This window comes from Pelmatolapia mariae, linkage group LG16_19, assembly GCF_036321145.2.
Source record: "Pelmatolapia mariae isolate MD_Pm_ZW linkage group LG16_19, Pm_UMD_F_2, whole genome shotgun sequence".
NCBI classification, from domain to species: Eukaryota; Metazoa; Chordata; class Actinopteri; order Cichliformes; family Cichlidae; genus Pelmatolapia; species Pelmatolapia mariae.
This window is the reverse complement of record NC_086241.1, coordinates 65,253,084-65,313,433: the sequence shown is the minus strand read 5'-3', so window position 1 is coordinate 65,313,433 and position 60,350 is coordinate 65,253,084. Positions and strand designations below refer to the sequence as shown.

The following is a 60,350-nucleotide window of genomic DNA, read 5'->3' as shown; positions in this document are numbered from 1 at the left end:
ACAGGTGGATGATGCTGAGACTCCTACATAAGCTTATCAGGGTTTTAAGAAGTCAATACCTGGCTCATGTGTCACCCTGAACAAATCTTTTTTTAAAAAGAAGATTTGATTTCACGTCTCAAAGAGCAACAGCGTGCCCGTTGGATGATCCGCACACCTGGAATGGACAGTAATCATTTTATCCTCATATGATTTAATTTTGAAAGTTTTTACAGGAAGTCCCATTTTATATTGTGCTTTCTTGCCGCTGGGTATGGTGGGACTTCAGTCTTCCAAGTTAATCATTTTGCTTTTACCAGAGAACAGCAGCTCACAGCATGGGACGAGAAAAAGAGGAGCGCCTGTGGGATCTGTGTTTCTACCTCCGCTTCCCCCTTTTCCACTCATTTCTTCTTTCTTCGCTTTGCCCTGTGAGACTTTTAATCTGTATTCACCTTCTATCCATTCATGCCTTTACCTTTGTTATTCATACGCGCCACATTTCCCCTTATCGTTCCCTCATTTTAATCTTTGTGACACACTGTAGCTTAGTCACGGGGGACCCCGCCGACTCAGATGGTATAATGAAGATATGAAATAACTGTGAGTGTTTTCTTACACTACTATTCTTGCGAGGACAAAATGTTCCCACAAAAACAGTTTAAAAATTATATGTCACTATTTTAGGCCCAGGTATACATTAAAAGTAAAGATTATATTTAGGACCAGATAAAGTAATTTATTTTCACTTAATGCTGAGCATCACTTAATTTTACATTTATAGTTAATTGAACTTTAGCAAAATATGAATCTAAAAATAATAGTTATATAATTATGTTGGTTATATTTTATGTATTAGCATAGCAATTAAAATAGGCCATGCGAGACTCAAGTTCAACGATAAAACAAGAATAAGAACAAAGCCACAAAGTGACTCAACGGTTAAGAAAACAAGAGTTTAACATCAAATTTAAACGGTAAAAGAATAAAATGATAGAAAGTTAAGAATGTCAAACATATAAAATAAAATTTATATGAAAGCGCTACCATATAAATGAGTCTTTAACAATGATATAAGAGAGAAGACTGATAAAGCGAGTTGGAGCTCCTCATGCAGGTCATTCCACCCCAAACTGCAAACACTTTGTCTTTTGTCTTTAAGTGTGAGGTAGGACTAGTGAGCAGACTTGTGCCAGAGGATCTCAGGCTATGCACTGGTTGGTCTAGGACAGTAGTTTTAATATATATTCTGGAGTCCAGTCATGAAAAGTAAGAGGTAACTGTCATGGTTGGTGCTGTGTGGCATGCAGGATGTAGGACCCAAATGCAGGACACTCAGATGTAGGAATAAACTCAAAGCGCAGCTTTAATGCTGGACAAACTTTTCATAAGAAATAAACTTCACAAAAAGCAAACCAAAACCTGAACATGGACACTAGAAACCAAGAAACATGAATTAGGAAAAGTAACCAGGGCCAAGCAGAGAGCAATAGCACAGTTAGGGTACAATGCAACACAGAGCAAGGAAAACACAGGGCTTAAATACACGCTGGAGTAATCAGGGAATGGGAGACAGGAGGGGGAACGAGGAGGAACATGAGAAAAGCAAAATAAGAGAAACCAAAATCATAGAACAAAATCTATAACAAGCAGAACCAAAACCCATGAATAACAACAATCAAAGAATATACCTAAAACACACAAAAACACTGGGCCGCAGACTCAGTGTTACAGACAGTAACACCCTCAAATCAGCTCTAAATTAAATGGTCAGCCAGTGTAGAGTCTGAGGAGCTGATGCCAAATGTTAACCTTTTGCTGATCAAAGTTGAACAGTTTCAAGTCTACTCTTTGGTTTGGTTGAAATTTGTTGAAACACCATTACAATAATCAAACTGAGAGGAAATAAAAGCATGAATTATAATTTAGGTGCCACTTAAAGTTATGATATTTCTCAGGTTTCGGGTGCTGGACTGGGTAACCTTTATTTCCCCCCGAAAAAACCCAAAATAAAACTGACATACATTAATTAAACATTCTGCTTTTTCACAAAAAATAAAAACAATCAGTGGAGAAAAGAGGGAAGGTAGAAACATTTTTTCTACGTTTTCATTCTTTACATGAAATGACCCCGATGGGAGGGCCTGTAAAGGTGTGTTCAGATGAAGTGAAAGTCACAATATTTAACTGTCAAAGTGCGGCTGAAGCCTCAGCCTATTATAGCAGTGCTTCTTACAGACATCTTTATCCTGACATACAAAGATTCAGTGCACAGACAAAAGAAACAAAAAGAAAATACGTTTAAGATATTTCATGTGGAAAGGTGATCAGACCTCCATTTAAAATGATTATCATGTTACATATACATTCATTAAAAAAGCTTTTCTGGTCATCGCTCACACCCTCATTTCTTTTCAATATCTCGCTGTGGCTATTTTACTTACTTTCAACCGCAAAGGAATTGCACAGGTTGCCCTGAGACTGCAATCAGCTTCAGACAGACTGCAAACACTCTGCAATCAATCTGAGTCAGTCAACAGAGATGAGTGCAGCTCATCAGTGATGTATTTCTTTGCAGTAGGGGACTCAACTCAACTTGACAGCTGGTTGTATTCAGGTTATATTCCTATATAAAAGCAGGGGTGCCGAGCGCCCATGTCATTTTGCAGTTACATTGCTGTCCTGCAGCAACTCTGTCACTATTTGTGAAGGAATTTTGGTTTCAGATCTAAAGATGCAAATAGTCGATGTGAATTTCTGCTTAATGTGTATTTCTGTGTATGCAGATGATGACACATTTTTAGTTTTTGCTGGTGTATCACACTAAATTGCCACATCATTTCAGATTGCATAGAATTGCTAACTTGAAGTCAGTCTGAGATAAAATGTCTTAATGCAATTTTATCACCTGGTCTGTGAGTGGTCACCGACCAGCTTCCCATCTTTGAAACAATGTAAAAGGCAGCGATCTCCAACCGCTGTTGTCAATACTGTGACTGTAGCATTAGGCAGCTGGGCTTCTCTCTAGCAACAAGTGCTAAATATCTACCCAGAAGAGAGTTAGCTTAGCAAAAACAAACAGCCTGACCCGCTCATAAAAAGGGAACAAATTAATAATTCAATTTTCAAACAAAGAAGTGAAAAAAAGTTTTGCTCAACATCCAGTGAATTGTTGAGTTTTGGAGGTGCTCCGAAAGCAGTAACCTTGAACAGTCACAATCTACCTGAGGTTCTATTTCACCTTTCAGGTCTGAAAATGGGGACTAACAGGAGTCAATGGAAGGTTCCCACAAGTACAGAAATACAAATTTATGCATGTGTGTCGCTGTGGGGAGGATGGCAGGAATATTGATTTCACTGTCTTCATTAGCATGTACCTGTGGGGCTAACGTCTCTATGGGGTTCCGGCGAGACAAGCCAGCACTCCACTTCTCTCCCTGTGGTGAAAGACTGGCTTGCTACTTCCCTCCTGCGCCGCCTGACACTTTGGACTGAGAGCGAGACCAAAATAGAAACAGTAAAGACAGAACCGGAGACCAAAGAGGAGCAGACACAGTTCTGGCATCTATGGCAACCATGCTTCAAAAGAAATAAAGCACAATCTAAAACGTCTAGAGCCATTTACACTTTTTATTGCTCCATAATTTATTACACTTCCATTACTCGTGGTGTCAACATGAAATATTTCTGAGTTTTTTCTGTTGTAAAGTAGCTTTAATTACATTAACTTCCAACTTCTAATTTAGCGAGCTCTGTCACTGAACCTCAATTAAAAAGGGAAAAAACAAAACAATCATGTTAAGTACAGGGCGGTAATCCCTCCATTAGCGTTTCTCAAGACAGCCCTTTGATTTAAGAGCTTATAGCAGGGTCCAGGAATTTAAATCAGCTTCAACTATGACAGTTTGTTCCCCACAGAAACAATTTATACATATTAAACTTGTGTATTTATTTATGCTGCCTTTATCTCTGTGTAGCCATGTGTCTAAAGCCTGCAGCATTATCACTTTGTTAGTGTGGTCTAAAGCATACAGTATGTTATGGTAGCATACATTATATAAATGAGCTGATGGTCTTTCTCGCTTTCATGGAACATTTATTTCTTCTGCAGTTTTGACCTCCGTTTTGTCTGCACAGCCTCAACAAAAAGCTGCCGTGTTTTCGTTTTTGATATTTTTATGCCATCACCGTGACTCCGGGGATGGCAGGGGGCGGATGGTTAGCAGAGTAAGTCACTCAGATCAACACTTCAGTCCAAACTGAAATGTTTTAACAACTATTTGAGCGCTTGCTTTGACATTTTTGTCCAGACGTGCATTGTTCCCAGAGGATGGAGCAGACTCACTTTGGTGATCCATCCAGAGTCACCATTAGGTTGACATTTCAGGTTTGGTGGGAAATATCCTTCCAACTATCAGACTGGATTGCCCTGCTGGAGTCATTCATGTTCCATTTGAAGTTCAAACATCCCTCCAGAAATAAAATGTTCATTTTTTATGACAAATCCATTTAAATTCTCATCTCTCTCAGAGCTGTACTTACAGTGTTTATTGGTAATTAACAAATGACCTACTAATTATCAACCTGTTGATCACTGCGGGCATGTAAGCACACTGACAACACAATTTATTTCAAGCGTAGCAGCTTCCCCAGGCCTGTGCGCTTTATTGTAAGTGGTTTTTATTCCTTTTGCAACCATTTAAATAATAGATTTTTATGTCTGTGTCATGCTAACATTTGCCAGATCCCATTTGGGAAAACACAGCTATATTGTACATTAAACATTAAACAGGTAAACAGTGTGTATAGAATGCTTTTAATGCTTTGTTTTAAGACAAAAATTTCCAATAAATTGTGCATGAGGTAGCAGAGTAAAGACTATAAATGTTGCATATAAAACTTGTTTGTGTATCATGCAGAGACTGAACAGAAAGTTTTAACTTGCTTGATCAATACATAATAAATAAAGACTAACATTGTCATGGTAAATATTCATAAATGTGTACTCATGTCATTGCAGAATCCTTCAAAAATGTTGTGAATATGTTTTTAACTGACAGCAAATAGACTTGCTCTTTATTAAGGTACACCTGTTCAATTGTTCATTAATGCAAATATCTAATCAGCCAATCAAATGACCTGCTGAAGTTCAAGCATGGGGAAGAAAGGTGATTTAAGTGACTCTGAACCTGGCATGGTTGCTGAGCCCAGATAGCCTGATCTGAGTTTTTCAGAAAGTGCTGATTTTTCTGCACAACCATGTTTAGGGTTTACAGAGAACGATCTGAAAGGAGAAAATATCCAGTGAGAGAAGAAGAAGAGCGTATCTGCATGCACGACGTGTTAAACCTTAAAGCAGATGGGCTTCAGCAGCAGAAGACCATACTGGGTGTGACTTCCTTCAGTGAAAAAGAAGCTTAGAAAAAATGTTGCCTGGTCTAAAAAGTCTTGATTTCTGATTCAAAATTTGGATAGCAGAAATTTAAACAACATATAAGCGTGGATCCATTCTCACTCCTGTCATCCATTTAGGATACTGATGGTGTAATGGTGTGGCCAATATTTTATTGGCGCTGTTTGAGCCATTTAGTGCCGGACGAGCATTATTGTTGCTGACCATGTTGATCTCTTTGTGACCACAGTATACCCATCCTCTGATGGACACCTCCAGCAGGATGACACACCATGTCACAGAGCTCAAATCATCTCAGAGTCTTTTCTTGAACAAATGAGTTCACCATACTCCATTGCTTCCACAGTCATGAATTAGAGAGTCATATGACGGATCCATATGTGCAGCTGACAAATCTGCAATTACTGTGTGATGCTATCATGTCGACATAGACCGAAATCTCTAAGTAAACTTTTCAGTACCTTGTTTAATCCATCTCATGAAGAGTTAAGGCAGCTGAAATCAAAGGAGAGCTTAACACAGTACTAGCAAGGTGTACCTAACAAAATAGCCAGCAAATGCAGGTAAGTCTGTAAATATTAATAAAAATTTGCATTTTGACATTTTTGATTAATAAATAGGAAATATTTTTCCACTGTAATATCCCCAGTGATGAAAACATAGGGAATGTGACATTTTAATTTTCTTTCTTTCTAATCTAACTCAAAAGGTCAGATGAGGAGATTGTAAACTTAATTTGAGGGTGACAACCTATTTCATATACGCCAAGCAGACACAGCCGGATCCGAATGACACTAATTACGTCTTATGAAGTAAAAGTCACTTTCACAATCGTCTAATTTGTTCTGAATTAATACTAATTTGTTTGGCTTTCCAGTTCTGCCCAGAACTCATTATAGAGTAGTTAAAAAGACACAAAAACTCATGTAATGTAGGACTAAGTAAAATACATTGCATATTAGTGAATATATTAAGGCGGCTTTTTGGTTAAAACTAAATGGTTAAAAACTGGGAGGATGGGGACTGTATTATTTAAAGGGAGAAATTAAGAAAAAAAGCTTGGTACCTCTTGTGTAATTTAAAAGCATAAAAGTAATAAACCTTATTAAAAGATGTAAGGGGCTAAGTGACCGCCAAGTGCAGGATGTTTCCTTTTTCTCAACACAGCCTTCTTCCCCTGTCCCAGAGCCTGGTAGCAGTGGAGCCTCAGGGTCACAAGCATCTGGTTTACATCATAAATGTCGCCCGCACTCATGCAGAGGTTGTGCAGAAAGGCAGAAACAACAGGGACAGAAGGCACACCATTTGGTCTCACCTCTGAGGCCTGAAAGAAAACAACCACGCCGTCTTGACTTCGCCATGCCAAAGGTATGCTGCGTCTGTGCCAGCCCTGGGACCAGGCTGCTTGTACAAGGTTGGTGTCATTATGGGGTACTGAGTACATGGATGTCATGTGGTATAAACAGGGTCATGCTTGAGCACACCAGTGCTGTGAACATGTCTTGGGCGGCTTTAAACATAGAAACTTTTCGGGGAGAAATTCATTCCTTCTCTGGTGCACATTTTGCAACTGTCAACACAAATCTCAAACTGCATGTAGCGAGGCATGAAGTGGGACAGTTATATAAACTTTACACCTTCCACAGGTCCATCTGCCCTCCACTAAGGTAGCTCATGCCTGACCAGTCTCTAGGTGATCGTATGAACTACAGTGGGGTTGCATAAGGCCTTAGATATTAGGTTGTGTGACAGGTCGCCCTTAAACAAACAGCAGCACCTCCAGCTGATGTGCTGCGCCACCGTTGTTGCAGTTCTCCAGAGACTGACTCAGCTTGTGCATTGCCACTGCTTAAAGGTCACGGTCTGAAGTAAAAACCCAACACACAGATATTTTGGATCTTAATAGGACTTTCCTGGGTAAAAAAAAAAAAAGAAGAAGAAGAAAAAAAGCAATGTTATTTGACATTCAGTAACATCAAAATACTGTAGACTCATAGAAATTGTTTTAATGGGTGCAGAAGTGACCTTGTGGTTACGGTCTTTAACTTTGACATTTTGGGAAGAACTTTTATTTATTTATTTTTGGTCTCTTTTAAAGGTTATACAAGCGAGAGTTTGAACATTATAGCAGCAAACAAATCTGCCATATAAAGATACAGTAAAGTGAATTTGTCTTTAGTAGGCGATGAACACAGACACGCTCTCTCTTTCTGTGTTGTAATCCAAGTTTATCTGGTTTTGGTTTTGCAAATAAATTTTTAAAGGGATGAGTGTGAAAGTAAAAACGGGCTAGCAGAGAGCACTTTGGCATGATCAGCCAGTCCCTCCCAAATAATTTAAACATATGTGAACTTCTTTTATTTCATCTCTGTGTGAGAGTTGACTGCTGTGTCACACAACTACATACACGAGGTGAAACAGAGAGCAGAGGCGAGCAGCCTAAAAGCAGGAAACACTCTCACCTGAAGCATATAATAGGCTTCATTGTATTTTAAAATTGTAGTGCGCTTACTGTTTGAAAAAAAAGTGAAGATGGGAATGGACACGGCCGATGTACATCGTCTGTTTTAGGTTGAGGTGTTAATGGCATTAGGACATTGCCTTAAAGTGTAAAGATGAGAAGATGGATCACACTATTATGTCTCTACAGTGAAAGGGAAGCCAGAGCCAACAGATTACAAAGACAAGAGTGTAATGAGGCTCCAGACAGTAACTGCACCAAACCAAGATATAATGCCAGCAATTTACTCCCCAGTAAACTGGATTCAAATACACAAGATGTAAAAGGGTGATCTTAAACTGTGCTGGTAGGATTATTTGACCTTTGGATGCCACAATTTACAACCTCAGCATCCATCATGAATTGCTCCCCAAAGGCGACACTGTATCTGTGGTTTGACTGCAATGCCTTCAGGTGTCTGAGACTCAACATTAAGAGGAAATGATCTGAACTGTGGTGCATGCCAACTTGCCATCTCGTCTTAGCTCAGAACACACTGAAAGTGGAGAAGCTTTTTGAACAAGTGCAATCGCATCACCTAGACCACAGCTTTCCAGATGCGGTTGCAGTCAACTTTGTCCACTTACCGAGAATAAAAATCAAGTTGAAGGATGGCGGTTTTTGAGGTCCGATGCAAGAGACACCTTTAAAATTGTTCAGAAGTGGATGAAATGATGACCCTGAGTGTGAGACTAATCAAATTTCAAATGAGAATTTTATGAACTTGTTTTCATATCACAACTTAACAACAAAGACTTTTCTGTGATAAGGATCATCTAGAACAGATCTGAGACTTAATGAAACTCCTCATACCTACGTCACAGTCTGCGATGATCTCCTGCTTTATTCCCTGCGAGGGGTATATTTGAAGGAAGCTGTGATGAGCATTAATGTAAAAGTGCCCTTGTTCTGAATACGAATAAGAAACATTAGGGGAAAGAGCTTAAGGGTGACATATACAGATAAATGATGTAATAAGGAAAAAACCGAATCACTGACTCCTACAGTGAGAAGATTCGACAGCTCTGTTGTGCTGTGGGACCGTTTTACCTGCACGGTTTGGGTCCAGTTCTCCACTCACAGAACGAAGCATCACCTCAGATCTCAATCCCTATGAAAAGAACACCTTTGTAAAAATGTAAAGATGTTTTAGACCATCATCAAGGTTTTAAGACCATCCTTTAAAAACATAGAAGAATAAATAACTTCATAAAAAGCATTTATGATACTGTATCTTTTACTAATACAGAATCTGCAGAAAGGGAAGGTTGTCTGAATTTAGAGGCTCATGTGTGGTTTGCACAGTAGGCATGAATATTAACCACTTTATCACCACCGAAGCCCCCTGCGACTTAAGAGCAGCGTGTGAAAGGAACACTGCAGTCTTCCTTCCATCTTTACTGACTTGTGGGAGGTAAATTGGGCAGGAGGGAGTAGCAAATACTCGGCAACCTCCTGCAATAGCAAGCAGCAGGGTGTTCAGCGTGTGTAATGAAATCACTTTACCACCAATGCCTGGTATACGAGAATATGGAAGCAGTGATGAGAGGACGAGGATTCAGACCACAGAGCTAGAAACGGGCCATTAGTGCCCCGAGGTTTTAGCCTTTTGGAGTTTACTTCCTCGTGACCTCTTGTTTTTTTCTTATCCTGGTGTGGTGCGTGTACCACAGTGATTACTGTTACTGTAACTGTTCAAGCTCCTGATTTGTATAGTTTCAGCTGTAGTTTTGTAACTCAAGCTTAATTCTGTGCTGCATACAACCGAGAGGAGCAATTAACAAAAACACAAAGCCGATTTATGATGCACAGTCAATTCACAACGCCCCGATCTGTTATACAGTCTTGCACAAATGCACTTGTTTGGGAATTACTGAGAGATAACAGCAGCGAAGAAGTGACAAGTGGCTCCGAGGTGGGCGTTGAATAGTCGGAGGCTGCATCACTTTGTGCTACACAAAGGCAGCAAGTGACTGCAAAGTCCTCGAAGCATAAAATAATAGCAGAAAAGCTGCAATTAGAATCAATTTTTTTTAAAATGTAAATGTTCTTATTAAACAAACACTGCATCAAGAGGCTCGGTATAAGATAACTGCACAGCGCATTGTGTTATGAATAAAATGTGTGTTTAATGTGTATTAATGTGTACTAATCCACTAAAGGCAAACACAGCTCCAGGATGACACGGTGTAATTATGTGAAGGTTGTGGCTTTGTTTTAGGGGTATTCATAATAAATATGCAGGCTGGCAGAAGCACTTACTGTCATATTACTAAATACTACATACCACTGCACATATCTATAAAAAGAAGGCTCTGTGTATTTTGAAGGATATCTCTGTTCTCTACAAGAGCAGCAATAATGTTGTTAGTCTTTGGAAGGGAAGTATTGGCTTATACATTATATAATCCCCAAGACTACTGCAGGCAACATAATATACTTTCTACCTTTTTATTGCATGCATGCAGTACAGCGTCAGTGCTTTGAAGTATCACTACAACTCTTTGTTTGCTGTCTGTAAATGTCTTGTTTGTGCACGACTTGTGCATTCTTTGAAATGCATATAAGATGGTGTCCTCTTTTATTTAAAGTCTACTGAGACGTAAGTCCTAAATGTGGCGATTGCATTTTCAAGGTTTGCCCGGTCACCGTGTAATTATATATGTATGGCAAACAGAGGTAAAAGGAGAGTGGCAGATTAAACACTGAATTAGGGCTAACGTTGCTCTCTATCTGCGTGATGAGTGAGCAGAAAAACTCAGTGTGCTGACTTCTGGTTTGGAAGGTGGTAATATGACAGTTTTGTGTTTTGAAATTGATTTACTGAGGGATATTATCCGGTGCTACTTTTGTAATATTTCTGTGAGAGGAAAAAGCAATGTTAACCTTTGCTTTTAGCATCTGACGAACAATGCCATTTGTGGTAAATGCTGACCAGTCCTGTGCATCGGTTTGGGGAAAAACTCATTCCTTGGTTCAGAACAGCTTCAGCTCGTGGATGTTGGTGGATTTCCTCACATGAAAATGTTGCTTAAGGTACTTCTTGGTTTATAATCTTATAGTTTTAATCCATATCATTCATTCTTCATTGAGTAGAAGCCTTCTGTGTTGAGCGTTGTCATTTTGCTGCATGACCCAGTTTATCTTATAATTCAGCTCACAGACAAATGTCCCGCAACTGACCTTTAGAGTTTGCTGGTATAATCAGAATTCATTTCTCCATCAGTGATGATGACCAGTCCAGAAATAGATGCATCAAAACAGATATAAACTGTCCCACCACTAATATAGTTCTCATGCTACGATTCAGTGGATTTCTTTTTCTAAACGGGAAGTTTATTTTGCGTTCAACAGCCTTTTGCTTGTCCACATGATCTTTGTAGACGAGCAGTGACTTTCTCCTTGCAGCCCTGCCCTGCGCACTATTCATGGTTAGTGCTCTTACACATTAGGAAAGATTAGCCAATGGAAGAGAGGCCTTCAGCTCTTCTAAATTTAGTTTTGAAATTTGTGCACAGTTTCTCTGATTGTGGATTAGTGGAGTCCAAACTCTTCCCAACCCACCACCACCCAGCACCAGGCATCATCAGCAACTTGTTCTGAAGGCCTCAGACACACTGCATGGACAATATATTAGGCCACATCTCTTAATTTCTGAATTCAGATCTTTTCTGTCCTGCTACCAGGTGTATAAAATCAAGCACCTAACCATGCTCTCTGTAAAAGTAGTACTGTAATAGGATGCCACTCCCACAACAAGTCAGTTAGTGACATTTCTTCACTCCTACATATTGTACAGTAAACTGTAAGTGTTATTATTGTAAAGGCGTTGAGGAACCAAAGCAGCTCAGCCACAGAGTATCAAACCACATAAAGTTACAGAGCATGGTTGCTGAGTCCTAACGGCGCCCAGTGAGTAAAAGTCACCAATGCTCTGCTGATTCACTAACCACTGAGGTCCAAACCTCCTCTGGCATTAACATCAGCACCAGAACTGTATGCCGGGAACTTCATGGCAGCTCCTGTAGGTGTGTAGGTGTGATCAGGGGCCCACTGCTTTTGTCTTTATAATGCATCTCCTTTTGCAGAGGCCTGATGCCCATTGCAAACCCTGTGACCGAAAAACATCACATTCTGAATTCAACTTTCAACAGATATGCAACATCTGACTATTTGATATATGGAATAAATGACAGGGTATAATATTTTCATTTAATTCGCCTGTTTGGGTTCTCTTTATCTACTTTTGAGACCTTTATGTAAATCAAACTTTGTCTTAGGTCGCAGTATATATAGAGAAGACTCTAAACTCTTCCTGCACCTGCACGCAGCGTGAGTCGCATTAACGAATCTGACTTTTGCCTGCTTTTCTTCCCATGTGGCTGAAAGCGACACTTACTCAGCTGACAGCAGGAAGCTCAGCCATGCCACAGTTATGCCAGGAGACTGTGGGTGGGTATAATAAAGCATTATGAAATTAAATGCTAAAACAGAAAATATTCACCTCACTGGATCGAGAAAACAAATGAAATACGACCACGGAATCTCTTGAGCTCATTTGTCACAGATGAATGATGCAGACAGTGCACGAGGGGTTATTATTACCAGCCAATTTAATGCATAACTGCTGGTGCAAACACCACAACACTTCACAAAAGGCAGCGTTAATTATCTCCTGTTTGTGTGAAACCCTTGCCTTCCTTTGAAAGTTAGATGAACGAATGGCTGAAATTAATGAGAAATTCTATTGATTGGCTATTTTGAAGTTGTTTGGAAAGTGTTCGAGCTCATTGACTGACCCACTTGTTTTAGAAGAAATAACCTTTTAAGTTTTTTTCCTCACTTCTTTCAAAGCAGTACTTTTCCATCCTGCAGTTTCACACCCCTGCTGGTTTTTATTCCAGGCATCTAATGAGCGATTATTTGACACCTGCGATGGCAGGTGAATGCAATTAACTGCAATTAACCAACTGGTAAGATAGATGAACAGGAGCTCCGTGGGTCCTGAGGACAGGACCGACAAACCACTGTATTAAAGAAACAAATCAGTGTTAATTAACACAATGCAAACTGATTATCAGAGATGTCAAAGTAAAGAAGAAAAGGGCAAAGGTTCTTGCAGAAAAACAGCCATGTGAAAAATGATTAAACTAACCAACAAAGAGGCTGATGACGCACATAGAAATGTGTCACATAATAGCGTGTATGGTTAGCCCAGTGGATTTGTTTTCTTTGTGAACAGGCTGTAATCATCTCCTGTGCTGCTGCTGCTGCTCTGACGTTCACCGCTCTTTGTAGATTTGGCCGTCATTCCAAGTCTAAGCCATTATGGCTGCTTTCCCACTCCTAGCCGGTATAAAGGTGGAATTTGGCAAGTGAGAGTTCAAATTGATGATTTCTACCAAATCCCTTCTAGAGGTCCTGGCATTCATCGGCTATCTTGGAATTTATTTTGAATTAAGTGCAAATACAAAATATCCAGTCAAATTAAAGAAAAATTTGCTGATTTTATCACAAGATAAGTTTTTAAAGAGCGTCTCTCTCTTATCACTGCTCTCACCCAGGACCTAACCTAGTTGTGACCACAGATATCCCATTTTATTTTGTATCACTGCGGCAGTGACTGGAAACTGTACCCCAGTACTGACATTTTTCTTTAAATAAAATATTTTCTTGATATAACCAGAATTCTCAGCAACACCTCACATCAACACATCTTCTTCTCCTGTTCTCTTTGATCTGACAGAGTGAAGTTTTGTTTGACTTTTGTTTGTTTCTGATAAATACTGCAACTTCAGCTAGCAAGGCTCGATGTGTGCCAGACTCCACACAAACAGCCTCCTGTGTATGTCTGGCAACTGCACAAAATCATCTCGAGCTGGTTTCTTGAACACGACAATGAATTCACTGTACTCAAACGGCCTCCGCAGAAGAGCAGCTTTGGGAAGTGGTGGAAAAAGGGATTTGCATCGTGGATCCCACAGCATCATGTGGCATCATGCATCACACAGCTGCATCTGCAGCAACTGTGCCAATATGGATTAAAATCTTAGAGTTGAATCCATGACATGAAAAATTAAAGCGGTTCTGAACGCAAAAGGGGTCCAACCCCCTTGAAGTGGCTGGTGAGTGTATATTGAGCTGTTTGAAACACTGCTTTTGAAATTAGCGCTACTTAAAAGAAGCCACTCTGTCGAATTCGTCTGCTGAAGCGCAGCGCAAGCAAATATATTGACATCTGCACGCGTGAGAAGGATAAGAAGAGAAAAGCGAGTGTGCAGGCGGGACCATGTGGTGATTTGACTGTCCGTATGACATCAGCTGTAAGGGCCTGCATTGTATCTAACCACCTGTCAGATTGAATTACTAACCAACTGAAGTTGACAGAACGCCATTCGAAATCATTCCAGCCCACCTTAAGACCTGCTGGCAGGCCAAGTTTGGAAAATCTTGGACATTTTCCCACTGTTTCCTCAGAGCACCAGAAAGCATCCTCAGGCCTCGGGATCTCATATTTGAAAGTTAAGGAAAATCGCTCTTCAGACCTGTGTCGTAAAGGTGATCAATGAAATGTTCAAATCAATCCTACAGTGCATTCAGCACCAGCAAAGTGAAGCTAACATGAAAATAATATGCTGTTTCTTCTGAGTGGGCTGTCAGGACTCGGTCTCAAATAGGTGCACAGGGAGTTATTTGGATCAATACTAAATACCTCACGATGCAATGCAATAACTGCTTTACACTGCACGGCTGTGTCCTGTGTGCTTCTGTGATAGTGTGCCGATACATATATTTTAAATATATGCGCCTGGGATTTCAATTTAATCTAAGTGTTTTCGATCACACAAAGTGGGCTAACTGCCTGTCTGATTACCCCCTTCATTCATTTTATCTGGGTTAACAAATCCCGCCATTGATCCTTACAATACATGAAGATAAATGAGGGACTCGAATGGACCCTTGGGAAAACTGATCAGCCATCTAGAGAATGGAAAGCTGATAAATAGTTAAGCTTCACAAATGGCATTTCCTTGAATCCTCTAGCTGTGGGGTATTACACAGTATTATGTCCTAATTATAGCTTCTGGCAACATACAATTCTTTGATGTTAAATGTTCAGTCTTATGGACGGCATTTGTTTCTGTGCACTGCTTTTCAGCCACTATGAGAGTCTACTTGTGAGAGCTTTTACTCTCACGGTCTCGCAAGCAGATGAAAAAGTTGTGTTTTCATATTTTCTGCTTTTGCTGATTCTTTGAAACTTCCTCTTCACCTCTGCACAAACACAATGCCTCTTTCAGCTCCTGTTGCGGCATAACTTAATTTCTTTTTTCCTATGAATTGAGCTGCAGCCATCAAAGCCTGAGATAGGAAACACCCAGACTGACAGCAGTGCAATCCACACGACAGTAAGCTCCTAAACCACTGCCTTTAAAGATGAAAACTAGAACAATGTAGACTTAGGGCTGTAAACAAATCCTTGCCTGCACTGCCTACTGGCCTTACAAACACCAATTTAAAGTTAAATGGGGCTGCAGCTCCCTCCAGTGTAAAGTGATGGACAGCAGTGAAATGATTACCTATTAAAACCTGCCAGCAGTCGCAGCATAAGTGGAATACTCAGAGCCGCAGTAAAACAAATCAGCTAGGTAAAAATTCCACGGTAATAAAATTAAATGTTTTGGCTCTTTGCTCTTTTCGGCTCCAAAATCGCTTTGTCCTTTTTGAAATCTGCTCATTTCAGCCTTCATTTCACATTTCCCCGCCTGGACTACATCTTCTGTCTGACTGACGTGACCCTTGTCTCACATTGGAGGCTTTGGGATTTTGATAAGTGCCGCTGATTGGGAAACAGGAAGGCCCGGCGGCCCCTACAGCAGACTGGAGACTGAGAAAATTATGCTCGATTCAATTTGCTACATTGGTTGCGTTCATTGGTGCCAGTGTTAGTCCGTAACCCCATTTAATAAAGTGACCATGTCAGTAGCCTTGTGTTTACAGGCTTGGTTTTATTACAATTTGCTACAGAAAGAATAAAAGTGTTATATTTGTCTATGTTCATGATGTCAAAAAAACCAAACTATCGTTGGGATGAGTGTAGAACATGACTGAAGCTGTGTCAAACTAAACTGATTGGACAGAGATGGGAACACACCTGTGAATGTCCCACAACTCACACTGTATGCCAGGACAAATTAAAGCCATGAAATCCAAGTCTCTGTAGGCAAAATCGTGGTGAGCTCACAGGGAGGGTTTTAAATCCTTTTAAAGGTTTTCCCAGGAGCACTGTTACCACAAAACCTGTGAAATGGAAGAAATTTGGAGCCACCAGACCTCCTGCAGCTGGCTAAATTAAGCAATTTACAGGAGCGGCTTTGGTCAGAAAGGTGAACAAGTCACTCACCGAGCTTCAGAAGTCCTCAGCAGGGATGTGAAAACGGGCTGGAAAGAAAACCATTTCATTCATCACTTTATGTCAGAGCAGCTAGACAGAAGCCACTCTTAGCAAAACGCAAATGACAGCCAAGTTGGACTTTGGGATTTGGGAGACAGTATTTAAAGAATTCAGAGCACAATGAAAGAATTATTTGGCCCGATTCATGCTTATTATCTGGTTATTACAGTTCTTAGAGCAAAGGATGGAGATGGTGGGAACACCATGTTACGGGGTGCAGAACCAACAACAGGTAAACTAAACTAAGGGAAGGAAAAACGGAGCCAAAAATGATCCACTCCAACTCACAGTTACGTTTAAGGTAAAAGGTTATTCAGCGTAGCTTGAGAGGAAAACATACAACTCTCTCTACTTAAAATGAAATGTACAACACAATAGACCTCTTCAGCATGTGAAGACGTCTGAATGCTTTCTATAGCTGCTATACTGCAGCTGATAAGCAACTAATGGCAGCTGTGTTTAAGTGCTTCAGTGCAGACCCCACGCAGCACACTGAAGACAGACTGAAATCCATTATCTCGTGTTTAATCCCCTCTGTGTAGCTCCTCCATTAAGGCACCTCTGAGACACCGCAAATCTGAATTTGACAAAAGGAAATTAGGAAGATGTTTCTTACATTTTTTTAACACTAATGGCCTCGATGCAGTATTAAAAGGTTGATCAATTCTTAGTGATTTCAGCTTTTGCAGAACACATTAAGACTCGGTCTGTTGGAATGGATTTCCAAAGGCTTATTAGACCTTACAGTCCTGTTGATCGATGACACTTAAAGCCCTTCAATTATGTTAGAACAAGTTTTAACCTTTGTCTTTATTTTTTCCTCCCAAATTTGCCAGTTGAAGCACATTTCAGACATTTTTTTTATTTTAACTACCTGTTAATTCTGTTATTCATTTATTCTTTGAAAGATTTAATCACTTGAATCTGCCCCAGGGTTGTTTACTGTGTTTGTGTATAATCTTTACAATAGAAATGTTTTTTTATTGCTGTATCTGATTTTTTAAGTTATTTAACATTTTATTAGCATAGAAATCTTACATATTAGTTAAAAGTACAAAAATCTGCCAGGTTTCTGTGGCATTTTGCTGCACTGGTGCAGGCTAATTACTGATTCGAGGTATTTTGAAGCATCTGCTCTAAACAGAATACATTATTACATGTTTTACTTACTGTGTTTATCATGTAAGTGTATGCTTGTAAAGGATCTTACATGAATAATCAACTGGGCTTTAAAGGTTACCACCAGAACTTCAGCAGGGACCTCATTAAAGAGCCACTTAAAGCTTCATCAGATCAAGAAGGATCTACGTGTAGAAGCGTCGCCTGCTGGTTTATTAGAAGAACACCGAGAACGTGATGACATTTGTCACGATGAAATGACATTTTGAAAGCTGCTCTGGTGGCAATGGACTGACGCTGCGTTTCCCAAACTAATCTTTTCTTTCACAAGTGTTTTTTTACTGACATTTTAAGGGATCTTAAAACGAGGCAGAGCCAGATTTCACACCAAGTCCTCTTTTCTTAAGAATAATCATATCTACATTAGTCTTTTTACTTTACGGCTGATCTGCCCGTCACTGCTGACAAGTCAACTTCAAAAAGTCAGCGTCCATCAATAGAGCACCACCACAAGTCAATTAGTAAAGCGTTTATAACAAGGAATGTACCACTTACAGAAAGCAACAAAAAAATCCACAATTTAACAGTTAATAATTGCAAAACCAATGTTTTAATTATATTAACACTCAAATGAATATATGTCATGAAACACTTTAAAAAGGTGGATTACGTGCAATGGCTCAAGGCAAAAAAAAAAAAAAAAGCATAAACCGAAGGTCTAACATTCTAATAATATGCAAGCAAATTAATATAATAAATTAAAAGGGTTTAATGTCAATAAGGATTACAGCCAAACCAACAATGCTGTAAAACGGGTGAGAAATATACATTTTCTGATTCCCTGCCATTCGCAAAATAAAAATATAAAATCAGAACGATTTTGTTTAGTACAAAATGAAGCACTCTAAATGACATCCACTATTAATACCTCTCATTATTAGTGTTTGTGGAAGTTTTTGCATTCATCTGTTTTCCATAGCATTTCTTTTTTCCTGTGGTACAAGTTCCTGGGCAGGTTATGGCAACATTTGGCATGAACTCTTTATTTCCTTCCAGATTGCATTCCGCAGAGTCTTTTGCAGCAAAGTAAACATGTGCACCAACAACAAAATAAGACAAGAAAATGAAAAGAGGCACATAAGGGGTTTCTCAAACAACAAATTTGTTCTTGGTGGTTGAACCGCTTTTGGTAGCGGTGTCTGCATGAGACTGGTAACCAATAGTCATCTTCATGGGAAGCCCCAAGCGTTCCTTGTAAACTCTCCTGTTGAAATACGAAATGACAACGTAAGAGGCTGAGGAGGCCTTCAGTGCTTAGAATACTTAAACAGACCGCGATCTGATCTGCCTCACCCTATGTGCGTTACAGCTTCGCGGTTCTCGTAGTCTGACGTCCAGACGGCTATTTTATCCCCTTTTGTGCGGACATTGACCACGGCTCCGCAGACATCATCGCTGTAGTCGTCAAAGGCCTCTCCGACTAAGCACAGCAGCTGGTGAGAGGATGCAGAGGAAGCAAAGCTGTTGTCTTGACATAATGAATCAAATCTTTATTATGACAGCAACTTGAAATCCTCCTCATTCTTTGCGAAAAGAGAAAAGGCACGGAGGTCGTTGAGGTTTGTCATATTCATTACTGGGGAGCTGACATTTTTAAGGATTTCTGCTTTTTTAAAATCAGTGACACGACATAGTATTTAGTGGCCTTTTACGCTGACATTATTATTTCTAAAGTTACTACTTAATCCCAGTGTGATATTTCAGCAGTATCTGATCACATTTTGTTCTGACAGCTTCGATATCTTCAGACTGCCTTGGCCCTGTTTGAATGTGAAAAACTTCTGCAGCCGACCCAAAGCTTTAGACACAAACCTGATCATCACACGAGCAGAACATTAAAGGGTTCTTGGTGTTTTTTCATTAACCGATCTTCTGATGATTCACTTTAGATAAGTTCAGGATCAATGGCAGGTCAGAACAGGAAGAAATTTAGTAAGAATTTACTTTTACCTGAGTTGAGTTCTTAGAAATTGTTTTTATCCTATTCAATACAATCATAATGTGAATAACCCACTGATTCACCCTATATACTGTAAGTAAATCCTATCCTATATATCAGTGGTTCTCAAACTGTGGTATGTGTACCACTGGTGGCACGTGAGCTCCCTCTAGTGATACGTGGGAAGTCTTCAAAGATTGTTTTTAAGATTAAATAATATACCATGTTCTGATTGAGGGATTTCTGAAAAATTAAAACGTACAGCTCTGCTATTGCTTCCGACATAAATGAAGCCAGAAAACTAAACAGCAGTGATATTTGTAGGGCTAGCTGGTATATAATGATGTGCTACGTGGTGGTTAGCTAGACACAGCTAAGGTTAGCATAACATAAACCAAGTGAAGCTGGAGGGTGAACGCTAACTTTTTTTTCCACTCAATAAAAGTTAACTTGACTGTTCCCAATGGTCAGGCACAAATGCAATCGCATGTCGGGATGATGTAAATGGACCAAACTTCAGTCAGGAGAACAACTGAGATAATCCATCCACAATACGAGGTTAGTCATTAATATACTGCTGCATGACTGGGGTTTAGTGACATCGTAAGGTTTTAAAAACTGAGCTTTAAAATGAATGGTGAAGATAAAAACCGAGACAGGCCGACAGTGATCACTGACTTATTTTCAGGGGCTTGTTGAGATTAAACAGAACAAGATAAAAAGCTTTAAAACATGTTAAAAACATAACAGCCTTAATAAACTCAGAGTAGTTTGGACCCAGAAGCAGGTTTCATCATGTCATCACTTAAAGATTGGATATCCCACCTGCTGTGGATGTTTTAATGCAGTACAGTTGTTATTTTTATCACTTGTCACATCCTGTTTATGACAGTTAAAATAAATAACATTCATATAAGAAAGAAAATTGTCTCGTGTAAACTGTATACGGTGTTAAACAGGCCTATACTACTGTACTTTAAAGTACCACCCTTATGACCGACAATAAGAGCCATATATTTTATGAGGTGGTACCTATTGTGAAAATTATGAGAACCCCTGGTATATATAAAATATATGCTACAAGATTTAAACTGCAAAAAAATGTAAAAGATACAAAGAATGTTAATTTCAAAACTCGTATTTAAATGTTTTTTATCTTACAAAGAATATATATATATATATATATATATATATATATATATATATATATATATATATATATATATATATATATATATATATATATATATTAGTCACCAGGTCAATTGGCGCAAGTACCATACCAACAACAACCAAAAAAAAAAAAACATGGTCTTTGTCTAGGAGTATCAATATAATTGAATTTGGATCTCCGCTGGCCCTGATCCAGGCCTGTATAATATATAACAGGATCCTGTCAAATTTAATGACTAATGGAGAATATTCTTGTAAAATATTTGCTGCTAACCACGAGCGATTGTGTGGGAGCCAGGTCTGAGATGGCTCTGCTATGCTTTTCCCACAGACGCAGAGCCAGTGGTCTATCTACAACTTACAGGGGTGCTATGGCCAAAAAGCAGGCACGGACTTGGTAACCAAAAGAAGGCAGACCGAATGAAACAGTTTAAATATGCGGCTGTGTGCGGGGCTACTGCAAGAAATCTGCAGAAAAAATACAGATGCTGTGCGCTGCAACTGGCTTCCCACTGAAATTACCCCACATTTTATATTTTGTGGAGCTATGTAAGATTAGATCTTAAAACCTGGTGAAATGGCACCAAGGAAGAATCGGCTCTGCACTGCCAACAGCGCCATATAGGCAGTAGCCATTCATCAGGTGAGATTTAAAATGCTGCCTGGTTCTCGTTGAGATTTAAACTCGTCCACTTTTACACCTAGGCAATGCCCTTCTTAAGTTATTGAAGTCACAAGATTATCTGAAAACGATCTCTGATGTTGACCTTGAGATTTGAATCTTAGTCACCTCAACCTCCAGGTCAACGTCACTGAGATTCAAATTCACCAACATTTTTAGTAGTTGCATCTATTGTATGAATTTTAAGACTATATGTCACCTTGTTCTCGAGTTATCGCATTTAAAAACCTTCCTAGAAATAATATTTGGTAACTTGCTGATTGGTTGGCTGATTGTAGCGATCACTGCTGCCCCAGGTGGCCATATGTATTAATTCAACACAGTGTAAGTGTTTTTATATCTTATGAAAATGTTTGTCTTTTCTTTCCTGCATCTGTGCTGAGCATCGCTCGCTGTTAGCACCAAGCAAGCAAACCAATTTTCAATTGCTCTCATTTGACCAGGTCGTGATCTCAAACCTGCAGCTCAACACGCACTCACAGCAATCGCACATTTGCTGCCAAGAACATGAAATCAATCTGAGCCGCGGCTCGGTTCAGCTCTGAAAGGTACGCTTGGTTGTAATCACCCCTTTCTGCAGGCAACAAGTGTAATGATAACATGGTGTAACTAATTATGGCTGCCAGCATGTAATAAATGTACTGCTTTGGGGAGAGGTTAGAGAAATGATTATTATTGTCACTGGTTTAAGCAATGGGATGAAGAGCACAAGCACAGTCAAACCTACAGTTTCCAGCCAGTAGCGGTCCAGGTCTAATCTCCTCTGCTGCTTGGTGAGTGTAACCAGCCAGCGCCCGCCACGCTTGTTCCTCTCATCCTCCCACATGGGTTCAATGCCATCCTGCAGCAATAGTTCAAATTGTCAGCACACATCCCGAGCAGCCTCTAAGAACGAGGTTTCAACGTTGCCTGCAAGCAATGTATCTTTCCCACAGTTACGCATTAGATGTTTGTGACGGAAAAACGAAAAGATATCAAAAGTCAGCGTGTATGCAGCGAGTGCTGAAACACCTTTTTCCTAAAGATTCACCTTCAACTTATTTCCAGATAGTTTTTTTTTCCCAGAAGATTTCCTTAATGTAAATTTGTACAGATGATGACTGAAAATCACTGGTGTGATCCTACATAAAGGCTTGAGTCCAGTACTCTTTTTTCCACTTTAACTCATCCTCTCTCTCCTGGCTGTGAGCTGGCTTTTTCTACACCTTGTTTCCCTTCCCTCCAGCAATGCTGCTGTTTTTACTGGAACTCTTGTCTTGGCAGTTCAGTCAGGTATTGTTCTGTTTGCAGAAGCTTTATTTGTTTCTGTTCAGTGTTTGGACTACCACTGCCTTGAGGGGTATGATGTGGGCTGTGGGACAGACCCTCAAAGTAGTCAAACTTCAGTACAGGAGTAACTGATATTGTTTTACAATGTCTAAAATAATAATAGGATATCGGTTTAAAACATTTAACTGACTTCTACTCCTGTACTTCAAATGTGGAAGAGGCCACGGACCTTTTATTTGCTTATTTAGTATGTCAAAATAACTAAAACTAGCACAAATGCCATATCTCATATCTATGTAAAGACATTTTCCAGCTTAAAAAGATGCTATGTAGTTTTTTTAACATGTAACTTTGAGAATATTGCAATACTTTTACTTAAAATATAGACTGTTAAAGAAGACAAGCAAAGGTCACTAAAAAACCCAATTTAATTAAATGTATGTGCATTTAAAGTCAACACTCACTGCTATTGTCCAGAAAAGGTAAACGAATCAAACATACCTTGAAAAGTGAGTAATCACAGCCTGACATGAGGTTGCTTGACAACTGGATATGGTTGTAGAGACTGAAATAAAGACAAAAAAGCATTAATAAAATCATATTTCACAACATATTATATAGTCAGGGTATCTCACAGCTTGTTTCTCAGTGAAAGCACAAAAGAATCCCAGACATTTATCGTTCCTTACGCCCAGAAATCTTCAACTGTGTCAAATTTAGAGATGAGTCGCAGGTTGGCCTGCCATGTTTTGCTCTTGTCATTCTTGAAGAACCACAGAGACCATCTGTTGTTTTAAGCAGAAAACAAAAATTAGCATAAATATAATAGGCCCATTATTACACACACAATATAAACAAAGGCAAACAGAACCACTGAGCTTCTGGGCAAATGAGCAACGTATGGATGCACAAGATGCAGATGATGCTTGTCCCAAATGCTCAACACTAAACTCTCTAATAATTCAGCAACAGGCTGGCATAAAAATGAAACTCTAATAAAGAATTAAAGCAGATAGCCTCCCACAGTCCAAATATGAGCCAAATAAGGTCTGAATAATAAGCCAAATATCTTCAGCTGTACTAAATCCACAGAGCAGAGTGTTTGATGAGCATTTAGAACGTTGTGTGAATTTTTCTAGTAAACCTGTTTATCAGACATTTGAATGTTTAGTTATAGGCCATGATCTAAGGCCACATACATTACACAATCCCTCTCATGGACTTCAACAGGCTCAATCACCCTTTGACCCTGAAAACAATGTGGGAGTTAAGAAAACTGAGAAATGCATATCACTATCAATACAAATAACATTAATCTGTTTCAGATGCTTTATGCCACTGTCAATATTTTGGGATATTTAGCCGTTAGCATTTACCTTGAGCAAATGAGCTGTGAGACACCACTAAAGTGTTTAGGAGCCAACTTTTCTTTTAGCTGACTGGATCTCAGTCGAGTTTGGCTTTTATATTTGACCCTTTTGGACATAAAGACCCTTGTGGAATTTAAATATGCATAAAATATTCATTCACGGCTTATTTGTATTCAGCACAGAAGGTACTTGGAAAGTATCCAAGTATGGATTGAGAGGAAAAACACTGAACCCCCCTGGACAGGTCACCACGCCATCACAGACAATCACAGTCTTACTGTGGGGAAATAAAAAAAAGGCTTGAATCCGACGCTCTGCATGCATAAATACATGGATACAGGTACAATTTAATAAAACACTCTATATATGTGTTTTTCCATTTTATCAACGAATCATCCAGACTTTAATTAAGAAAATGCAATCAATCAATTATATTTACTGTCACATACTGTGTATTTACCAGATGTCTACAGATTAGGGGGTAATTTAAGACCAAACTTGTGATGAAACGCACAACAAAAGTCCAAATGTGTTTATTAATATAATAAGAAGATGAATAATCTTGTTCTGAGACTGAAACAACTGGCTGTGGGACCCCACAACCCCATCAGGATCAGCTGGTTTTCTTGGTACGGTAACTTTAATAACTATCCAGTGAAGTCATACAAAGTAAGTCCATGGTGGTGGAGTGAAATCTGGCATTTTAAGTCACCTAACTTTTCCCAGTCTTTTGATCCCTTAGAATTCCTACATGTCCATGAGCAACGCACATTAAATTTTCAGAGATGGAAAAACACAAGCTTAAGCTCTGTTAAAAATCTGTAAATAATTTACGCCCACGCAAAGTGTCACAATCTAAAGCCAAAATCTCACATTTTTATTACTTTTTTTCTTTAAATAAGGAACTTTGAACATCAATATCATGGGATATATCACTTTAATCAGCAAAGCAGCATCAATTTAATGTCCGGTGCTTGTACGCTGGATGCACGCTGGATGTTTTAACTGTTTCATACTAGACTGATCCCCAGCTCTTCCAGTCTGCATGTCAAAGTGTTTCTTGGGAAAGATACTGAAGCACAAATTACCCTGATCCATCAATCAGTGTGTGTATGAGTGTGATCGTTAGAACATGCTGACAGGCATAGTATAAAGCACTGCTTTGAGTTCTCACTTGGAGTAAAAATGTGATACATAAGCCAGTCCATTTACCATTTAATAATTAAATGGAGAAAACCCGAAAAGGTGCTTTACAGTTTGATCTTGCCTTTTCCAAAGATGTGTATTTGTGAGGTTTCTGTGAGATTTTCCACGGGTGTACTGCAGCCCTTCCAGCCTGCTGGGCCTAAACTGATCCCCAGCCTAAGCACTGGGTATTCTTGTATTTAACAGAAGCTACAACTGTTACATCAGCTCATGTATCTGACTGTCCTGCTGTTATCATTTTTGTACATATAAACTCAGCATGAAAGTAAATGACAAACAATGATTTAATGATGCGGTTTCACTGCATTATCTAATTGTGTGTGTTTGGTGGGGGTTGAGTGGGACAGCGTCATGTGATCTGGAAATTCTAGCTGTGCGATATCAATGAAAACACTGAAGATCCATCAAAAACACATTTGAGATAACTTCATATTTTAATTATTAAATGTGTATTTGTGACATTTTATGACTGCCAAGTCTGTTAGACAGTCTTCAATCAAGTTGAAAATTGCTTTAACTCATTAAAATCTATCTTGGAAACAAAACACATTTGCATTTGTACTTTTATTTATGTTTCTATCATGCAGACAAATTGTGTAAATGGCTCCTCTTCCTCCCGTGAACACAGCACTCATTGTTTTCAGTGAGTGGTCAATTCATGTCTCTCTTTCACTTCTGCATGAGCGGCTGCTTCGGCCATGAGGAGAAACGGTCATTCAGTTCTTGAACTGAGCCTTGTGATCAAACATGAGTCTGACACATGTCACCAGTCTTTTCTCTGGAGTTTGATGCACTTTTCATCTTGACATTTATACACTCCCACACACATCTGCAAGCGGTCGCTCTTACTGCCGGTGATCAGATGCTGGCATGTCCTATGTGAATGGCAACTGAAATGCTTTTGTTTTGTTTTGCCTCCAAAGCACAATTTTCAAGCCACTTAGACAAAAATTACTTTAATTCCGTTGAATTAAAGCAAAGCCTGCCTAATTGCTATTCTAAAAATAGTAATTAAGGCTTTATTATACAATTTTAAACTTTAATAACAGTCCTCAACAAACAGTTATGCAAAGCAAGGAGGCGAACAAACTATCAGACTTTTTGACTTCAGCTGATAAGCAGTACTGATTTACAGGCCTACAAACACATCACATAGACGACTCACACACACTGGACACATGCATATGATTTGGTAATAAGAAGTGAGCCAACAATTATATATATATTATTTGGGCCTTAACAGACAAGCCATACTATTAATTACTATTCAATAATGTGATAACAAGTGCAACACACAGTATTTTATTTTAGCCAGAAATAACAGTAAAGCAACTGTTGGCAAAAAATAATTTATACGAGTAATTCTGATCTTTGGTTTTTATCTGGAAAGATAAAGAAATTTTGAGACTGTGCGAGTTTTTAAGACTTTTTCAGAAATCTTTTTTGGGGGCATTCAACAGGTTTTCTAGGTTGTTTTCTTTTTTCAATATATAAACATGCAGGTTTTATGTACTGGTAACCACTGAAATTAAAGTTAATTTAAATAACGCTGTAGAACAGCTCATCAAATAAGTGTCCTGAGGTGTTACCAAAAGTGTCATGACTTGCTTGAAGGAAAACTTTGGGTCGCTTTACATAAACTTGCGGTCTCTACCTGTTCTGGAGCGGGTGTTTGATGTAGGCCTCTGGGCTCACAATCTCCTGTCCGGTCTGCTCAGCTCCATCTTCATCAGGCTGGGAAGGACTTGGGTTAGTTTCCTAAAAAATAGATGGAGGCTCAACACTAATAGAAGGTATACAATAAAACTGAAAACAACACGTTTGAGTTCTTGTTTTTCCTCTTGTTTACTTGTTTCCACTAGTAGAAGTCCCGTTTTTTTTTTAAAAAAAGAAACTGATATTTTAGCCTAAAACGAAACTTAGATCGACTTAAATTCCGTGACGGAAGCAGATGTTTACGGAATCCATTACGAACATCTGGAACACATTTCACTATGATGCGAGACAAAGACTAACTAATATTAACGATAAAATTATTTAATACAAATTAAAATCTAGAGGCCATCTTAAACTCGGTGTGTGATTTACGTTTTTTTTTTTAAATACACATTAAATATAATTTTTGAGAGGAACGAGATAAGGAATCCCCTCTGTGCTTCTACATCATTTACCTCAGCTTACAGCACTGCTAACGGCGGACCGCAGAGGTCATGTGTCGAATCATTCTGACAGCTGGATTTTTATTTACATAAATTCCTCCTCGGATATAAGGTATGATTTCACGTGCCTCTAATAAACACATATTTCTTGGAGGTTCACTTCACTGCTGCGCAATGTCCGTCACTAAAAGTGACTGGTTTTCAGGTGAAAGTTAATGTGCTTCCCTCGTTTGGTAGCAGTAACGTCAGCCTTGAAAGTTGGGAGATTTCCACATACAAGCATTCCTGTTTTACGCCTCGCTCGTGGCACCCAAGACAAACTTGAAGTACTCAAAACAACACGTGCGGCCCCAACAACGCTCATTAAGCATTTACGGGCTAACGTTAAGAGTTGTACGTGAAGTTTACGGCCGACACCGCCCTGTAATCGAAGCGAGAAGACCCTCATATGTTTTCATGTGTTCTTTACAGAAAGTACTCACCGGTTCGGCGGTCGCCATCTTACAATTCTCTGTTAGGAAAGTTTCTGTTGATTGGACCGAACTATGCAACGTGACGGTCCCGCTGCGGACATGCGCCGTGCATGCAGCTGCCACTGGCTGGCTGCGCCGGCTGGCTGCTTGTCGTCGACTCCACCCCTTGTGCAGACGGAGCAGGCATGGCGAGCACCGAGGCTAGAAGGGAGTGTGAGACAGAGGGCTGCAGTAAGGACGCCAAACTTCAGTGCCCCACATGTATCAAGCTTGGTATTCAAGGTTCCTATTTCTGCTCGCAGGTACTTCTGCTTTCCCGGTTTGTCTGCTTTAAATGTGAGCTGGTGCCGCGTGCCGGGGCCCTCTGTTTTATCACGAGGTTGCTAACTGACAAGCTAGGTAGCTGTGTGTACGTGAATCTATTGGTAAAGCGCAACTTTTTGTGAACGTTGCAGATGCTTATTAGTTGTATAGCGGCACACAGACTGGTGGCGATAAATAATGCAACCAGTGATTGTAACTGGTGCTACCTGCTAACCACCAGGCCGAGGGTAAACGCTTAGCTAGCTAACTTATGGCTAAAATGAGTCATGTAACGACCCTGGTCAAAATAATAGCTGTGGCCAATTAGTGTGAAGTTGTCTAACGTAAAACGGTTTATGAAGTCATATTTATTGTGTAGGAATCACATAAAGTAATGCAGTATGTTGCACACACTTGCATTTGAGTTGTAAAGTGATATGTCATGCAACTCTAGCCCAACAGATCATCCTGGTTCTTTGGTTCCCACGAGACCAAACATCTGTAGAAAATGTGTCATTTTAAAGATGGAGTGTTTATGCGTTGGGTCTCCTACCTGGCTGGAAATCAGAAGAGCTACGTGTAGTATACAAACACATTTCTTTCAGAAGTTTGGCAGCTGAAAGTACTGACAAGCACATTGGTACGCCACTTGTGTTTTAATTACCAGTTATACCACGTGGATATTTCCTTTGTAGCTGCAGACACTGGATTAGAATGATCAGTAGAATTTTGAGTAAAATCCCTTCAGATTTCTTTTAAAAGCTTGATAAATAGTTAGTAATAAACACTGTCAGCAACACTATCTTGTAGTGCAAAGGTATTTGACCCTAAAGGTCTCTGCTGTGAGTGCAGTTTTGGTTCTGCTGCCAGACTCGGCTTTCCACTCCGTGCCATTAACTGTCCACGCTGATTTATAGGCCTTGATGGTTTCTGTTTGCAAATCAACAAATAAGATGGCCTTTATCAATGGCAGCAGGCCATCCCTTTTCTGCTATTTCTCAAAGTAAAGCAACCCAAATTTCAGTTGTAGCTGACTATAATTGGGTTATGTGGTTGTGATCACGTGTGAATGTTGCATATTGTTGATATGGACTTCACTGAAAAATTTGTGCTGTATCAGTAATAACAATAATTTTTCTTTGCAGGAATGTTTTAAAGGAAGCTGGGCATCTCACAAGTTGCTGCACAAAAAAGCAAGTAGGTGCAATTGGGCACGGTCTACCACTGTGCTATCATGATGCTTAGCTTATATGAACAAGCAGCATTGTATTTATGTGCATGTTATTAATACAGAAGGATAGGTTGACTGTGTAAAACCTACATGTAGGAAGTAACACTACAATCATAAAATGAGACTAATAAAAAGAAACACATTTATAATAACAGACTATACTAACTACATTCAAATATGCTCCTGTAATATCCTAGCTGCAACTAAACCTGGAAAACCGAAAAGTGCAAATATATCACTGCGCCGCAAGTGATCACACCATAACTTTGAAAACACTGCAGTCAGTGCAGACATGGGTACACACACTACGAACAAGTACTGTTAAGAATTTAGAGCTATACATTACATACTGTGGATTGAAACAAGGAAGTGGCACAAAACAAGCTAATGAGTTTTTCTAAAAATGGAAATAAAAAGTTATTTAGTCCTTACAAGATGCAGTAACTACTACTAAAACAAAAGCTACAAGGTAATCAAAAAGGACAGTGGGACAAGGTCAAATTAGTGACTGCAAAAAAACAGAAAATTCCAACACAAAATAAAAAACACACTATTTGATAACCATAATTTGAAACAGGTCTGAACCAAAAAAACCTAAAACAAAAAATGCTGATTATACCCGCTGCATCGCTAATTTTCCTACATACATGAAATCTAAGTCTCAGCAAATTCATTCATCAAACTCGTAACCACACTGAAGCGTGACTGTCAAAAGAAACACCTGCATGGCAAGATGACCCAACTCTAAGGCTACGTCCACACTAATGTGTTTTCTCTCCGTTTTGACCCCCCGTCCACACTGAGACGGCGTTTTCCTCAAGGAAAAACGCAGCGTTTTGAAAACGCATACATTTCAAAACAGCTGCCCCGTCGCAGTGTAGACGCTCAAAAACGCAGACGTTCTAAAACGATAATGCATTTTAGTCATGTGATGCAGTCATGTGACCAATTAAACAAAGATAGCGGAGTGCATTGCACAGCAGTTGTTTTGATTGCTCTCAATTTTGACAGCCCTAAAAACGATTAATATCAGTTTGTACATGCTCCTGATAGCTTTTCTTCAAATTCTTTAATTCTCACTCGCTTTTGCGCATGCGCAGGACTGGAACGTAAGCGATTTCGGTCGTTTCAATGTGGACGTACAACTCTGTGAAAACGACTGAAAACGCTAGTGCGGACGCAGAGCGTTTTTCAGACGAAAACGCCGTTTTCAAATCTATCCGGGCTAGTGTGGACGTAGCCTAAGGCAACACATATCCATTACCACAGATCAAAATCATTCACAGCTTCCTTTTAAGACTCCTCTGCCAATCAAATGGCAGCTCAGAAAGGTGAAAGGTGGCACTCCTTACATATATACGTGTCCTTTAAAGTCACGAGTTGATGAAACTTCTTTCTGTACTTTGTGCCAGATGATTCAGACACCCTGTGAGTTGTTTTATGTGTATGTTGTATATTCTTTTGTATTTTAGAGGAAGAGAAGAACCAAAATGAATCCAAGAACTGTGTGGAGAAGGAGATCAACACAGACCCATGGCCAGGGTACCGCTACACAGGAAAACTACACCCTCACTACCCTCTGGTAAGTAATGAAAGGGCAGGCAGAACAGCTACACTCCGCTATATAGGGCTGCATTAACCTGCACTAGCCAAACAAACTGGACTTTGGGGATCAAACATGGCATGGTATGGATAGCCCAGCTTCAGTACACTACTAAGCCTAGTTTATGGTCATTGCATTGGTTATTGCATGTAAAATTGTCTTGCTGACAAGATAAACTAGGTGTACACATAAAAGGTGAAGTGAAATGACATTGAGTTATCTACATGTAATAAAATCATCTCAACAAGTATTTTACCGATTGTAACAGATCAGGGGAATAAAAGAAGCCAACAGGAAAAGCATCATCTGAACTTTTCAGTCGTGTCATCTCACTTGGCTGCAGTTTGTGTGAAAAACTATTGCCAGCATACAGACAAAAGCTGTTGGATTAGGACATCTGAGAATCTAGACACTGCTGATCCTTTGCTGTTAGCTTCCCGTGAGATGTGTTAGGTCTCCTGGTACCACTGCTACTGATGCGAGGTGTAGTAAATGCACATAAAGCCAGAATTAAACTGAATACATCAGTACGTTGACACTGATATCCAGTCCAGCTTTTTGAATCAGGATCAGACTAATATCTGATTCAAATGTCAGAACGGTGCATCAAAAAAAGGGGATGGTGGGGGGGTGCATTGGATTTATAACACAGCACGAAACGGGTGCAGGCTCAAGCATAAAGATAAGAATCATCTTATGGTATTTACCTTATTCAAATGAATGGAAATCAAACACAGACACTAACAGGAAATGTTAAATTTTGTTACTTGCTTCAAGGATTCTCTTATATAAACACTGACACTCTGAGTTAACCTGTCTGTCTTTCTTCTGGCCTTCTCTGTAGACTCCCATGAGACCTGTGCCAGGTGACATCCAAAGACCTGACTATGCTGATCATCCCAGAGGTAACCCGATCTCTTTCTGTTCCAGCAGAAGTGATCTTTTTTATTTATTTATTTATTTATTTATTTATTTTAAGCTGTAAATCCTTTTTGACATGTCACACTGTGCAGGGAAATGCAGTTCATCAGAGGTACTGTGTACAAGTAAGAGGATTCATTCAAGGCTGTCATACTTTTGATAAATAAGAAGTCAACCCTAGCTCAGCTGGGGCATAGGACATGATGAGCATAAGCTGTGGTGTCTTGGTATAAAATGAAAATATTTAACCTGACTTTGACCTGCATAACTGATGGGTTCATTGGTATTTTAGTAGCAAATAAGTTACTAATACGTCACTTTGTAAGTATGTGTTGACATCAGCTAAGTGGGGGAAAAGACCACATTCATTATTACCACAATAAATGAGTTAGAAAGTAATGGCACAGATTTAGTAACGCATGCATGAGCATTGAGAGCTACTACCTGTTGAAGGCCCGTCTCTGTCTGTGTCTGAACAATGCACTCATCCATGCATGCATGTTCTGCCATTTTTGCATGAATGCACAGATAAGCTGATACGTCTTGTGCTGTCAGCTAAAGATCTGTACACACAGAGGATAGTCTGAAAAGGCACGTAATGAAGAGCCACATCAGCAAGTTTTGTGCTATAATTGAAATTCAGCAGTTTATCGAGATCTCTGTCACCAGTTCATTTTTAATTTTGCTTAAGTGGGCATATTTAATATGGTGAGGCAACTGTGCCGCGTTCAGCCACAACAACCAGTTTACAATTGAGCTCATGCATTAGAATTAATATCACATGGTTTATATTCAGATGCAGAATTAGATGTGTGCTCACTGTTTGTCCAGGATTATGTTTGCTTACTTGTTTCTAGTCTTTTCAAGTCCACTCAAAGGATAAAATCACATATGAGCATCTACATTCTTTTTCTTACATCATGGGCAGAACACATTTTACATTGCATGCAGTAGCTACTTAGTAACCTTATTGTACAGATGTGGTTGGGCACAGACCATTTGATTTCAGCGTCATTTTCAACTTCTAATAATGAAATTCATGTTACTCACAAGTAGACCCTACTCGCTGACAAGAAAAATGTAATCCTGCAGTTACAAGTGGAGTTGAGTTGACAATGAATCAGTGAGTATCAGCCTGAGATACAATGGCTATACTCTCATTCTGTATTGCTTCTGTCCTTGCTCCTACTTTAAAAGATTTTCCTTGTTGGTGTAAGTCTGATTCCTAAACCATTTCCTAAAGTCCATCTCCAGACTCTAACCTTATTTTTAGCTGATGGTGTTGTTTAGCCTTTCCAACATACTGACTTCATCAGGATTTTAAGAGTGGGGTGGAACAGAGGAGCAGCTCATCATGATTTGCTGTGTTGCTCAGTAGCCACTCCTTGGGGGTGCTGAAAAAGTGTGGACTAAACCTTTAAACATTCACTGATAGATTAATCGTTTCTTCTCCCACAGCGCTCACTGGACTGTTTTTAAATCCAGAACCTGATATTTCTTGTCATGATCTTGTCAAGATCAATCAGTAAATCTGGATTTAAATATATCTACATGGGCAAAGTATTGTGCTTAGTGCAGCTCGTTTTAAAGCTGCTGCATACAGTATATGGATATAATTTCACAGTTCAGCTTTTGGAGATGTAGCACTTTGAAATCAGTGAATATCATGTAGGCACATCTGTACTGATGCCTTTTATTTCTAAGCTGGTGTTTCAAACCGGACTTGAATAGTCTTCTGTCTAATGTCCCTGTAATATCTCACGGTGATCTCTCTCCCTCGTTGGTGTTGGATTTATTGCAGGGAAAAGTCAACCTGCTGACAGCTCTGCCGTCACGCTGTGTTTTTTATCACCAGTTTGTTTCTTTTATGTAAATTATCACAAGCTGAGATTACTCTAACCTGCCTTATTTTACATCTATTTCTCTGGGCAAGTCATTCTTTTTTTTGCAGCCATGGCAACCTCTGCATCCGTGTCATCTGACTGCATAGATCCACACTCAGGTAGTCATGGTTACAGTCTCCTTTCATTCTCCTGTGATGCCAATTCGGGGAGTGAAGTACAATTGATTCAGGACAGTGTTTCCAAACATTCTGTAGCTTGTTAAGCCAGAATTGGAACTTTTTTTTAAATAAGTTGTTAAACATTGTTTATTTCCTCAAATAAACCCATAATTGGAAGTGGGTCTAACTGCAGGAAATTGACTTTGTCATCGCTAGGGTTTTTTAAAAGCCTCTGCATTGTCATAACAGTTATAAAAAATAACCAGCGGAGAGCTGTTAAACAATTTATTGTTTTGTAAAGATTTTCCAAAGGGTTCCAGTCAGGTAGCTGACTCATACAGATTATTAAATAGATTTAAATTCTAACTGGTAAATAGGGATTCTTTAATAACTCAAATGTGGACAGTAAGCATCTTCAAATCAGCTGGTACACATCAACTAGCTGCACATCCCAAAGGAAAAGGCCGGAAAATGCCTGATATAGGGCTCTTATTAGTTGAGGCTCGGTCCCTCTTCAGGGCTGAACACAAGCATTTTCAGCAGTGATTTTCATTATGAAAACATAATGTACACACTGTCCTTTTCTCATACTTCGCTTCTTCTCAGAACAGGTGTATCAAAGCGTTAGTAAGTCCAATTGATTTGCTTTGTCAAACTGTGGCCTCTTCAGGTCAAAAGGACATCTGCATTTGATTCAAACACTAATCTGTCTCATGTCTGTGTTGCTAGGCAACTGTTCACGTTCATCCAGCATTCATCTGGTCGAGTTAATAAATTATGGACCAGCGAATTATTGATGACACGGGTGCTTTGACCAACAGATATTTGTATGCATTTTGCAGTCCAATAAAAATGTTGGGATCTTGTTGGATTGGTCGTTACCAAGCTGACCTGCTGCACTGAGACCTGCACTTTTGTTGTTCTCCATATAACAGAAGCTGCCGAGCTTTGTTCTTCTGAGCCGACGGTGTGAGTGTCATTAGACCCTGCCTCTCCTCAGGTGCTGAAGCTGTAGTGTAGTCTTTATAGGAGTGGCTAGTTATTCATAGCAGCACAAGATGCGTTCATGCTTGTTAGATGTTTAGGGCTGAAGCTGGCAAAATATCAAAACAGTTCAACTTGATATGCACTCAGGACACTTTATTAGGAACACCAGTGCAAACTAATAGACACAGACTGCAATCTGATGCAATTCTACTTTTACACTTGTGATTTTTGTTGATATTGTGAGAAAGATGGTTTGGTTTTGTAGTGGATTTAAATATACTATTGGTTAGGGCTGTGCGATATGACGAAAATCTCATATCCCGATATAAGACATTTATCGTCCTGACAACGATATAAATCACAAAAATGTAACATTTTCTGGAAACTCTGTGAATCTCGGGCAGCTCGACTTGCGTGAAGTGTTTCCAGCTGGGCGTCGTGTACCTGGAGTCGAGTGTTTTAACCAATGCATGAAGCTATACGTTTTTAGACAGAAGTTGTAACGGCCACCATTTTCTTTCAAAATTTGAGACTAAGGTTTATTTTTTAGCACCTGGCGGCTCTTTTTTGCTTCTCATCCGTAAACTCTCTGCATACTCTTTCATGTGATTCAGTTTATTTTTAAAGGTCTCAACAGGATCTTGAGCTTTATTGTGAAAGGTTTACGTGGAAAACAAACAAGCGGACAGCAGAGCCACACGATGGTTTTGCCATCATTGTTGCTAACGACAACACGTAAAAACAGGCGCTTGTCCGTCCGTAGTGTGGTTATATTAAATATAAGAGGAAGAGAGAACTTTAAGAAATTAATCTAGCCACTACAGTGAACATCAAAACGATGAAAAAATATTGCTGTAAACAGTTTGTTTTACGACACCACGAAACAAACAATAGCGTAAAATGAAACGATAGACGTTTTTATATCGTCCTCCGATATATATCGTTATATCGAACAGCCCTACTATCGGTCCTCATGATTATACATGAGGTCATACCTGAGGTGAGTTTATTTTTCAGATTTATACCTTGCAGCTCCTCTGCACAGACTGTAGCTGTACAAGCAGTAAAAAATTAAACATCACAAGGATTTCACATTAAAAGTACCAAAACTAAACCAGGTGGCACTCCTGTGCTACCATCAGTAGTTCTTCACTATTCCTCTGATATATCAAAAACAACGTTCATGTCCTAAAACAAGGAATACCTGTTTGTAGTGATTAAACTTTTATCATGAGAGCGCACCCTGGGCTTAGACTTTAGCCATGGCTTTCTGAGAGTAGATTTGCCTTCTGCTATAGAGAGTAGTGTTTTTTATTTATTTTTCCAGATGTTCCCTGTTCTTACACAGTGGTTTGTACTGAAACTAAATCACTGCTTTCTGATGGTCTAGAGGTGGATTAATTGTGTACTGTAACTTGTTGAAGCTGCGAGGAGTCAGAGACAACTGAAGGTAAAGCTCATAGGACAGTATGGATTAACATGATTGCCTTTATTTAAGTATCTACATTCTTGCATGGGGTGATAGTTACAGTTGCACCAATTACAGTGTAACTGTAAAAATTATAGTATGAATAACAATGCCTTGTGCCTTCTCAGTAACAGATGATTTATTTAGTTGTCACTTGTGACGGAAAAACAAAATCAATCAGGAGAATGTAAATCCAGCAGTGACAGTCTGGAAATTGATAGACTGACAGCAGCTGCTATTGCAAGATCCTGGCTGAATGAGCTCATCAGTTTCACTGAGTATTGACGTGTGAGTGATGCCAGTTGTCTGTCCTTGTTTCCGTCCCGTAGGGATGTCTGAGTCCGAGCAGTTCTTGAAGGGGACGTCACAGATCAAGACTCTTTCCCCCGAGGACATTGAGGGCATGAGAGTTGTATGCAAGGTAGCAATCAGTATTGACTGTCTGCTTTCAAGGCGTGCATTTCTAGCTTACCTTTTATTGCAGTGCGATTTTGACATGTGTGCTATTTGCAGCTGGCAAGAGAAGTTCTGGACATTGCAGCCGTGATGGTGAAACCAGGTGTTACAACAGAAGAAATTGACCACGCCGTGCATCTGGTGCGTTGTTTTGAAACATGACACAATGCCTCATTTTTGGATCCACTAAACACAAACTCGCATTATGGCTCATTATAGTGCATCCACATGTCAGCGCCAGCCATGTAAGCAACTTAAGCACTTAGGTTTGAACTGTTAAATATATCAAATGAACTCATTTAAAATGGATTGTTGATCTTCAATATTTGTCATACATTTACATTTGTACTCTGTTGTTGCACTGCTGCCATCTCTGTAACGTACACACTTTGTCCCGACAGGCCTGTTTAGCAAGGAACTGCTACCCCTCCCCTCTCAACTACTACAATTTTCCCAAATCCTGCTGCACGTCTGTTAACGAAGTCATCTGCCACGGCATCCCAGACAGAAGACCCCTGCAAGAAGGAGATATCCTCAATGGTGTGTTCACTGCCTCACATGTCTTGTCATATCTGTTCCTGCTTTACTGCCATCGTGTGCTTTAATCTCCAGGGAACTTTAATACTACAGTGTTTAAAAATGTATTCATATTCCCAATGTCTAGCAAAGTTCTGTGAATGCTTGAGTTTGTATGTTGGTAAATGTTTGAGGTGAGGAGGGGGGGATTGGGATGACAAATGATTGTACCGAGATCCCGAAATGGTATCAGCAGGAGTTTGGCCAATTTTAGCCTCTTTATGAATATTTCTGCTAAGGCGACGTCTTCTATCCGCCACTCCCCTCAGAGCGTCTGATGGAGTACTTGCCAACAACTCATCTCTCGCTGCGTGGCCCGACAAGACAAATAGTTTCATTAACCTCTACCAGTGGGGCTTTGCCAGTCAGATTCTCTGCTGTCTATATTTTTCCTCAAGTGGGGAAAAGTCCCAGTTTGCAAACTGGCACTTCCAATTTTATCAGCAATTTTTTAATAAAAGGATATTTTGTATTGCCTTGCAAATGGATACGTGTTTTCTGAAAACTTGCTAGCGCCTGTTATTAACTGCTCTTGGCAGGTCATTCATAATATTGCTTCCTTTGTGTTAAACATAAAAGAATTCGGTTTGTCATCTGACACAAGGGTTCTGACATATTTGTCTTCCCACGCTCACGCAGTGGACATCACTGTGTACCACAATGGTTTCCATGGCGACCTCAATGAAACCTTCTTTGTTGGAGATGTGGACGAAGGAGCAAAGAAACTGGTTCAGACTACGTATGAATGCCTTATGCAAGCCATTGATTCTGGTAGGCTCACTTTCTGTCTTTCTAACATTTTACAGTGATGGTGGTGTTTTGTGTTGATGTGATGGACGTTATGTTATCTACCCTTGTTTAATCAAAGACACAGCTTTGGCTAAATCAGCCAGTATTAGCTTATTAGGATTATTGGTATCAATATATTGAGGTCATTGAATAACAAGAATTTGCATTAGAGGTGTTGTCATAGCAGAGTTCGGCCACCAGAGAGCACTTACATTTCAGAGCAAGCCGAAATTGATGGGTCATTCCTCAGTGACCCATCAGTTTGTGAACTGCAATCCTTAAAGTGGCCAGGATATTGCAAATTCTGATTATCTACATGTGCATGGCAACTGGGATGCACCATCTGCTGAGGAACATCATGCATTATGGAAGATTATCAGCTAATCACATTTCTATTTTCTGGTCTGCGCGATAAAAATAAAAGCAGATCCTCTTTTCCCACAGTCTCTTCAGAGGTCTTGTTTTGTCCAGTTAATAGTCAAAGATATTCAATTGACTGCTGAAGGCAAACACAACATTATCTTTGTGAACCTGAAATAGGAAAATACTTTATATTTTGAAACATTTACGTAGAAACAACATAGTTTTCCATGTCAAATAGTTACATTAGTGTGTGTGGTTCAGGAAATAAACTAAGCCCTGTGTTGTTTGCTTCCTCAGTGAAGCCTGGCATTCGCTACAGAGAGCTGGGTAACATCATCCAGAAGCACGCTCAGGCCAACGGCTTCTCCGTGGTGCGCAGCTACTGCGGCCACGGCATCCACAGACTATTCCACACGGCTCCCAATGTGCCGCACTATGCCAGTGAGTAACTCCCACGGGTAGCGCTGAATGTGTTAGCATTAATTACTCAAAAGTGCATGATTTATGTTCTCCTTAATTTCCCAGAAAACAAAGCAGTTGGTGTTATGAAGCCTGGCCATGTGTTCACCATTGAGCCCATGATATGTGAAGGTGAGTGTAACCTTTGTATGAATAATAATCTTTACAGAAATAGATCAAATGAATATGTTAGAAAACTGCCTTAATTAGACAATTTGCAAACTACATAGTTCAAGCGACTAAAACTAGAATACTATGTCAAGTTAAACATTGGAATTCTTGTTTCTGTTTGCAGCTTTATTGCAGTGTTGTTCTCATAATACACCATAAATGGTGTTTTGCTTGGTTTTTAGGAACAGAAGCCTTTAAAGAAACCAAATCGTTTTATCTAATCAGCTCATCTTAAAGCAAAATGACCAAATTGCCTTCAGAAATCACCTTCACAGTCGAGCATAGACTGAGCAAAGCTGAGACTATTAACAGATTCTTACAGGGTAAAATTGTGTAAAGCCAGTCAGGCTCCAAAATGGGTCATTACACTTTAAAACCTTTAACTATCTCACAGGTAAACAGTGAGTCATTGCATAGCTCAGAGGCTTTGTTTTGTCGACTTTGCTAAATTGACGTTGTGTAAGCCAAAGTCAGAAATCGTGTGCGTGTGTGTAATGTCTCAGGTGGCTGGCAAGATGAGACGTGGCCAGACGGCTGGACGGCGGTGACCAGAGATGGGAAGCGCTCGGCTCAGTTCGAACACACCCTGCTGGTGACGGAAACCGGCTGCGAGATCCTCACCCGCCGTCTGGAAGAGAACGGACGCGCTCATTTCCTCAGCCAAATGTAGACTGGACAGGAACGCACCAAGGACTGGACTTTACCAAACACACACACACACACACACCCAGCACTTCTGCAGCTCACACACAAACACACTCGCACACACAGCACATCGAAAAATCATGAGGCACTGCTCCTGGAGCTCAGTGTAACTGCAGCTCTCATGGCTTTCTGAATTAAATATCGGTTCCTCAAAGTAAATGGAAGTACTTGAATGTGTCTTATATCAAATGTGGATTACTTTATTAGTGAAAACTGTATCCTCTGGAGGAAATATAAAAGTATTTATGAGATTTGGTTTTGCTTAGTGGACAGGATTGATAGGCTCGTTTTCACCTCTGGGTCTTGTCATGCCCAGAGCTGTCACAGGCTGTCTAGTTGTTGTTGTCAGTGGTGGGTGGAGCTCAGGGCAAATTCAACTAGTACACCATGCTTTGCTTCTGTTTTTTTTCCCCCCAACCTCTGCTAACTTAATCACATGTCATATATATTTACCGGTTGTGGAGTGAGGAGAACCAGCAATACTAGAGCGTAGAGGGAAACAGAGTCCACAGAAAACCAACAAGCAACTTAAAATTTAGGCTTATCAAATTCAAGTTGGGCAACTAAGGCAGGTTCACGGCCAGAGAGCTAAAGAAAACAATCGGTATTGAGTTGATTTACTGTTTAATGGAAGACGAGGCTGATTAGCTGACTACACTATGTCACCGTCTCATTCACCTGTTGACGTGTCCAGTACAAGTGCTGTAACCTAATTGTTATGTCTTGAATGTGGCTATTATTAGCGCTCATCCGGTGAGGAAATGGGCAACGGTTGCTAGGAGAATTGTGACGTAGCCTCAAGAGCATCTGCGCGGTTATCCAGAAAGACAATAAAGACCCTGAACCTCAAAGTGCTGGACTTTTTGGCCCTGCTTTGAGAAGTACTCCTTTGGTGTCTCATGTTTTCAATAGCCCCGTTGTAGCAAATTAAAATGTGAATCTAGAAATTAATACTAGCCGGCTATCTCCATCGGTGGCTCCCCTCTCCTTTTACTCTGCAGTAGTCACCATTCATCTCGATGACGGGATTTTCCTCGTGCAAGAAGCAGCATTCGGTATTTCTATATTTTCAGAGGACTAATGTGATCAGAGTTTCTCTGCCATCTTTGTATTTCTTCTAATGGAGTAATAAATGACTCTTCTGTAGCTGTGTGTGGGTGAGTTTGTCCTTCAGTAGACTGCAAATGAAAATCCCAAAAGTGGCTTAATTTAGCAGCCTTTTATTAATGGAAGTGACAGTTTGGGTTCTTCTCAGCCGTAATGCCTTTTTAAACTCAGAGGAGGGCAGTGATGATCATTAAAGTTTAGATTTTTGACTCTGTTTACTCCCGTGTTACACAATTTCATCATTTTTCAGTGCATTTTCCTCTGCTTCATTCATTGCAAATGAATTTGGTCCCACAAACTTGACCGTGTCTGTGTTTGTAAGAGTTGGAACTCTGATTTCCTTTTATCATCTAAGTTTTGCTCTTATGTGCAGTTTGATGCTTTGAAAGGTTTCTGGAGTAAAAGCTTAGCATTTCCTCGTGCTAATTGCACATTTGTAAGGTATCTAGCATTACTAATGGATCCTGTTGTGTACGCTGCTCATCTACCGTCTCCTTTCTGACAGTCTTCTTTTATATTAATTACACCTGTGCATTTCCCACATGACAAGTGTAAATGTCTGCTGTGAAGAAATTCCTGTGCGGTTCACAGTAATTAACCCCATCAAGCTAAAAAGGCACAGTCTTTTTTTAATTTAGTCTTTCATCTGTTTGCCTAACACATCAAAACGGTTGTAATTCAACACCACAGAAACGTAGAAGAGGTCAAATTTGTCTTTGAATATGGCTTTTGACACGTTTCGGTCAACTACAAATGACATAGTCGGGAACGAGCTTTAATCTTTTTAATTTCTTTGATGGAGAAAATGCGGCTTGGTTTAAACTGATTATTCCAGCAGCGGAAATGGGTTTTCAGCCAGAGCCAAATGGAAGATCAGCAGGATTCCTCTTAATTTGGATATCATTTACTAAGGTGTAATGCTCATTTTGTTAATCAAATGGTCAGAAATAACAAGAAAATGAATAGATTTCTTTAATAGGCTGACAGAGATTTATTGATTTTGACTGCATGCAGACCAACTGTTGTGCAGGAGAAACACCCAGGTACGGTGTATGGTCATGACATCATTTCAACTCATTACCATAAATGCACATACACCACAGGTGTGGAGATATTTACCTGACAGTCCTGGGTTTGTATAAAAACAAACCAGATAAAAATGGCTACACCTCTGGTTTGCTTTGAGCCAGCCCTTCTCCTTCATTGGAAAGATTTCTTTTCTGTTAATTTGATTTCAGTCAGTAATATTTGACAGTTCACAGCCTTTTACAGAGAAAGCTTAAATGTCCAAATACCTCTGGACCTTCTGCCTTTGAGGGAGAAAAATTACTGAACCTTTCAAAGTAGACTCCATCTATTCAGGATGTGACAGTGATCCCATCAGACAGGCTTTTTAGACATTATTTTCACAGTCTGATTGCATGAGGGTGTGAAGTGTGTGATTGTGTGTAGATGGTGATGTTTGAGCCCATACTGTCATACAATATGAAAGATTGGGACGAGGGATACATAAATAACTAACCTGCCTGAGTGGAAATGTAAAAGCACACAGAAAACTCGATTTCTGAACGGCATGATCACATTAGTTACTGATGGGCATCACTCGAGAATGAAGTCGGGCTTACGGAGGCCAAGAAGGTCAATCAAACGGATGAACCCTGAGGAATGCCCATCTTAGTTTAATCCTCTAAATATATAGGTCACAATCCTGACCCTATACTTTGGAAAAAGAAATGTAAGCAATATTTGATGTGTATCTTTGTTTCACGAGTGCCTACATACGGGAGCAGAGTTTAATGAAAACAAAAATTACATATTCTGATGTCATAAGGTTAAAGTTGTCACTGACATCTACTTAAACTATGTGTATCTGTGTACACTTAATTAAACCTCTGCACTGAATCTTTGCAGAGCCTAAGAAAGTGACCATCTCCATTTTCAGTTTTTATACCTGTGCAGCTGCATCAGTGCTGATGTGTAATGTCAGGTTTGCAGCTACGATGTACCAGCGTTTTAAAGATTCAACACAGAATCAGAATACTTTATAAGTGCCAGGGGGAAAATTTTTTTTTTTATAGATGCTCACCTAATATATCAATGTGAAAGCTAGATAATGTAAACTGTATAAAAAGTAAAACTAATTAAATACTTAAAAATTGATACAATGTACAGTAAAGACAAGATATTGCAACTACACAGAACTATAAAAATTCTCTTACACCTACGAGTGCTGAGAGCGATGACTTTTCAACAACACAGGAGACAAGAAAATACTGTGGTTGCAAGAATGACTTCTGTGAAATTCATATTATTATAATCATAATTTCCTGTTCTAAAGACCTTGCAATGGGTTCACACCTGCAGTGATAAAAAAAAAAGGCATGTTTATATGCCAGGGGAAGATTTTCTTAAGCTTTTCTGTTAAATAATTTGGGTGCAGGAAAGTTTTTTTTTTTTGACTGTAAAAGTCATACTGGGATCAGAGAAACCAGATTTAATTTCTTGTCAAATATAGTACAAAGGTCCTGCATTAATTCCTCCATTAATCTTCTTTAGAGGCTTAAATTTAAGATCTTAGATTATGCCTAAGAACTTAAAAATTCTCTCTTTTTAAAAATAAAAACTATGAAATTGGTCTTTCAAATAGGAGCTTTGGTTTTTTTTAATTGAGAAGCCTCTCTCCCACCAGTAGGAAAATCATTTATAAATTCAAAAGTTGTGGGCCCATGACTGAGCCCTGGGAGACACCCATTATTTCAGAGTTGCTCATTTTTCAGCTCTCACACATCCTCCTTTCTAAATAATAAAACCAGAATAACGGGCCGCGTCTCTTGTGTTTGCTGGTACATTTATGTGGAACTGGGTTTTGATTTGCAATTTGAATCAGACAGTGCAAATCTGATCTCTTTCTGAAAGTCATTCATTATCAGAATATTCAAATGCTTCAAGTATTGTTTGGTTTAGTTTCCAACAACACTTGTGCATGTGTAATAAATCTCCAGTCAGTTTTGGGAATGACAGATTTTTGATCCACTGTTGAAATCTACACAGAAAACTGAAACCACATGTTGGGAGGAAAGATATATTGTGCAATCATTTAAATAGTCTCAAGTTAATCTGCAGTGTTTTCAACGCACTTTTCTCCAACTTCAACAGGCTTCCATGTTTGTGCTGTTTCTAAGAAAAAAAAAAAAGAAACAAGAATCACGTATCACCTTATTATTCATTCAGATGAGATCAAAGAATACTTCTGAATAATCTGGGTTTGATTCCTCTGTTTTTCTCTCTCACAGTGTTCTCTCTGTGTATACGTTCCTATGTGTTCCTTCGGGGGGGGGAGGATGCCGATCAAAGCGCTGTCTTGACTGTGAATTGCTCAAATAAAAACAGACTTGAAGAAAGACTTGTAAGATTGTTTAATAACCGTGCACGGTAAACAGGGAGCTAGGCCTTATTTTTGTATGCTCCTCCTTCTGTTAAATTTGGTTTCATTCAGTGACCATGATAGCCATTTTTCTTCATCAGATGTCCTGAAATGAAATAGAATTGCACAGATTTCTGTCCGGCGAGGTAACAAAGTCTCACTGCCTTCACTGTGCACAGACATGTCATGCTTCTGTGAATGCATTGTGCATTTGCATTGTGATCTCTGACTCTTTGTGGTTGTTTTGCACCTTTTGGGGGTCTCTGTAGTTGTTTTACATCTCTTTATAGTTATGATGCACCTTGGGCAAGTCATCCTGTTTCTTCTTGTGACAGTTTAACCCCTTTATGTATCATCTTTGTGTCTCTTTGCAGTCATGATCTGTGTTTTTAAGTCACTTTTTGCATGTGACACCCTGGGCAGTAGGACCCCAGTAGGACTGGAATTCAGCAAATTGCTTTTAGCAAGTATTATATTTAATGCTATCAGTTCATTGAAAGAGAGACATTAAAATGACATCATGTTTTTCATATGGTGAGTTGTTTAGGAGCCCATGATCCCTGCGAGGCCTAGTGCCCCAAGGCCGAGCACAGCCAAGGACAACCCCTCAGCCTGCAGGGTTAGGGTAAGTGAGGGACATGAAAATGATGGCTGCGTTTTTCATGGTTATCTGATAAATACTGTAAGCAACATTAAGCAAAGCAACATTAATTAAGCGCTAAAAATACCAAAGAGTTCTTTAGCAAACAGAATCAGCCTTCAGCTCAATAGGCTGGTTGATATTTGGCTGCCCTCTAGAGGCCAAGAATATTACTCTTACAGGTCTGTTGATTCCAAATTGCTTATCACTTAATTCTTGATCCTCTTTGAAAGAGTCCCTGCTGATTAAGGTGGATAAAATGAGATTTTCCAAATATTTGTTTGACAGAAAAAAAAGTCAAATGTTTAATTTCTAAAAATATTCTTTTGTGGAAACTTTGGTATTGCCCATTTAGCTGATATAGCTTCTTGTAGGCATAAGTCTTAGCCTGTCTCTGAAATGCACACGCTAAAATTTTGACCGCTGTCACAAGCGGCATAATTTGCGAAGCTTTCACTCATAGCTGCCTGCCTTAATAAGGTTCGCTACATTTGTTCAAATAGATTTTTATCCTCATGTACCAAAAGTGCCTAAGAATGATTAAACTAGTCTGAAGTTTTAACTTATTATAGAGGAAAGAAATTCCTTTGCATGAATGTTGTTGAGATATAATCAGTAATGTGCAAAACAGTGGTTCAGCTTCTTCTCCTATCAGCTTATCTGTGGTTAACCCTTGTACTAGTGTGCAAACTGAGTGAAAGTGCATAGTGAGAGTGAGTAGGGGCTGCATTGGAATTGGGCCAGTCTCTCTTTGTTCAGGTCCTGGTGAATGTTTTGCAGGACTATTGGTTTAGGATTACAGAGTTGTGGTTCAACTTTGAACAACAAAGATTTACTTGGGTTGTTTTGCTCCTTTCTTAAGATGCAAGTTTTTTGGGAGGTTTAATACTTAATGATTGTTAGGTTGACAATACTAGTTGTATTTTAATAAAGTTTTTTTTTTTTAAACTTTCTGGAGCCTTTAAACTGCACTGATGTTTGCTTTAACGAATATGAGTATATCCACCCTAGCAGTGCAGACCGCCAGATTGGAAACCTGCTACTGTTCATTTGATATTTACTTCAAAATGAAACATTCTTGTGTCTATCACCTTACAGAGCTAGAGAAAGATTTTCTGAAACTTCACTGTGTATGCAGTTAGAGTTAGACGAGATCAGTTAGTTGGTAAGATCTTATTCCACTTGCCACCGGGCCTTTTGAAATGTTTGAAACGATGCAGGAAAGTTTGCATTTGTTTTTTGACGTTTCTGGGCTTCACAACTGAAATAAATTGAAAACAAGCGATCAGAGTGACAAGTCACACCTGATAAGAAGGACATGGTGGAAACTTTAAAAGCTGCTATTGTCAACACCAGACCTTTTGCTTAATTGAGCAGAAACACTGAAGAAAGTGAAGAAAGTTCATTAAAACTACCTGCCTAATAATGTGCAGTGGATACTGTGGCTTCGTATCTCTGGTTATGGATTAGGTGGATGTGTGTTTTTCCAGTGCAACAAGTGGATGCTTATTTAGATTGGGATTTGCATAGTTTGAAGGCTGGATCTGGAGTGTTTCCAGGACTTTCCTGCTGGACAGGGAGTTCTGCTGTTGGAGTGCTGTCTATGTGTGCGTCCAGTCTGGAGCAGTTCTTAGCTGGCTGGTATATCTCGCTATCTTGTGAATGTGTCAAAGTACACATTTACACATGAAAGCCAGAACCAAAGATTTTTATTGCATCAGGTGCTTTATCTTGTAATGGTTATATTACAAGGTGGTGGGTGGTAGGTAGATTTCAAGGCAAGTGAGAGTGGTCAGGCAGAACTGCTAACAGGAAGGCAGAGAAGTGATCAGGAGGAGCAAGGGAGAAACAATATTTCTTAAAGCGTGGATCTGTGCCACACATAGAAAAAAAATGATACCAGCAAACTCCTTCTGGTGTTGAGCAGACACAATGACTTAATCATTCATTTACGATTTCATTGTTGCTTGGCATAAAGGTCTACCCTGTAGTTCTTTTATGAGCCAAGTCGTAGAGGTAAGCATATGTACGCTGGCTTTGTCACTTGAATCGACAGAAATTGCTGCAGTATCCTCTCTCTTATCACAAATTCTACAAGAAACCAGCAGGACTGCTAGGGGACAAATCATGGCATCAATCCTACAGAATAATTACAACACAGCCTGCCAAGTAAAGCAAACATTTATATTATTAGGCTGCGCTGTGTAAATCTTAGCTAGACACACTTCATACAGACTTTAATGACATAAAAACCAATAAAACAAGAAAACAAACCAGGAGTCTCACAGACTAATCTGTTTCATGCCATTTTTATTTATCCATAAACACAGTTGCATTTTTAATTTTTGCTTATATGAATTCATATGAACATCCACAGAGGAATTCACTGAACTATTTAAACTGATTGCAGTGATACAACTACTGGATTTAATGTTGCTGGAAGCAGCACAGTAGTCTTATGGTGGAGAAACACTCATGACCGCCCGGATGCTGTGGAAAGAAAGAGAAGAAAACTGAGTTTCACTTTAGCAAATAATAACTTTTGTGTTTTTCTTCAGCTGTGAAAGGCAAATCTACCATTTGCAGTTCTTCATGAGTTCAATGGCATCATTGGCTTGATCCAAAGTCATGTTATGACTAATAAACTCGTCCACTTTCAACTTCTTGTCCAGGTAGTCTTTAACCATCTTGGAGACGCCGTCCTTACCCTTAAATCCTGAATCACAAAATTAAAATAAGAGCCACATTTTAGAAGATGTAAACTTAAAGCTCCTTTATTTGTGATTCATCAGTCACTGATAATAGTTATTTGTGGGGACGTAACAGTCTAAGGTCTAGGGGTAGGTGTGGGGAACAGTAAAAACAGGACCAGGAAAGAACGAGAAGGAAGCCAAACAAAGCAGTGTGGTGAATATTAAGTTCTTATTATAAACAATCCCAATTCAAAGAGATTGTTCTTATTAATAAAGCGGCGTTGCAAAAAAGAAAAAGGTCACAACTCAGTCTTATGTGTCTAAAGAAGGTGGAAGAACAAACAAGCAACAAAGAATAATGCACTTCTGAGGCCCACAGGCCCACCCTAATCACTAGTAGCAGCACACACCTTACTGCTGCTGGAGCCCACACTACTCACTGAAAGCAGTAAACCTCCCCACTGCTCCCACAACCCCAAATTGCACCAAGGACAACCACACCATAGTACCTCTCCATTCCCTGACAATCAGTGTAAAGACAAATAGAAAACCCACACCACGCGCTTCTTCCCTAACCTATATAACGTCTGAGAGTTAATTGCTGACTGGGTCCAGGTGCTGAATGAGGGAATGAGCAGCAGCTGCATCCTGGAGCGAGGGCAGAGAGAGAAAGAGAGCAACACCACACCCACACACTCCCACAGCTTCACAGGATGTAAAATAGACTGATCTCACCTCCAAACATGGAGCCCTTCCACGTACGTCCAGAGATGAGGTGAGCCGGTCGAATAACTATGTCATGCAAGTCTGTCCATCCAACAATCACACTGACACCCCAACCTTGGGCAGAAGACTCCAGGGCACTGCGCTAGATGGAAAAGAGCATAGAGTCAGTAGATCAAAGGGCTTCTTCAATGATTAAAATCAATTATTACATTTTAAATGCTAAGAAAAAAAGTATGCTTGGTTAACTTTATTTCATGCTCCATGTTCTTATGTTCTTAAACCACATTAGATTAAATCTCCCTACCATGACTTGCACATTCCCAACACATTCCAATGAGTAGTCCACGCCTCCATTGGTCATCTTAGTGAGCACTTCATGGATAGGTTTATCCTGATCTTTGGGGTTCACAAAGTCAGTGGCTCCAAACACTTTGGCATTCTCAAACTTGTCTGGGTTGATGTCAACGGCGATAATCCTTTTGGCTCCTGCAGCCTTGCAGCCCATGACTGCAGCCAAACCCACAGCTCCCAGACCAAACACTGCACAGGTGGAGCCCGGCTCAACCTACAAGATGAGAGACTTAGTCACTTTGTGCTGGGTATAGTAAAGTTCTAATATATAGAAACATAATGAATGGAAATATTCTGTATCTTCTAATGAGTGGTCACTCTTGCCAAAGCATTTCAATCTCGATGAGAATTTCTATTGAAAAGATTTTAGTTTTAAGTCACAAAAATGGCTCAATTTATTCTGCTGGCTATCCCGGCTTTGGAAATATTGTGAGAGCAGATTTTTGATGATGCAGAAATGCCATTTCAGCAGACCACTTCTGTCCTCCTACAGGAAGTGATAACATATTGTGTACTCTGCATACTCTCTTCCTGATAAGGTGATTATGAATTTCACCTTTTGGTGTTAAGCTGGGAAACTTTGAGCCAACTTTAGTATGGAAAAAAATCTTGATATCTTTGGCTGTGGCACCAAAACAATGATCCTACCTCACACAGGGAGAGAGCTTCAGAGTATTGGTCTTCAAATGATCTCGTGGCTAGTGATAAAATATCTCAGTGTGACTCTGGCTATAGCCTGCGTCTACTAAACCACCAACAGAAATGCAACATGACATGACTCGGCACCAAAACTTGTGAAAAGACGAATTAAACCCAAGATAGAGTGAGGTGCTATGTGCAAAACAAAATACTCGAAATGCAAAGAAAGACGAAAATGTAGTTGTGCTGTGGCAGCTGAAGCATGTTTGTATGTTGTGACCTTCAGCTGCTATCTCTTCTCCAAGAAAGACATAACACAGACACAAACAATGGAGCAATATCATCGTGCACCTTGTCCCTTATTCAGTAGGTATCACTGTAAAGTCTTCATGCATCAAACTTGGTGTCTTTCATAATTTTATTAGAGCCACAACACATGGTGTGGTTTAAAAAGAATTAACAGTGGTGAAAATGATCACGACTACACGAGTTTTCACTGAGCTCTATGTAGTCCACTTATGATTCAATAGCTTGTAGAACCACAATTACAGCATTAACCATTTATGCATCCATTCTTCTTTACAACACTGCTTTGCAGGCATTCATTTACTTCCTGACAAGAAGGTCCATCTTTACCCACATCTGCTCTTTCTATAGTTCCTCCTTTGAGAATTTCCTCAGCTACAGAGTATTTGTGTTTTGGAAATATGGTTGTGCAAAGAGTTGTAAAAACAACAGAAAAGATCACAAATGCATGTCCATTTATTTTAGAAGATATCTATACCTCCCACTGCCTGCAGAAGACATTCAGTGTTTTCTTTGTATTATTGTAGAGTTTTTACCTTATGATATAAATCGCCTTCGGGCAACTGTTGTTGTGATTTGGGGCTATATAAATAAAATTGAATTGAATTGAACTGAACTGAAAAGGACTCAGTACCACCAAGCACACAAATTATTTCAACTTTTTCCTCAGGAAAAAGCTGCAGGTCCATCTGAGTACCTCAAAGCTATCACCACACTGTAGTCAGCATTGATATCACGCACACCATGTAGATACAACTGTTCAATCGTCTGAATGAATATTTTAACACCTTTATTGTATTTTTATTAGTGCTACCATACACCATCTTGTGAACCTCCCCTTTCAGTCTTGGTGTTATCCTTCTGTCACAAATCACCCCGACACTGTTCTCGTTAACTCCACCCTTCTTCTCCTCTCTTGTCTGCTGCTTTGGATGAATGAAAGCATTTATTGTCATTGTATATACAATCAAATTACAGTGTAACCATACATTTGAATATTTATTCCAAGTATTTAAACTCCTGTTGTTAGATTGAAATTGTTAAATGTTGCCATTGTTTTACTTAAATTTGTAAACTGTGCCTTAAACTGCATGGTTAGATATTCTTCTGTTCCTCCCCTACACATCTATGATACTGGGGGAGGTAATTAGCTGTAGCCGTTTAACTGCAGGCACATTCCATGTGAGATTCTGGTTTCCTTATCTTCTGAGGAATGTCCACCCTCGGCCATTTAGGAGCTCACCTATGCTTGCATATGGTGAACCATTAAAGTTAAGCCGTATACGGGTGTGGGGAGATGACCTTTGGATAACTAGGAAATGTGGTTAAACAGTTGTAAGCATATATTGTGTGGCATAAAGTCACGTACACACACACACATGCACACACACACACACACACACACACACGCACACACACAGTGTTCTAACCTTTTGTGACCATATGGGTGGTGCTTGTATTCACTGAATAAAAGGCTGCAAGGGAAGGCTGTTTCTTTGAAGTTGGCTAGGAAACAGGTGAGGAGCGTTCAGCTCCAAGAGCCTGGTTCCAACCGGTCTCCGTTGCTAGCAAGTAAAAAACCGGTTCCGTCGTTGTCTTGCTTTCTTCCGGGGTGATGAGTCTCTGAACTAGCTGGTCTGCTGAAGCGCAGACCCAACACCTGAACCTTTACAATCTCTATTCTTCACAACCTCACCTTTCCACCTGTCTCTCACTCTCATCCACACACATGTATTCTGTCTTGGTTCTGTCTTTTATTCATCTTCTCCCCAGAAAGTGCCTCCACCACTACAAGCTCACTCCCACCTGTTTCCTACTCTCACTACAGATCACAACGTCATGTCCAGACATCATAGCGGAGACGTGAGGCTGAGATACGAGGCGTGGTGCTTTGTATTATGGCCAAACATCTCTCATGTGGCCTTGTTTGTCTGAAGGACATTGTTCCAGATGACTTCCTTGTTCTTTTTAGAGAGAAAAGTCTTTCTACTGCCAAACTCTCGAAACAAGCTCCACTTAATGAGTCTTTTTTTTTTTTTTTTAAATTGTGCTGTCATGAAGTTTAGCATTTACAGTTCAGGCCAAAACTACCTAAACTTCTTCCCAATGTTTGCAGCATTGATAAAACTTGATATAATTAAAAATTCACCAGTGCTATTTGGTAGCTTCTGGTACATTTTGTAATATAAAATATATTTTTAGGCTTGCTTTATATCAAATATAGTAAAAAAGGGGTGGTTAAAATATTAGCCTCATGTGAATGTTTGCTTTCAAAACACACCTACAGTAATTAACCAATCAGCTTTGAAATCACACATCAATCAGCATCAGCTTGTCTTGCAACAAGACAATGACCCCAAACATACATTGAAATTAGTCCAACAGTTCCTCAAGGATACTAAAACCAAGATCCTGGAGTGGCCCGCACAGACCTCAATCCTATTACAGTTTTTTCTGAATGCTTAAACCCTAACTGTGATTCTTATAGCACAATTTCTAAAACTATTAATACTTATAGCAAAACCACTCACTGAGTTTGCAAAACTAAAAGCACAAACACTGCTTTGCACTCAGTTTGCCATTTTGTAACACACACTTTGCAAACCTGTAGCTACAATCCACTGCACAGCACTCTTTTTGCAGAACTGTAAACACAACTCACTGCTTTACACTCAATTTCCAAATGATCAACGCACTCCTAGCAAAACTATACACATTTATGGCCATTATTTACACTATTTTGCCAACTGTCTGGCACACTGTCACATGTGAAAACTTTTTTAGATAATTAGTTCACTTTGCAATCAGCCTAAGCACTATAATACAGGTAAGCTGTGTGTGTGGAGTACAGTGGAGGGAGCAGGAAGAGTGAGAAGTAGAGGAGGCCGAAGAAGAGGACGTGGAGGTGAAGAAGTAGGATGAAGAGGACGACAAGGACAAGGAGGAGCAAGAGGAGGATGAGGAGGGGGGAGAGGAGGACGAGGAGGGGGGAGAGGAAGGGTAAGAAGAGTAAGAAATAGAATTGCTGATGACATCAGAGCTACAATAGTGGACCATGTAATCAACCAGGGAATGACCCTGAGGGAAGCTGGCCAACGGGTTCAGCCTAACTCGAGCCGCTACACTGTAGCAAGCATCATAAGGACATTTTGAAATGAGAATCGGTTAGTACAGTCACTTTGCACTAAGACTTGTAGCACTGCCATATTCTAATGAGAAACACAACAATACCATAGATGTAAAAATACTGAAATTGTTACTTTACAGAATTGCTAGACGACCAGATGCTGGGAGCAGAGGAAGCATGTTCACTGCAGACCAAGAAACCCATATAGTCAATATGGCGATTGCAAATAATCCTATACTTGGAAATAAACACTTGTGTTTGTTTTGATGTGTGTGAATAAACACCAGTACTTGAAGTTTGGATCCCTCTATGCTTACGGATCTATGACAAAAGTATGAGCTCAATCTGACATGGCCTACCTTGTGCACAGAGAAAGCAAAAGCCAGATGTGTTTTGTATTCATACCATCAGTGTGCAGTTGGCGCATTGTGTGCTTAGTAGATGATGGCTTGTGTGTACTGTTTGATACGAAAACACCATTTTTACGAAGGTGTGAAGAGTTAATCTTGCTGTGTTCGCTTTTGCAAGAGAACTACAATGTTTTGATAATTGGGTGACAGGTTTTCGTATTTGTGTGTAGAGTTTTGCAAAAATAGCCAATAGTTACAAAAAATGTGCTTAAGCAATCAGAAAAAACTGTAAGAATCTGTGGCAAGTGCTCAAAGTGAATGTCCATGCTTGGAAACCATGCAATTGGACCAGCTAGAACAATTTGCAATGGAGGAATGGAGACAACCAAATAAAGACCTACTCTAAGAGACTGTTGTCAGTTGTGCCTCAGAAAGCGTACAGTACTGACTAATTATGGCTAATAATTTTGGAAGTCTCATTTTTGCCCTTTCAACTCGGTGTATCAATAAAATATCCTAATTAAACTTAGTGGACATTGTTATATTGGAAACAGATACACTATGAAAAAAAACCCCACTTGTTTTTAATTAATGGTCATTTTCATATTGAAATCAGTAATTTTGGCCTCAACTGTAACATGCTATCTGCGGTCTGTAGAATCTGAGATGCAGCGCCTGGGTTTTTTTCAGTTTCTGTGGGGTGACATTCACTCCAGTCAAGATTTTGGCATTTTGTTAATCTACACCTGAATCCTGCAGACCAGCAAACTGTCAAAACGTCTGCTTCTGCTCTTCCCAGATTGGTTTAAAGTGCCCTGACATGACATAGGGCCTGTACAGACACACTTAAAAGATTTAAGCAGCAACAACTGCAGGGTTCACTTCCAAAATCTGAAAAAATTATGTATATACTTCTTAGCCTTGAGACCACAGTCCAGCCTTGAGACCGCAGTCCAGCTGCGGTCTCAAGGCTGGAGCCGAACAACAAGACCCTGATAACAACTGTGTTTAGACTGTTCTTCCCATTCTATGCAAGGCCACCTGGGTTGGCTGGAAGACTGTTTACTTAGCCTGGCGGGGCGAAGGACACTGTCTCAACTGAACTCTGGACACATACACACACACGCACACAGACATATATATACACATGCAGACATACACTCATCCCCCCTCCAAACGCCTTCGACGCTTATTCCCTTCTGATGCTGACGGTGGATCAAGGAGACCAGCACATACGCTGCAGGCCCGGATGTACTGTCTACATTGGCTGTCTCTCGCCCTTTACCCACCCCTGTTGCTTGTCATGTGTTTCTTTGGTGTATTAAGAGTTTTTTTCATGTGCTATGTGCAGAGGTGTTTTTTTCTGTTCTCAAACTGATCTCCCTATTGGAGCTCAGTCTGTCAGTTATTTTTTTTTCTCCTTATCTTTCCTCATGTGGTGCTTTTTCCATTGTTATACCTCTCTGACCTGTCTACCCCATGTGATGTTTTTGTGTAATGTATGTATGGTTGGAGGGTAAGATGGCGCCGCCATTGCGTGCAATAGGTCGGCAGCCTTAACATGAAATTTCCCCTTGTGGGACTAATAAAGGTATATCAAATCAAATTAATACTACAAGAGTATTTCCAATTCCCACAGCCCAAACTACAAACCTTAGCGGTATTAACAGCTGCCCCATATCCAGTGCAGATCCCACATCCAAGAAGACAGACTTTGTCCAGAGGAGCAGCAGGATCAATCTTAGCCACAGCTGTCTGATTGATCACAGTGTACTCAGAGAAGGTGCTGGTCCCCATAAACTGCAGCACCCTCTTCCCTTTACAGGTAAACCTGGATTCCACTCCAGCCATGATGGCCTGATTAACCCTGGTCCTGAACAAGAGAATTTATGTTAAAATTAAAAACAACATTTTTTAAAGGCACGTGTCTAATGGTCTAACAGCCTATGAACAAAACTGAAGATAAAATGGATCACAGGAGATGAGTGCTCACCATGCTACCTCACACTGGTTGGTCCTGGGATTCTTACATAAGTGACATTCTTTACACTGAGAGAGGAAAAGAGGAATCACCTTGTCTCCTGAAAGAAAACCAAACAGAATATTTCCCATGCTTCTTTTTAGAGGCTTTGCTGATGCTGTTATTGTTGAGCTGTGTGACCTCAGTCGATGGAGAATATCTACTTAATTTACTACTAAGTATTATGATTGAGTGGCCTGAACCACAAGATCCAATAGCTTTAAACATTTAGTTGTACCAAGCTGCCAACATTTAGATCGTAAAAAAAGACTGATTACTGTATTTTTTCCCATCCCATTAAGCAGACATGTACTGGCTTGGCTGTAAACACATGAAACTGATAGGACTCTTAGGAATTCAAAACTGACCTGGCTGAAATTCTGTAACTCCAGGCCCCACGCTCTCAACGATGCCGGCTCCCTCGTGGCCGAGGACAGTTGGGAAGCCATCTTTATGCATACTCTCGAAAAGATAGTACAGGTCTGAGTGGCACACCGATGTTGCCACAATCTGCACAAAAGCTAATCATTAAAGACTGTGAACACTGACATGCTATCCAACCTTTCATTAAACGGACCTTCCAAACTGCATCGAGCAAGTTGTTTTTAACACAAGGACAAAAAAAGTTATAAAATTGTAATAAAACAAACACACATATGTGTGTGTCTTGAAGGTGGACATCTCTTACCTTGATGCGAACCTCATTGGTCTGAGGTGGGGCTACCTCAATCTCCTCAATCACTACAGGCTTGTTGGGCTCCCAGGCCACTGCTGCTTTGCACTTGATGACCTAAAAGGCAGTGACAAAAAATTAAGTGTAACATATGGTACAATGCTACAAACACTTCCTGAAATTCTTTAACTTAATATTGTCATCTGAAGTGTGACAACCTATAATCTGAAGTGCATTCACATGAACCTGCCACAAGATAAGTCTTTTAGAGTGCTATGAAGTCAAGAGAACGACCACACACACAACACTTGTGTGTGTGTGTGTTACAGCTACACAGCTATATTAGAAAGTGCTGTAACATAATGGAACGTTTATATTATGTTTCCATCCTTAGTGTTATAAATGACGTTGCACTCAGAGAGGGATATTTAAGTGTCAAATTAGCTATTAAGCCTGAAAGGCTTTCATTCCTCACCTATGTATGCTCAATTGAAAAGTAAAAAGTACATCAGTGGAGCAATGATCAGCAGTTCAGTTCATACAAGAGTTACCCGGCAAACATAAGATTTATTGCTGCTGTATTCTTTTATGCTTATTTGGTTTTCTTCAGTTGATACATTTCTTTTTAAACTACAGCAATAAGTATGGTTTGTGTGGGCTTAGTAAACATTGGCTTTCCTTTACTGCTTTTTTTAACCAACCAACAGAAAGCGGCTGAATATGTTTAAGCTGGGACATGTGCTGTGTAACTGGGGCAAACGGAAAACACAGACACACAGGGAAAGAGGAATTTAAGCCTGAGCAACTGGTAATCCTGGTAGAAAAGAAAACGAGCTTGAAATATTTCTTGTTTTCACATATTTAAAGCGAGGTTACAACTAAAAAAAATGGGCAAAATACAGGGAGAAATGCATGAAGACAACACATGTTGAATGCACATACTGCCAAATAACTCATTTGTTAAATTACACTTACCTTCCCAGCTGTAGCCATGTTTGCTGCCAAGATTAACGTCCACGAGTTGATGTGAAGACGAGGAGTGAGGGAGGACTGCAGTTGCAGGACAAGAGAGCGGGAAGGGAAAACAAGGCTCTGCAATCAAGGTTTAGATAATACCAGTCATAGAGACATTCAAGTGGTCAAGGACTTTAAACTTGCATCAATATTGCCCACATTTTCCACTTATGATTCTGTGTAAAATAAATGGTTATACATATATACATACACATACACACATATATATATATACATATACATATATATACATACATATATATATATATATATATATATATATATACACACACACACACACACACACACACACACACACACACATATATATATATATATATATATATATATATATATATATATATACACATATATACATATATACCAAGGGCTCAGAGAAGAGCTCGAGAGGATGTGGAGGGTGAAGGTAACGGTGGTCCCCGTGGTAATCGGAGCACTAGGTGCGGTGACTCCCAAGCTAGGCGAGTGGCTCCAGCAGATCCCGGGAACAACATCGGAGATCTCTGTCCAGAAGAGCGCAGTCCTGGGAACAGCTAAGACACTGCGCAGGACCCTCAAGCTCCCAGGCCTCTGGTAGAGGACCCGAGCTTGAAGGATAAACCGCCCGCAGGGGCGAGATGGGTGTTTTTTTTTTTTTTTTTTTGTTATACATACATATACATATACACATATATACATACATATACACATACACATACACATATACATATATATATATATATATATGAGACTTGTGCAAAAGTCTTGAGCCTCTCCTCATTTCTTTAAAATCTGTTTCCAAGCAGCTAGATTTTCATGCAGTTTTTAAAAAGAGGTCTTGAGCAATAGTTCTCTGGGTTTTTTCTTTCAGCATTGATTGATTAATCCAAATGTGAAATTATTGGTTCAAACTATCGTTATATGTAGTGATATTGGGATCACTGGCTAATGCTAAAACAATCACTGGCGATCTGATTGCCAAAGGCTTCAATTTTTAGCATAACACACTGCCAATGCAGTAAAAGGATACCTGTATAGGAAAAAAAATACACATAGGAACACTTCAAGATTTAAACAGTGCAAAATCAGGAGCTAGAATAGAACAAAAGGCAGTCAATATCCCAAAAGAGCATTGAATGTCCTTCAAAAAGCCCAGAGAACTGTTCCAGGCAAGCAAGCTTACCTAAGACAGTTCTGGCTGTGCTGAAGACGAAAGGTGGTCGTATGGAGGCATGGGACACACGACACAGGAGCTCTTGTTTTCCACTCCAACTTTATTCTCCTCCATTCATCAACTGAGCATATCACGCCCAAACACAACAGAACCCCTCCTCCAAGCTTGGGTGTGAGTGGAGCCCTCTAGTGGGTCGCCACAAATGCCCCCCCCCAACACCCAAACAAACCGTCCACTAGTCCAGGACCCGGGGTTTAATCAAACGTCCAGAATGGCTGAAACAGGTTTTGGAGAACTGGCGGTGGGCTCACCAGGCCGGGAAAGGCAGGCCGAACCCTCCGCTGGCCGGAGGAGCGCTGGCGGGTGCGGAGCAATCTCAGAGGACGGGTCAGAGTCCAACCGTCCGGCAGCAGGCGGGCGGCCGCGGCGGGGGTCCCGGGCCAGCACCACCGGAGCCTCCTGTAGAACGTGTGCAGGCTTAAGCCGGTCCACTGAAACCACCTCCTGCTTCCCAAAATCCAATAGAAAATGCTTGGGACCCAGTTCAACAACCCGAAACGGGCCGTGGTAAAGCGGACGCAAAAAGGGCTGATGGGCATCATGCCGAACAAAAACGAAATGAGAAGAGCCCAACGACCGCGGAACAAAAACGTCTTGTTGGCAGTTGTGACATCAAAACAAGGGGGTGGTCAGGCAAAAATACCCCACGGAAACCCCGAGGTCCTCTTTAACCGCGCTGCGCAACCCCAACAAAACCCGAGGCAGACGGTCGACCCAGTTACCACTCATTAAGGAAGCACGGAGCGCGGCCCGAGTGACCGGTGAAACCGCTGGCACATCCCGTTAGGTGGACCTTGTCCCCAGGACCTCATCAACAATTGGTGTTGGACCAAAGCTCCGACACGAACTGAGGGATCCTGTCCGAGGTAATGTCAGCGGGAAACGCGAAACCCACGTGGACATAAACACCCTGGCCACCACCTCCGCCGTCGTGGAAACCAGGGGAACCGCCTCTGGCCACCTGTTGGTGCGATCCATCACAGTCAAAAGGTGTGTGAAACCCTGCGACTCCGGAAGCGGTCCGACCAAATCCACATGACCATGGTCGAAACGCCTACCGGGCATGCGGAAAAGGTTCGATCGGCGCCCGAGTGTGCCTGTGGACCTTCGAGCGTTGGCACGGAACGCACGCGGCGCCCAACTCTTTACCGCTTTCCGCAGGCCAAACGAACTTGGCACTGACCGGCTTGACCGAAGCCCGTACGCTCGGGTGAGAGAGGACATGAATGGAGTCGAAAACACGACGGCGCCACGAAAGGGGAACGACCGGGCGCGGGCGACCCGTAGACAAGTCGCACAGCAAACGCGGACCGCCGTTTGCGGACATGGCGAAGGTCAGAGGCTTATGGTCAACATACGCGCTAAAACTGCGACCCTCAAGGAAAAATCAAAAATGTCGCGTAGCGAAATGCAGAGCCAACAACTCTCTGTCGAAAACACTGTATTTACGCTCAGCGTCTCGGAGCGTGCGACTGAAAAAGGCAAAGGTTTAACCAGGGCGTCCATTGTACATCCGACGCGTCGGTGGTCAATGCGATCTCCGCTGACGGGAACGGGTGGGCCAGCAGAGCAGCGTTGGCCAGCGCCGACTTCACCGCGGACGCGGTCTGGGGACCAGTCAACAGGGTCTTTAGCAGTTTTATCTTTTAAAGCAGCGTAGAGCGGTTGTAACAGGTGAGCGGCCCGGGGAAGGAAACGATTATGAAAATTTACAATCCCCAGGAACTCCTGCAACGCCTTAACCGAGGCGGGATGCAGAAAAGCTGCGAAGGCCTGGACCTTGTCCGGCAACGAGACCACACCGTCAGCGGAGATGCGGTGCCCCAGGAAATCTAGGACCGGAAAACCAAACTGGCACTTGGACGGGTTGATGATCGGGCCGTGCTCCGCCAAACGCTGGAAAACCTAGCGCAGATGAGATTCGTGCTGGCCCGCCGAACTGCTCGGTAGACCAAAACGAAAGGCAGCCCGCGCAAAACAGAGTCCATCAGGCGCTGAAAGATCTGGCCCTCTAGTGGGTCGCCACAGTCGAACCAAATTTTGACTTTCAAGCTCGTTAGAACTGTACAAACTCTGTTTTTGCCTTATATACTTTATTTTGATATTTTTAATAAGGCACCACACCCATGTCCCTTTTTTCGCTAGTAAAATATAAAGAAATAAAAGCCTCATTCACGATGTCCTACTGGATCTGGTCACATATTGCTGTAAGCTG

At 40.3% G+C, this 60,350-nt stretch overlaps 3 protein-coding genes across 5 annotated transcripts; 1 reads left to right on the top strand and 2 right to left on the bottom strand.

Annotated features, from left to right (window-relative positions):
• Positions 1-18,080: 18,080 nt before the first annotated feature.
• Positions 18,081-27,902, bottom strand: eif4eb (eukaryotic translation initiation factor 4eb). Its single transcript, XM_063496725.2, has 7 exons — positions 27,807-27,902; positions 26,820-26,923; positions 23,279-23,374; positions 23,091-23,154; positions 22,048-22,161; positions 18,820-18,959; positions 18,081-18,730 (listed from the first exon to the last, which is right to left on the bottom strand). The coding sequence occupies exons 1-7, from the start codon at positions 27,822-27,824 to the stop codon at positions 18,616-18,618; spliced, it is 651 nt and encodes a 216-aa protein (XP_063352795.1). The 5' UTR covers positions 27,825-27,902; the 3' UTR covers positions 18,081-18,615.
• Positions 27,903-27,934: 32 nt separating this feature from the next.
• metap1 (methionyl aminopeptidase 1) lies at positions 27,935-40,977 on the top strand. 3 transcript variants are annotated; one of them, XM_063496722.1, is made up of 13 exons: positions 27,935-28,099; positions 29,246-29,297; positions 30,804-30,913; positions 31,779-31,839; positions 34,793-34,826; positions 36,269-36,294; positions 36,642-36,733; positions 36,826-36,909; positions 37,170-37,308; positions 37,984-38,115; positions 38,794-38,937; positions 39,022-39,087; positions 39,630-40,977. In XM_063496722.1, exons 1-13 carry the CDS (start codon positions 27,983-27,985, stop codon positions 39,794-39,796), a joined length of 1,224 nt encoding a protein of 407 aa, XP_063352792.1. In that variant the 5' UTR covers positions 27,935-27,982; the 3' UTR covers positions 39,797-40,977. The 3 variants fall into 3 exon arrangements, with proteins under 3 accessions (XP_063352792.1, XP_063352793.1, XP_063352794.1); XM_063496723.1 differs by lacking the exons at positions 34,793-34,826; positions 36,269-36,294 and having other exon boundaries at positions 27,937-28,099; XM_063496724.1 differs by lacking the exons at positions 27,935-28,099; positions 29,246-29,297; positions 30,804-30,913; positions 31,779-31,839 and adding an exon at positions 33,431-33,857.
• Positions 40,978-47,422: 6,445 nt separating this feature from the next.
• On the bottom strand, positions 47,423-56,940 carry LOC134645301 (alcohol dehydrogenase 1-like). Its single transcript, XM_063498691.1, has 9 exons — positions 56,863-56,940; positions 55,903-56,004; positions 55,583-55,724; positions 55,188-55,275; positions 54,848-55,067; positions 48,726-48,986; positions 48,431-48,563; positions 47,580-47,718; positions 47,423-47,492 (listed from the first exon to the last, which is right to left on the bottom strand). Exons 1-9 carry the CDS (start codon positions 56,878-56,880, stop codon positions 47,459-47,461), a joined length of 1,137 nt encoding a protein of 378 aa, XP_063354761.1. The 5' UTR covers positions 56,881-56,940; the 3' UTR covers positions 47,423-47,458.
• Positions 56,941-60,350: the final 3,410 nt, after the last annotated feature.

What these genes read in the sequence shown, in the direction of transcription:
- eif4eb (XM_063496725.2), bottom strand. An exon ending in AAACACCCGCTCCAGAACAG is followed by an intron (nt 23,375 to 26,819) that starts GTAGAGACCGCA and finishes TTAAAACAACAG; the next exon opens with ATGGTCTCTGTGGTTCTTCA. An exon ending in ACAGTTGAAGATTTCTGGGC is followed by an intron (nt 23,155 to 23,278) that starts GTAAGGAACGAT and finishes TCTTTATTTCAG; the next exon opens with TCTCTACAACCATATCCAGT.
- metap1 (XM_063496722.1), top strand. Translation starts at nt 27,983, where the DNA reads ATGGCGAGCACCGAGGCTAGAAGGGAGTGTGAGACAGAGGGCTGCAGT. An exon ending in TACACCCTCACTACCCTCTG is followed by an intron (nt 30,914 to 31,778) that starts GTAAGTAATGAA and finishes CCTTCTCTGTAG; the next exon opens with ACTCCCATGAGACCTGTGCC. An exon ending in GGAGTCAGAGACAACTGAAG is followed by an intron (nt 36,295 to 36,641) that starts GTAAAGCTCATA and finishes TCCGTCCCGTAG; the next exon opens with GGATGTCTGAGTCCGAGCAG.
- LOC134645301 (XM_063498691.1), bottom strand. An exon ending in AACCAGTGTGAGGTAGCATG is followed by an intron (nt 55,068 to 55,187) that starts GTGAGCACTCAT and finishes TCTCTTGTTCAG; the next exon opens with GACCAGGGTTAATCAGGCCA. An exon ending in TTGGGAATGTGCAAGTCATG is followed by an intron (nt 48,564 to 48,725) that starts GTAGGGAGATTT and finishes TTTTCCATCTAG; the next exon opens with CGCAGTGCCCTGGAGTCTTC.